This window comes from Durio zibethinus, chromosome 1 (genome assembly GCF_047325235.1).
Source record: "Durio zibethinus cultivar Kanyao isolate XHJ-2024 chromosome 1, ASM4732523v1, whole genome shotgun sequence".
Taxonomy (NCBI): Eukaryota; Viridiplantae; Streptophyta; class Magnoliopsida; order Malvales; family Malvaceae; genus Durio; species Durio zibethinus.
The window spans coordinates 31,747,633-31,819,721 of NC_143162.1; the positions used below are offsets into that span (position 1 = coordinate 31,747,633).

At 28.9% G+C, this 72,089-nt stretch overlaps 3 protein-coding genes and 1 pseudogene across 7 annotated transcripts; 2 read left to right on the forward strand and 2 right to left on the reverse strand.

The window, feature by feature from the left end:
- Window positions 1-25,058: 25,058 nt before the first annotated feature.
- Window positions 25,059-27,107, reverse strand: LOC111312320 (histone-lysine N-methyltransferase). 2 transcript variants are annotated; one of them, XM_022912484.2, is made up of 3 exons: window positions 26,848-27,101; window positions 25,830-25,898; window positions 25,059-25,558 (listed from the first exon to the last, which is right to left on the reverse strand). In XM_022912484.2, the coding sequence occupies exons 1-3, from the start codon at window positions 27,034-27,036 to the stop codon at window positions 25,331-25,333; spliced, it is 486 nt and encodes a 161-aa protein (XP_022768219.2). In that variant the 5' UTR covers window positions 27,037-27,101; the 3' UTR covers window positions 25,059-25,330. The 2 variants fall into 2 exon arrangements, with proteins under 2 accessions (XP_022768219.2, XP_022768220.1); XM_022912485.2 differs by lacking the exon at window positions 25,830-25,898 and having other exon boundaries at window positions 26,848-27,107.
- A 61-nt stretch (window positions 27,108-27,168) lies between these two features.
- LOC111312321 (uncharacterized) lies at window positions 27,169-28,672 on the forward strand. Of its 2 annotated transcripts, none has more exons than XM_089765107.1 (3): window positions 27,169-27,305; window positions 27,483-27,567; window positions 28,184-28,672. In XM_089765107.1, exons 2-3 carry the CDS (start codon window positions 27,521-27,523, stop codon window positions 28,359-28,361), a joined length of 225 nt encoding a protein of 74 aa, XP_089621233.1. In that variant the 5' UTR covers window positions 27,169-27,305; window positions 27,483-27,520; the 3' UTR covers window positions 28,362-28,672. The 2 variants fall into 2 exon arrangements, with proteins under 2 accessions (XP_089621233.1, XP_089621236.1); XM_089765110.1 differs by having other exon boundaries at window positions 27,178-27,305; window positions 27,488-27,567.
- A 103-nt stretch (window positions 28,673-28,775) lies between these two features.
- LOC111312319 (uncharacterized) lies at window positions 28,776-31,941 on the reverse strand. Of its 3 annotated transcripts, none has more exons than XM_022912481.2 (7): window positions 31,679-31,941; window positions 31,430-31,568; window positions 31,237-31,338; window positions 30,929-31,056; window positions 30,294-30,577; window positions 30,119-30,209; window positions 28,776-29,262 (listed from the first exon to the last, which is right to left on the reverse strand). In XM_022912481.2, the coding sequence occupies exons 1-7, from the start codon at window positions 31,874-31,876 to the stop codon at window positions 28,816-28,818; spliced, it is 1,389 nt and encodes a 462-aa protein (XP_022768216.2). In that variant the 5' UTR covers window positions 31,877-31,941; the 3' UTR covers window positions 28,776-28,815. The 3 variants fall into 3 exon arrangements, with proteins under 3 accessions (XP_022768216.2, XP_089621222.1, XP_089621226.1); XM_089765096.1 differs by having other exon boundaries at window positions 30,119-30,212; XM_089765100.1 differs by having other exon boundaries at window positions 30,119-30,212; window positions 31,430-31,571; window positions 31,679-31,817.
- A 27,881-nt stretch (window positions 31,942-59,822) lies between these two features.
- On the forward strand, window positions 59,823-62,523 carry LOC111311249 (G-type lectin S-receptor-like serine/threonine-protein kinase At5g35370 pseudogene; annotated as a pseudogene).
- The last annotated feature ends 9,566 nt before the right edge of the window (window positions 62,524-72,089 follow it).

The following is a 72,089-nucleotide window of genomic DNA, read 5'->3' on the forward strand; positions in this document are numbered from 1 at the left end:
CATTAAAAACGTCATAAAAAATGGTAAGCTCGATGCATGAGAGGTAAATAGAGCAAGAGATGATAAAGCTCCTAAAAAAAAAGAGAATGAAGCTCAAGCAGTGAACTATATGAGGAAATAATTCAAAGGTTTCACACCTTATCCTACATCAGTCTACCAAACTTATTATCCTTTCATAAATAGTAATACATCCACTCTTTATCCATACCAGTTATACCAACCATTACCACAACCAGCTTATCTATCTCATTTTTAGCCATCCTTTCAGATACCTACCTACAATCGTCCTACTGCACCTACCAGACCAAAATGGAGACTTAATCCTAATAATGTTTTGACAGCCCTGAAACTACTTAAAAAAAATCACGTTCGATCTCATTCTCATGACATACACAAATTTATATCCTCTACTTATTGAGAAACATCTACTTGCTCTTATTATCGTTGAACCCTTGAAACCTCTGTTTCCTAAATGGTATGACCCCAATGCACATTATGATTATCACTATAGGAATTCAGGTTATTCCACTGAAAATTGTACTGCTTTGAAGTATAAAGTGCAAAGGTTAATCAATGAAAGGGTATTAAACTTTAATACCAACTAACAAGGGACTCTAAATGTTAACGGGAACCCTCTACCAAATCATACCAAACCATTAATAAATGCCTTAATTGATGGGCAAAGAAGCCACGTGAAGGAAAAAATAAATAAAGTTAAGATTCGAATGGCTAATGTGTTCGAAGTCTTGGTCAAAGCTGACATGTTGAAGTCAATAGAACCTCAAAATTACTCTGAAATGATTAACTCAATTGAAAGCTATAATTATCATAGAGGTTTTTTGGGGTATTCGATCGAGAATTGTTACTAATTTCATCAAAAGGTATAAAAGTTGATGGATATAAATCGAATAGAGTTTTATCAAGAGAGAGAAGAGTTGGTGAAAACTGAAGTGTCTATTATTGATTCAAAAAATAAGTTTATACGTAGATCGATAACTATCTATTATGATGAAAAGCCAACATCGAAGTTAGAAAAGCCCGTCTCTCGACTAGTGGTGACAATTAAAGTTTCTGACATTTTTTTATATCACAATGATAAAGTAGTACCATAAAAATATGATTGTAATGTCGTAGTCAATCTAGATACTGCAAACATAACGGGCGTAGGAGGCATGACTCGAAGTGAAAGGTGTTATACCCCAAAGGCTCTAGAAAAAGCTAGAAAAGAGAAAGCTAAGGTAGAAAAAGAAAAAAAAGTCAGAGTGGTCTTGACGTAGCCTCAGAAAAAGAATGTCAGAAGCCAATCTCTGAGAGTGAAGCATGTGAATTTTTAAAGTTAATAAAACATAGCGAGTATAGTATGGTAGAATAACTTAACAAGATACCAGCTAGAATTTCGTTATTGTCATTATTATTCAGTTCAGAGTTGCACCGTAATGCTTTACTAAAGGTACTAAATCAAGCATATATAGTACTTCTATTGAATATGTGGAACAACTTGTTAGTAATCTGATAATTTCAAATTATATCTCTTTTAGTGATTAAAAGATTTCTCCTAAAAGTAAAAAAAGTACCAAAGCTCTTCATATTACTGTGAAATGTAAAGGTCATATAATGGCTAAGATTTTGATTGATAATGGCTCATCTATCAATGTTATGCCTGTGACTACTCTGACAAAACTCTTTGTTGATGGATTTTATATGAAACCTAATCATATGATAGTGAAAACCTTTGATGAAACCTGAATAAAGGTGCTAAGAGACATAGAAATGCCATTATAGATTGGCCCATGCACTTTCAACGTGAAATTTCAAGTTATGGACATCTCTCCTTCATACAATTATTTATTGGATAGGTTATAGATCCATATGGCAGGTACTGTTCCATATTCATTATATCAAAAAGTCAAATTCATTGTTGAAGAAAAGCTAACATGTGTAGCAAGAGAAGAAGATTTATTGGTAACTCAATCGATAAATACTCTTTATGTGAAATCAGCAGATGAGACTCTGAAATGCTCTTATAGATCTTTTGAGATTGCCAATACAATATATATAACTGAAGGATCTAAATTGTATTTACCACACTTATCTACGATAACTAAAATGATAGTCAAACAGCTTACCAAGATGAGATGATGACTTAAAGTCAAACTTGAAAAGAACCTACAAGAAATCACGAAGCCATCGACTATATATAAAAAGAAAGACAGATTGGCTTGGGATATAAGCTAATAAGAAGGGATAAAATAAAAATGGTGAATAAAAAAAGAGATAAGAGGATAGCTAATCTTAAGGGATATAAGTCGAAGTTAGAGCCTATGGTCATTCCATACCTTTATGATTCTTTTCACGTGAGAGGATATATTTATCCAGATTTACTGGGAGCCTTAAGTGCAAGATTCATGGAAGAATTTTTAGAGCTGGCCATTTAAATGGTGGATAATGAAAAAAAGAAAAGTCAAAATGAAGAGCTGTTCATGTACCCTTGTCCTTCAGATTTTAAGCTGGATAATTGAAAAGTTATAGAGCTGCCTATTATCTTTAAAACTTTAAAAAGTAATGTACTGTGAAACTTTAAATCCCTAATTACTTTCTACGAGTATTAGGAGATCTTTTGTGGTATGTTTATGTTTGTCGTTTTAATAAAAGATTTAGAAGATACATCCACATTTCTTCTATTATTTTCATCTTTATTTTGCTTTTGCTTTTTCTTCTTCTTTTTCCATCATTTTCTTACCATTTCATTTTTGTGTGCCAATATTCTCTTTATCTTACCCTTTGCAGGGTCCCAAACAATGAACATGAAGATAATCATGGTAATAATCTCGGATTTGATTTTGAAAACTTAATTCATGTTGATGAACTTGATAATGAGAAAGATTCAGATAACTACACACTGCCTCTTGATTTGTTAAAATTAATAGAACATGAAGATAAGTCAATTGAACCCCATCAAAAAATTATCAAATTAGTGAATTTGAGAGATGGTGAAAATAGAAAAGAGGTTAAAGTGGTATATCTCTTTTACCAGCTGAAAGATAGAAACTAGAAGAGCTACTTTGAGAATATGTAGATGTGCTTGCGTGGACTTATCAGGATATACCAGGACTCAGCACTGATATTGTAGAGTATAAGTTACTTTTAAAATCAAGATGTAAGCCGATGCAACAAAAGCTAAGGCGTATGAAACCAGAGATGCTGCTGAAAATTAAAGAGGAGGTGAAGAAGCAATTTGATGCTATTTTTTTTAAGATGGTACAATATCCTGAATGGGTGGCCAACATAATGCCAGTTCTTAAGAAGGATGAAAAGTGAGAATGTGTGTTAATTATCGAGACTTGAATAGGACGAGTGCCAAAGATAACTTTTTTCTATCTCACATCGATACTCTAGTGGATAATACTGATAGGTATTTCATATTTTCCTTTATGGATGGCTTCTCAGGCTATAATCAGATCAAGATAACTCAAGTTGATATGAAGAAAACTATATTTATGATCAAGTGAGGGACATTATGTTACAAAGTCATACCTTTTAGGTTGAAAAATACTAGTGTCACCTATTAAAGAGCAATGGTGACTCTCTTTCATGACATGATGCATAAAAAAATAGAGGTATATGTGGATGATATGATTACGAAATCTTATGAAGGAGAAGATCATGTAGTCAATCGTAAAAAGTTGTTTGACAGGTTGAAAAAATTTTAGTTAAAGTTGAATATCACTAAATGTACATTTGGTGTCAAATTAAAAAAACTATTAGGCTTTGTGGTCAGTGAAAGAGAAATCGAAGTGGATCCGGATAAGGTACAAGCCATCTAAAATTATCTCATCTTTGTACCTCAAAAAAAGTATGAGGTTTTCTATGGAGATCAAACTATATTGCTCGTTTCATCTCTTAACTCACTTACAAATACGATCATATTTTTAAACTTCTTAAAAAATATGATCCAGGAGAATGAAATGATGAATGTTAAGAAGCTTTTGACAAAATCAAAGAATACTTATCAAATCGGCCCATATTGGTACCTTCTGTTTTAAGAAAGCCTTTGATCTTATACTTAACAGTACATTAAAATTTCATGAGATATATGCTAGGGCAAAGAGATGAAACTGACAGGAAAGAATGAGCAATATACTACTTGAGTAAAAAATTCACTAACTATGAGTCTAAGTATTCACCATTAAAGAAGATATATTGTGCATTAGCCTGGACAACTCAAAGGTTTAGACAATACAATCTTTATCACACTATTTGGCTCATAGCAAAGCTAAATCTTATTAAGTATATTTTTGAAAAAACCCTCATTGACAGGAAGAATAACATAGTGACAAGTTATGCTTTCAGAATATAATATCATTTATGTGACTCAAAAAGCTATAAAAAGAAGTATCGTAGTCGAGTTTCTTGCTAATCATGCTACTGAAAATTATGAACCAATGAGCTTGGAGTTTCTGATAAAGATGTGATGGTCATTGAAGAAAATGAACCTGTTGAAGAGTCTTAGAGAATGTATTTTGATGTAGCTACTAATGCTTTAGGTCATGGTATTAGGATAATTTTAATATCTCCTGATGGACACTATTATCCTATTATAGCCAGGTTAAATTTTAATTGCACAAATAATGTGGCTGAATATGAGGCATGTATTATGGGTCTGCAAGCAGCAATTGAAAAGAAAATCAAAGTATTAGATGTGTTTGGAGATTCAACTTTAGTCATCTATCAGTTGCAAGAAGAATGGGAAATCAAAGATTCCAAATTGATACGGTACCATAAGTACATTTATTAGTTGATCAAATAATTTTAAGAAGTTCAATTTGAGCATTTACCTAGAGAGGAAAACTAAATTGTTGATGCACTGGCTACTATAGCTGCAATGATTAAAATAGATGCAAATACTGAAATCCAACCTATCAAGCTGGATGTGAAGAATGAACCAGCACATTGTTTAAGTGTTAAAGAAGAAGCTGATGGGAAGCCATGCTATCATGACATCTTGTAATATATTAAAAGCCAGCAATACCCAAAACATGTAACAAAAAATGATAAGAGAAATATTAAAAGGTTGGCTATGAGTTTTTTTATTGATGAAGACGTCTTTTATAAAAGAGATCGAGATCAAGTACTCTTAAGGTGTGTGAATACAGCTGAAGCGAAGAGGATTATTAAAGAAGTGCATGATAGAGTTTGTAGGGCATATACAAATGGTCATATGATGGCTAGATAAATTATGAGGGTTGGATACTATTGGTTGACAATGAAGAGTGACTGTATTGATTATGCTAAAAAATACCATAAGTGTCAGATCTATGCTGATAAGATCTACACTCCTCCAATAGCATTGCATGTTTTGGCTTTTCTATGGCCATTCTCTATGTAAGGTATAGATGTAATCGATCCCATCACTCCAAAAGCTTCAAATGGATATAGATTCATTTTTGTGATGATTGATTACTTCATAAAATGGGTAGAAGCCGTATTATACACTAGTGTGACCCGATCTATGGTATGTAAATTTAGAAAAAAAGAGATAATATGCAGATATGAGCTTTCAGAGACAATTATTTTTTATAATGCCAAAAATTTAAATAACAAAATGATGAATGAAGTTTACACTCAGTTCAAGATTCATCACCGTAATTCAATACCATATCGTCCAAAGATGAATGGGGCAGTGGAGGCTGCAAACAAAATATCAAAAGAATCTTAGAAAAAATGACTGATACTTACAAAGATTGACATGAGAAGTTTTTTTTTGCTTTGCATGCTTATAGAACATTAGTCTAAATATCTACTAGGGCCACTCTATTCTCTTTGGTATATGAAATGAAAGTTGTGCTACCAGTCGAAGTAAAAATTCCCTCGTTAAGAGTCCTGATAGAGGTAGAATTAGAGGAAATAGAATGGGTTTGAAATCGCTATGAGCAGTTGAACCTCATTGAAGAGAAAAGACTTACAACATTTTGTCATGGTCAATTATATCAAAAGAAGATGATGAGAGCACATGACAAGAAAATCCATCCCCGTTGCTTTAGGGAAAAAGAGTTAGTGCTAAAAAAGATCCTTCCAAATTAATATGATAATCAAGAAAAATGGACACCAAATTGAGAAGGCCCATATATGGTGAAAAAGACCTTTTTTGGAGGGGCATTGATTTTGGCAGAGATGGACGAAAGTGATTTACCTACTCCGATAAACTCAGATGCTATAAAAAATATTTTGCTTGAAAGAGAAAAGAAAAAAAAATAAAAAAGTAAAAAATGAAAAATAATGACTCATCTAAGCTGAAAACTTGAAAAAGGTAGCTTGGATGCGAAGAAGAAGCATCATTCCATAATACAATGGTAAGTGTAGTTTGATGAACTTTGAAGGATCAATGAAGTCATCTAATTTAGTTTTAAAAAAAGAATCTGGGAATATTTTGTTCATGATTATCTTATGATCATTATTTGGGCACATTTATTTCAACTTAAATACTTTGCCATGCACTTGTTACCAGTCTAATAAATACTTTGCCATGCATATTTTTTGGAAATAACACCTATCCATTCCTTTATTCTCATTTTTTGTCCACCATACGAATAGGAGAAATGTGTGATTGCATTTTATTGGTCTTGGACTTAAAATAATGAAAAGAAAAACAAACATGAAAGATCTTAGCATTACTTTTTAAAAGTTGACAAGGGCAAATGAAAAAGGATGAGAAAAGCATGACAAAATATTAATGTTACAGACTTTTGAAGAAGAAAAATATTATGGTTAGATGTTAAGAACAGATTGGTCATATAAGAATTATGATAAAAAAAGCCAAAAAATGAGAGATTTCGAGAACCTTTTTACTACAACGAATAATTTTGATTGCATTACATGCATTGCATTTAGAGCACTCAGTACATGCATCCATGAGCAGTTTTAATAAGGACATAAACTTTCTATTTCCTAATGAAAAACAAGATCAAATAAAAAATTTCAAAAGAAAGAAATTTACTTATTCAAATATGAGAACTTGATTTAAAGAACATATGAGATTTTTAAAATTGTTGAGCTTCTACTGAGAGAAATTTTTTCAAGATGATTTTTAAAGTTGTTGAGCCTCTATTGAGATGAGCTTTTTCAAATGAGATTTTAAAGTTGTTGAGCCTCTGCTAAAATGAGCCCTTTTCAAAATGAAATTTTTAAAGTTGTTGAGCTTCTACTGAGGAAACCTTTTTCAAGATGAAATTTTTAAAGTTGTTGAGCATCTGCTGAAAGGAGCCCTTTTCAAAATAAGATTTTAAAGTTATTGAGCCTCTATTGAGAGGAGCTTTTCAAGTGAGATTTTTAAAGTTGTTGAGCCTCTACTAAGATGAGCTCTTTTCAAGATGAGATTTTTAAAGTCGTTGAGCCTCTACTGAGATGAGCCTTTTTCAAGATGAAATTTTTAAACTTATTGAACCTCTGCTGAGAGGAACCCTTTTCAAAATAAGATTTTAAAGTTGTTGAGCCTCTGCTAAAAGGAGCCTTTTTCAAGATAATTTTTAAAGTTGTTGAGCCTCTGTTGAGAAGAGCTTTTCAAGATGAGATTTTTAAAGTCGTTGAGCTTCTACTGAGATTAGGCTTTTTCAAGATGAGAATTTTTAAAGTTGTTGAGCCTCTGTTAAGATGAGCCCTTTTCAAGATGAGATTTTAAAGTTGTTGAGCCTCTGCTAAGAGGAACCCTTTTCAAGATGATTTTTAAAGTTGTTAAGCCTCTGTTGAGAGGAGCCATTTTCAAGATAAGATTTCAAAAATTGTTAAGCCTTTACTGAGATAAGCTTTTTCAAATGAAATTTTTAAAGTCGTTGAGCCTCTGCTGATAGAAGTCTTTTTCAAATTTTAAATTTTTAAAAGTTATCGAATCTCAAGTGAAAGGAGCATTTTCGATTTGAAAAAAAAAAACTTTTTGAGTAGCCTATATTCAAAAAAAAAGAGGAAAAAAAAAAGAAAAACTCTTTGGATTTCGAACAAAATTATTATCTTCGTCTTTGCCCTATTCTTGATTTTCAACAATGTGCAAAGAGAGACAGCTGTGGACATCAAATTTGTCTGGTATAAAAATAGAATTATTATTATTAAATATAAAATATAAAAAAACAAATAGAATAGACAAAAAAATAGAGGATGGCAGTGGTGCCTTCCCCGGCACTACTGCCACAATACCCTACCACCATGCCCTACCTCCCACCCCTCTGATCACCCATACCACCAGTCATCTTACTCTACCACCAATACCACTACCCTCGCTCAGTTAGATAAAACAAAAAAAGGACATGGGGCTCTCGTTTACACCCCATGCCGAGCCTTGTGCCCTTCCCTCAAGCACACACACGGTCGAAGCTCTATAAATAGAGCTTTTGATCGAACAAGAAAAAAATTACAAAAAAAAAGAACTTTTTACCTAAAAAAAATTCAACACAGTCTTTCTCGTAGGGAGGAACCTAGCGTCGAAAAGTTTCCTGCACAAAAAAAAAAGTCAGTTTCAAAAAAAAAAAGCAAAAAAAAAGGGGTGTTTGGCCGAAACTTCTAGGCCATATCTACACCGATTAAAACTTTTTTTTCGAAAAATCAGGCTCAAATATGGACTTAGGGGCTCTTAAGAATCAATTTGAGAGATTTTGGAATTTTTCGACCAGCAACGACGGCGGCCGGTGACCGACGAATGACGACGATAACGGCAGAGGCACGGTCGGCCGGCCACCTGTGTTTGGCCAAGAAAAAAAAAAGAAAGAGGATTTTTTTTTTGGAAAGGAAAAAATGAATAAAAAAAATTTTAACTTTTATATAGAAGAGCAATAGCCAAAACGACGCCGTTTCAACAAACGCCCAAAACGACATCTTTTTGAAACCTGAGGATCCGCGCGTCGGCCCATAACTCGACTTGAGATCCGCACAATCGACCCTTTTGACCCATTCTCCCTTTTGACCCTCGATCGATCCAGGGGAACCGGACCAGACCGTCGCTGAACCATTGAATCACCCAAACCAGACCAACGTCGAACCGATCGAACTAGTCCAGATCCTCGTTGATCGGATTGATTTAAGTAAAAAAAAATTTTATATTATTTTTGTTATTTTAATTATTATTATTATTATTATTATTATTTATGCATGTAAAAATGTTTAAATTTATCAAAATAAATTTTTATTATTTTATAATATTAATTAATATAATAAAAAATAATAAAAAAGAAATTTTTATCCGACGATGAGATTCAGAGGTACTCCGAGTAGTGATACACATGAAATCTCTAGGTGAGAAGATTTTTTTTAATACTACCAGTGTATTGGAGTATTTATAAAAAAAATTTCAATACAATAAAAGATTTTTTTTCTTATAAAATAACAAAAAATTAATTAATATATTAAAAAATAATAATATAAATAAGGAAAAAGAAAATTTTATCCAATGATGGGATTCTAAAAGTATTCCGAGTAGTGATGCTTTATGAAATCTCTTGGTGAGAAGATTTTTTTATTACCGATGTGTTGAAATATTTATAGAAAAACTTCAATACAATAAAAAAAATTTTCTTTCAAAATTAAAAATAAAATAATTAATAAAATTTCTAATAATAAAAGAATAAAATGTGTGCATCTGTTATTATTTGCATTGCATGCATGATATAATTTTTACGAAAAGTAAATTCGAACCTCTGAGGATGAGATTCTTAGGTATTTCGAGAAACGATGCGAAAGAAATCTCTAGGTGAGAAAGAGTTCTTTTAATATTACCAACGTACTGAAATATTTTGAGAACTATTTCAAGAAAAAAGGTTCTAATTTATTTTTCTCAAACAAAATTTGAATAATAATTTTTTTTAACATAAAACCAAACAAAACAATTTTTAAAAAAATCAAAAAAATTAGTTTTTCAAACATCGAGAATGAGACTATTTTTAATCAAAATCAAAGGATAACACATAGTTAAGTGGTACTATTTTTAAATGGGCGCTGTGGGGATGCTAATCCTTCCCCACACGTAACCGACTCTCGAACCCAGACTGTTGCATAGACCCTAAAATTATCTTTTTAATAAATTTTAATTAATTTTAAGATTTCATTAAAATGATATATTTTAATAGGTGGCCAATCACATCTAGCCAAAAAAGATTGGTGGTGACTTCGTTATTTTTTTTTATTTCATTTTCAAATTCATCAGGTGGACAGAAAATCGTTACAACAAAGACCATTAGAATCACGATCTTAAGATAATTTAAAATAAAATAATACCGTCCTTTAGATGGACAAGTGGGAGTGTTATAACATTTTTCATATGTAATCGAATTCTCGAACCGTATTCTGATTAGTAGACCAGAACCTATTCTTTAGGGACTTTAATCAAACTTAGAAGCTCCTTAAAAGGATAGATTCATTAGGTAGCCAATAACACCTTAATAAAAGATTGGTGGTAACTTTTCATGTTAAGTCTAGCTATAAGTTTACGAATCTATACATTATGATAGATATAATTCTATTTGTCTTTCCAAAATACTCATTTACATCACTATAAGAAAATGTATATATAGCAATGGTTAAAATCTTTTTTAAATATCAATTTATCGTTGTTAAAAGTGTTTGAAATGAATTTTTGTTGTTGTAGGATCGCTGCTATTAACCCTGTTGTTTTAAAGTTATCATAAAAACAAATAGTGTTGTTAATAAAAATCTATATTGCAATGACTTTTGGTTGTTGTCATATAAACCATTTATTTGCAAATATAAAAGCCTTTGTGTAAAATATTTTTTTAGCATCAATAAGTTTTTGTTACAAAAAAATTAATGAATAATATTGTTCTACTTGCAAAAAATTTATCATAATGATTTTTTTTGTTGCCATTTTTTTATAAAATATTTAAAATTAATTGCTAAAAATTTTTTTACAATGACAAATAACATTGTATAAACTTCATTTTGGTAACCATATAAGTTAGTTACAAAAACTGTTACTTAACCATATTATTTTAGTTACCTAAAAAATTTCGTAACAATTACATGTTGTTATTTAAAATTTTTTTAACAACAATAAAATATTGATTGTAAAAGCTCCTAAGTAACTATATTCTTACGGTTACATAATATATTTTGTTACGATTAAATATCGTTTATTAAACTATTTTCAGCAATCATTAAATATTGATCGCAAAAATTCTTAAGTAATCATATTATTATAGTTAAATAATATGTTTTGTTATAATTAAATGTCATTTGTTAAACTATTTTCCCTAAACATATAAGTTAGTTACATAAACTCTTAAGTAAGATTATTTTAGCTACGTAACATATTTCATAATGATTAAATATCGTTATTATAAAGTTTTTTTCGTAACAATAATATTTTCATTACCTTATAATATTTTGCAATATTTCCATATGTAGTTGCTAATTATGTTTAGCATTATGATTTTTTGTCATTATAAATAATATTTTTAATAATGACTATAATTGTTTTAAATTTTTTTACATAATTATTATTGTCGTTGGTAAAATATTTTACACAATGATTTATATAATTTTAACAACAAATTTTCTCGTTATGATTGTTTTAACACAACCAATTTAAATAATTGTAGCAATGACTATTATTGTTACATAAAAATTTTAAAAAATATTTTTTTTACCTTTCGTAACAAATTTATTGTTACAAATTGTAAAATAATGAAATTTATTATTTTATTTGTAAATATAATAAAAAAATAAATTTACAATTGTCATTTAACATTTACAATAATTTATGTTATTGGAAAATCGATCAAACAAGTTTACTTTATGCTATGATCTTTATTTTTTTCGATCATATACACTTAACCATTTGCCCACATTCACAACAACCATATCTCAATATTTCTTGGATTAAAAAACATATTGTGCGATGGCTTGCATTAGATTTGGTGATGACACGATCCTTGATATAAGCATCTGTCCTTAAAACGAGATGAAGCCTTGCCGCCAATGCCAAAGATGCAGTGCTGAATGTGAAAGCAATACTAGTTTCCACTCATCTTATTGCATTAAAAAGCTTATTGTGGAAATATCCTAGTTTAACAAATGTATAAAGCAAAAAAAATGAAAATATCAAATATAAATGATAAATTACACTAACATGTAGATTTATTATTTAAAAACCCAAATAATAAATTACACTAACATATCAAATATAGATGATAAATTACTCTAACATATCAAAAGATGGTATAAAAAAAGATCTCATAACATAAAATCAAGGATCATGTAAAATTAAATTTATCTGTAAATGTATAACTCTAGTGAAACTATTCTAATCATATAGACGATATACCTTAAGAACCAAACGCTAAGGTTGCTAAATTTTTCACACTATTAAATGATGCTAGACAAGAATTATACCCTGATATGAAAAAGCATTCAAAATTTTTGTTTATTGTTAAACTTTTTCACGTAAAGTGCTTGTATCATATGAGCTATATGTGTTTTGATAATATGCTTGAATTGACCAAGGTTGTAATTCCAAAGGGTGACAGTTTTCCTTCTACATATTATTAGGCCAAACAACTAATAACTGAGTTAGGACTTGACTATGTAAAAATAGATGTATATTGCAATGATTGTATACTTTATTAGGGTTAGCATGAAAATGCAAATAAGTGTCTGATTTGTCATTCATCTAGATGGAAGTCAACTACATGAAGTAAAAATATTTTTTACAAAGTTTTGCGATATTTTCCTATTAATTCTCAATTGCAAAGGTAATATATGTCAGAAAAAATAGAGGGTTATATGTAAAAAAATATAACAGGTTAAATGAGGTGGCACAATGATAAATGGGTATATGATGATAGATTGAGACATTATGCTAACTCTCTTGCTTAGAAGTCATTTAATGATCAGCATACTGCATTTGCTTCTGATGCTAGAAATGTGAGACTTGATTTAGCTTGTGATGGGTTTCAACCTTTCGAAAACATGAGCTCACAACATAACATTTGGCTTGTAGCACTTATTTTGTGTAATTTACCTCATTGGATGTGTATAAAAGAATCATACTTTATGCTTTCGCTTCTAATAACAAAGCCTAAATCTTCAAAAATAGATATGGATGTGTATCTACAACCATTGATTGCGAATTTGAATAAATTATGGAAAGAAAGGTATGACATATATGATGCTTATAGTATGCAAAATTTTAAATTGTATGCAGTAGTTCTTTGGACGATTAGTGATTTTTCTACTTACACATATCTATTAGGGTGGTCTACAAAAGGTCATCTTGCATGCCCTTTATGCCATAAAGACATTGGTTTTTTTTCACTTAAATATGTATATAAATTGTGCTATATGTATAACCAAAGATTTTTACTAACGAAACACAAGTGGAGAAAAGATACAACTTTATTTGATGGTACTAAAGAGATAAGACAAACCCCAAAACAATTGGTTAGGAAATAGGTGCTAAGTCATTTTAATTTTTTTCAATAGTGTACACCCAATAAATCAATGAAAAAAATATTTATGATGCAACTAATAGTATTTTTAATTGGAGAAAAAAATATTCTTTCAATTCCCCTACTAGAATACACTTATTTTGCATCATAACTTAAATGCCATATATATTGAAAAAAATGTTTGTGACAATGTACTCAGAACATTAATGAATATCAAGAGGAAAGATAAAGATAGTTTAAAGTCTCGTTATGATTTAATAAATATGGGTATCAAGTCAAAACTTCTTCCAGTAATAGGCGAAGCAAACATTCGAATGCCAACTTTTTGTTATGCTTTAACTAATGAAGAGAAATTGGTTGTGTCTAACTTATTGATGAAGTTAAAAACTCCTAATGGATATTTGTCCAATATTTCTCAGTGTGTTAATGAAAAACAAATATATCATTCATGAAGAGTCACAATTGCCATGTGTTTACAGAGCAACTTCTTCCATTAGTTATACATGGCCTGTTACCTAAAAAAGTTTGTCATCTTCTAATTGAATTAAATGCTTTCCTTTGAGATTTACACTCTAAAAGTCTTGATCTTGATCACTTATAAAAGTAAATAGCCTTAACATTGTATAACCTTGAAATGATTTTCTCCTATTCTTTCTTTGATATTATGGTGCACTTGACAATGCATTTACCCTATAAGGCTAAACTTGCTAGTTTGATAACTTTTCGATAGATTTATCCTGTTGAAAGGTAAACTACAAAAAATCATTTCATTATATTATTGTTTGTCATATCTTGTCTAACTAATAATTATGTATAAACATTAATTTCATATATTGTTTAATTGTTAGGTATTTATGTAAATTAAAGTGTATTGTCGTAATAATGCATGCTGAAAGGGTTCATTCGCTATAGGTTATATAGTTGATGAATGTCTAATCTTTTGTTCAAGGTATTTGGAAGTTATTGACACTAAGTTTAATTGACCAATACGGAATGATAAAGGTTGTATTGTGTCTCAATCAACTGATGCCCTTCAAATTTTTATCCAAGTTGTTCATACCATAAGGAAAGGTATAGTGAATAAGCTGACTTTGACAAAGTTAAATAAAGTACGTCCATAAATAATTATGATGAAATCTTTCCTTTTATAGACCATGTTCTATCAACTATGATTTGTTTAGAAATACTTTTTGTAAAATATTCAATTATTATTCATTAAATGCAATGCTTTACAGAGGGTACAAAGAGCGGTTGAAAAAAACTTCTAGTAGAAATCTGGAAGAGAGACATAATGTTGAATTTCCTAATTGGTTTTATACACAAGTATGTAAACATTTTTATTATTTATAATAGTATTTACAATAAATTAAAATTTGATTGAACTTTAACAAACATATATATATATATATATATATATGTTTCTATACCATTTCTTAATTTATATCCTAATTTGATAGGCATCAAAATTATATACAAAAGGAGATGTAGGAATTGACGTGTTTAATTTGGCACAACCTTCTTTGCGTATTGTTACAAAATACAGTGGCTACAGAGTGAATGACTTTATATTCTACAAGCATGATTATAAGAGAAATAGAAAAAACTCAAAACAGTGGAGTAATGGTGCAAGCAGATAATTTCCTCGATAAAAATATTTTGGTATTTGGACAGATATATGTGAGTTACAATATATTGGGGTGCCCATATAGTGGTTTTTAAATGTGACTGATAAGATGTTTTACATAGAGGCATTGGATTTAGGATTGTTATTTATGGTTTTATAAGTGTTAATATGAATTGCACTCTCAACACAGATGAGCAATTTATGCTAACTTCCCAAGTAGAGCAAGTCTATTATGTTTAAGAACCAAAATATCCTAATTGGTTTGTTGTGATGAAGGGTCCTCCACGTGATTTATATAACATTCCAGTTGCCATTGATGACATAAATAAGTTGGTAGATGATGAAAAAATTTATCAACAAGATAAGTGTGATAAATATGATTGTGTAAACATATCATTAGATTATATGAGTACAATAAATGGGTTGCAAATATATGACATAAATGGGCAAAAAAAAAATTTTGAGGTAGCAAAAAAAATAGAAACAATAATGAATGCAACTGTATCGAACGAAAAGTTCATTGCAGATGAAGACGATTATAAGTTCATTATGAACTTGGATGTAGATGATGGTTCTGATGATGATATAAATATTGACTCATATATGTATGATGATTGAGTTACTTTAATATATTTCATTTGATAAGAACAAATTATTTGCAAGTTTAAATGACAAGTTTAACTTATGGTTCCTAAAACTTTAATCAATTTTTGCTTTCATTCATTCAAAATAGAGCCTATTTTGATGTGTATATATAATATATGTCATGATGATTTGTAGTGGTCGTGTATGTCATGCAATTAGTATATAAGAAATCCACGTCCACTTTGATGTGTATATGCAATATATCTATGTATATATATTGATTTCTTTAGCTATGTAAAGGCCATATATAGAGAAAGCAATATATATTATGTGCATATAAGGTTGTATATATATGGTCACTGGTATATTAGGAGTTCATTGCAAATAATTAGGTGTGGCATATCCAAACATATACTAAACACAAGGCATACAATTGATGTTTGCTTTAGCTTTAATGGGTAGTTTGACATGTTTTTGAATTATCTATGCACCAAATACATATCTTTCATAGCATTCGATAGAATTTTGATTATGATGTTTCTGATATGTATGATTCAAGCTATCCACAATTATACATGTCTGGGAGATTGGACATCTACATATAATAAGATATCTAGAATTAGCCTTATTAAAAGTAAGCGATATAATATGCTGGAAATGTATATAAATTTTATCTATATCATGATTATATACTTGTAACAAATTATTTGTCGTTGTATCAAATATTGAATATTTCAGTAAGCAGCAAAACCATAAAGTAGTTGAAAAAATAAAATAGGTTTGTCACAGTAATATTTTTTTATCATTATAAACATAATAAAAATTTTTGTAACAATTTTTTAGTCATTATATAAAATATTAAAAAAAATAACTTAAGTAATGACTTCGAAAAATCATTGTAAATAAAACAAGTTTACACAATAAGCTTTTTTTTGTCGTTAAAAATATGATCCGTAATAATTTTTTTGTCGTTATATAAAATATTAAATAAATAACTTAAGTAATGATATTGAAAAATGGTTGTAAATAAAATAAGTTTTCGTAACAACTTTATGTTGTCATTACAAATATTATGAAAATTTTCGTAACAACTTTATTTATCATTGTATAAAATATTAAAAAATATCTTAAGCAATGATTTCAAAAAATCATTGCAAATAAAACAAGTTTTCACAACAACTTTATGTTGTCGTTATAAATATTACAAAAATCTTTATAACAACTTTATTTGTCATTGTATAAAATATTAAAAAATATCTTCAGTAACGATTTTGAAAAAGTGTTGTAAATAAAACAAATTTACGCAACAAATTTTTTTATCATTACAAATATGATCAAAATTTTCATAACAAGCTTTTTATCTTTGCATAAAACATTAAAAGATAATTTAAGCAACAACATTAGAAAATTGTTACAAAAAATATAAATTTTAACAACTTTTTGTACTCATTACGAAAAGTATAAGAATTCACAACAACAAATTTTATCGTTATATAAAATATTAAAAAATTTAATTATATAACGATTATAAAAAAAGTTATTGTAAATATACCGATATTTTATCATGATATTTTCAATCGTTGCAAAATAAGATTGCTAAATATCCAATTTTTTGTAATGCATGATCCCCATGGGAGAAGGTTAGAATATTAGTGTATAAGAGATATTTTATCTATAATATTGTAATCCAAACTTAATAAACACATTTAGATAATACCCAAAAGTATATGGGAAAACAAAAATTATCTCATTTAAAATCAAGGGTAGCACAAATAAATAGGTATAATATGTAAATTCTTCAACATCGTTCACTCTAGCACAACAATAAAATATCTAAAAAAAACTTAGCTGCTGGAGTATTATAATAAAATGAACAGGCCAATAGTGATGACGACAATTAAAACAAATAATAAATAAAGGTGATATTATGTAAGTACTCATCAAATTGTTATTTTATTTTTGTATATGATATCAAATACTAGCTTATATCATTAACTTGTTTAATACTTGAATCGTACCAATAGGAAGGAAAGTGATAAATTGGAATGATTTTGTGGAGATGATTTCATGCTTCATGCCTTGAAATGAATAATTTTAACATCTCAACCAACTTGAACTCTCTCAGCAATTGTCAAGTGCGAAAAGTGATCAAAATAATGTAAATGTAAAAGAATTCAAAGTCAATCCATCAGATGGGCTATGACGATAGTTTTAATCAGGTCGGCTATGGAAAGTTCTTTTCCTTAAGCCAAAATTCAAAATTAATAAGTCAGATAATTCAATGACAAAGGTAATGAAATTCCACTTTACAAACGAATCAAAATAAAACTATCGTCTAATTATTACATTTTAAATGTTGTTCGAATCTAATTTAATATTTTGTATAATTTTAATATAATCATATGTTTTAGGGTTATGATGAGAGCGAGTCGAAATTTAGATAAAACTTTTACTTTTAAATATAATCTTATATATATACATTTTTTTAAAAGATCATGATTATTAAAAAGAAGATTTTTTTACTTTAGAAAAAGTTGTTTTTTTTCGATTCAAAGTTTTATCAGATTTCGTACGATTAAAAAAATTTGCAAAAACATATAAATTGAGTACACAGTGAAAGATGACCAAACTACGATTGCGGCTAACGACGTGACAGCATTTGGGCGGCTAAGCAAAGCATTTAAAAAGGACCAGAACGGCCGGCAGTAGCTTATGTAATGAAAGAAACGGACATGTCCGTGAAAGCGAGGCACCTCTCCGTGGGTCGGGCAGTCTCCAGAATGATCAAGAAGTTTCTGTTAGGTACGGCCAACATCTCATGGAAAAGTCAAAGTGGCGGTTAAGACACCAACGACTTGTAAACCGATAACGACAGCTTTCACTAGTACATTTTTTTTTTTGGGTACAGTTAATAGCACAGATACAAAAAGGTTAAAATGTTAAAATATTCAACAAAAATATTAATCTCAATTGTAAAAATTTGTATTAGGATCCCATTAATAGGTGTTTATGAACACATTTTAAACTTACTTATAAGTTAAATTCCTATTTAATAAATGATTTTTTTATTCAAAAACAAAGAATTTTTTTGTATATAGTCATCTTAATGAATGTTTATAAAAACCGATTAACATTTTTATGAAATTTTTTATGTTCTCTTCGATCAATTAATACATCCTTTTTTTTCAAAAAAAAAAAAAAATAGAGTACTAAAGACTAAATTGCAAAACTTGTAAGTTGTACGCCATTTTGGTTCACTTACTTTCACTTCTTTTTTTCTTTTTCATGATTATGGAATGTTAATTTGATTTTGCATTTATTTAAGGGTAGACATATTGGAATTTCAACTTTGTTTAATCTATATCAGGAAGCAAAAAAATATATGAGGAGAGATTTGAACTTTTCATCTTAAACTGTTTTAAAGACAACTAATAATAGCAAAGTCAAGCTTCGGTTCTTAATTATTTCATTATCTTTATAAATTTAAATTGCACTAAATCTTTTGTATAATATGAATGTCATTATAATGAATATGTCAGAATGTCATAGTTTCTTATATTTATATCAACAAATTAATGTTGTGCATAAAGGTGTTCTCTGTCTTAATAATAGAGTGAAAGGTTTACAATCATAAATTTATCTTTCCTTTTAGGAAAATCATAAATTAATCTTTCTTTAAGTTTTCCATTTATATCAGCAATTGTTGTGCATAAAGGTTTTTTTGTTTTAATTATAAAGTGAAAGATTTACAATCATAAATTAATCTCTTTTCTTTATTGAGGAAAATCATAAACTAATCTTAAGTCTTTATCTAATTGTAATATAAGTATTTCCTAATTGTAATTAAGATAAGTGATATAATACACTTCAAAAAAAAAAAGTGATATAGTGGAAAGGCAAGATTATTGGTTACTCATTTTGCCAATAATACAATCATAAGCAAATTATTACATTCATATTAAAAATTATTGAATTAAATCAAATAAATAAATCAAGCAACAAATTAATACATAATTGAACAAATCCGACATATAGTTGCACCAATCCTACACAAGCGAAACTTGAACTTAAAACCTGAGGTTTCAAGATCTTTTTCCCATCATTAAGCTATAAGTCCTTATTGATAGTACTAACATGTTTTTGTTAGAAGTAATAGAATAAATTTCATCATTGTCCATAACTGTTTTTTAAAGTCTCAATTTTCATTTGTGACTTTTTTTAAGTTTCATTTTTCATCTGTGACCTAAAAATTTTAATTTTTTTTATTTATGATCTTTTGAATTTGTTTTAAATTCATCAATCTACAATTAAAATTTAGACAAAATTCATGGGTATCAAAGCACCACATAGTAAATTCCCTCCAAATTCTAGCTCAACATTAATGGATGGATGAATTTGAAAAATTTTTAAAAATAATGGATAAAAAATTGAATTTTTAGATTATGGATGAAAATGGAACTTCATGAAAATGTCAAAAATAAATTATCTATACAATTTACTCAAAATTAGAGATCTCTCACTTGTTTTCACATTTTTCTAACATATCTATGTTAAATATAAATTCTGGTAACTACTCAAAGATATTTGTTTTTATATTTTGATACATAATTATTTATTTTATTTCAATTTTTTATGTTACATGTAAATCTATTCATCTTATTTGGATATTGAATTAGATTTCATTAGTTATAAATAGAGGTGTTTATGAATAAGGCCGTATCAAGCCTTGTTAACCTTCTAAAGGTTTTATCCAATGTCTAACTTAGTCTATCAAGTTCGAAAGGCTTAAATTTTTTTAAAAATATATTAAAATATTAAAATTTTAAATATATTTTTAAATTAAAATTAAATTAAAAATATTTTTATTAATAATTTAGCATCCCAAACAAAATCAAGTTGAACCTGAAACTTGAAAATATTTATCCAAGACCTAATCCGAGTTAAGTTAGACCAAGCGAATAATCTGGTCGTAAATCGATCTAAATGCAAATTAGAAAGGTTTGTACTAAAAAATATTGTTATTATATGTATTTGTGGACCAAAGTGGATACATCATACATGACCAACATTGTAACTATATTGATTATTTTATTACTTTTGCTAATTAATTAATTAATTAATTTATTATATACATATGTATCATTGTTCGAATCCACCAGATACTCATCACCTTCCATGGAGATTGAAGAGGAACAAATGGGTTAATGACGAAATCACAACAATTAAACATTCTTAATTCAAGTGAAAAACACTCCACAAATGGCCCATTACCAAGCACATACATATATATAAATATATTTATTTATTTATTTATATATTTATTTATTTAAAATTTAAAGAAAAAAAGAATGGAATATTACTTTCTAATTTCACAATAATTTAACACCATATTTGTCAACACAAGTCATTAGAAAATTTGGTGCAATCAAATATTCAGTCGTATATACCTAGTGAGAGATGAGATTCCTTTGTCTGCTGTAAAGACTATCAGATTCCTTTTCTTTAAAATAATACATTTTGATCAGTAAACGAGTAGCACTCACGCCCCCCCCCCCCCCCCCCCCCTTCAATAATGCATTCATCAAGTAAATTATCTGTACATGGTTTGCAAATAATTTTGAGTTAATCACATCTTTGTAATCATCTTTAATTTAAGCAGATTAGGTATACCATCAAATTTTTTATTGCATTACAATCTTATTAATTGAATATCTCTTAACATACACATCACAAAAAGTACTATTAGTTTCTATTTTAAACCAGATTAAAATAATTAATATAGGTAGGAAAAATCAAATGCAAAATTTATTAATTTTGGATTAGACTCCTCTTTATTATTTTTTTTATAATGGATGTCGAAATTTAAAAATAAGAAGAATGAATTATATGTGTTAAAATTTAAAATTTTAAATTTATTGAAAATAATCTCTTAAAAGGACTGCAAGAATCAATTAAATTGAACCCCAAATTTCTCTCCATATTATTTTCTAATACATTCATCAGCACCAATTACATGCATAAGATCTACATGTGAATTGTAAAGATCATACTTGTGAATGATGATTAAAATTTTATGAAAAAGTAATAGATAGACATTGGATCGGGCTGTTTATGATAGGTTTGTAAGTTTAATTAATTAGATTGAATTATGCCAATTAACCAATTAAATGCTCTATGATTGGGTTATGGCCAGCTAAAAGCAAATCTAAACAAAATTAAGAAAGACTCAGCTTTCTAAGCTGGATTTATAACTTTTACTTGATCCCGGATTGTTGTGATAAAGGTTTGGAAAGATTGATTACGAGGGCACTGTGTATTGAACAAGCGGCACACGCTGTATTATTTTAAAAATTGTTTTCGAAAGAACATTTCTGGCACTTGCGTTGCCTTGTTTTTCTTTTTGTCTTTTGCTTGACATTCATCGGAGCCCAAGTGGGCTTCCTGTCATTTAAAATTGAGTAACTCTTAATAATTATTTTTTTAAAAAATGATTTAGTTATATTTAACAAATATGAACGGGACTGAAGTGATAAATAAATACAAGCTAGTTGTTTTTGCTTGATTTTTTTACAAAGAAAAATATAGCCCAAGAATAAAAAAAAAAAATTATAGATGGTAGAGTTTGAATAATAAACTGAATTAAGCCTCGAGTTTATTTTTGCTTGGTTTTGAGTTCTTTAAACCTTAGTTTAAGTTCCATCTTTCTTGGGTCATTGTAAACAACAACCATGGAATAAACTTCATGGATTTTGGTTAGAAAAATGAGGACACACACACTAACGAAAAGTACTTTTAGAAAAGTAGTGTACAGTAAAACCTCTAGCAAACTAAAACATGAGCCAAAAATCATCCGGCTTATGTTATTTTTATCCTAGAAGCCTGAAAAAGCTCAATAAACTAAAACCCTTTATCCAATTTTTCCATATTATTGTGAAACTATAATTTATAGTATTGCAATTTGCCACATCTCCCGAAGCTTCATCTCCTTATTTCGTTTAATTCAAGGTACTAACTTTGTTCTTTCTTTCCCTTTCCTTTTTTCCTTTTACATTGTTTTGTCATTCATATTTATTTTTCTTCACTTTTCGTCTTCGAGCTTTCTCCAACGACAAGTACATGAAAACTTTGCCTAATTTTGCCGACCTTCTTGATGCAATGCCTTTTATGCTGGAATTTTGAGACATTTCCCAATATCTAGCAAGAGAATGTGTGGTGCTTCTTATTTTTGTAAGATTGTTAATGTTAATAAGCATATATTCTCTAAGTAATATAAGCAAAAGCTTATAAATGAAAAGTATTTATTCCTTGAGACCAACCAGCATATGCTTTATCTTCCACGTGGAGGGATATTTCTTAATCTCAATTAATGTTAAGCTTAAGCATATGATTATTTTAATTTCCATATTAAATATAGTAGTAGGATACTTTTCGAATACGTATGCTTTTATTATAGAAACTTAACAGCAAAGGTTAACGAGGAAGCATAAGTTAAAATTGAAGGCCAGAGATGTCAGTGTGCTTGATGAGATCTCCATCTCTGAATTATAAAGAGAGACATAAACTAATGGAAAATCATACGTGTAAAAGGGGGCTACGATGGAAATATAATTGTCTTTGCTTAGAGGAGAATCAAACCATATTTATTATATATTTAATCTTAAAAAAATAAAAAAAGGGGGTTTCCTGTGGTATTGACAGCATTATTAGAGACTAAATTATTTTAATAAGATACTGACTTTATTGTTAAAAAAGGATGCAAATTGGAAGGGTTTTAAGGGCTGCTGGGAGTGGAACCAAATGGAGGGTTGTTGATAGTGTTGTCTTCTTTCTCTTTTGATGGTTTTTGTTTTGGATGTTTAGTGTGGCAGAGATTTCATTGATTTTATTTTTGGTGTAACTTTTAATTATTTTGCCCATTCCAAATAGACTAGCTAGGTTTATTGCATGAGGAAGATAGCTAGAGATTAGGGTAAGTTTTAGTATAGGTGGGCTAACCTCATTGAAACATTAAGGCAATATGAATAGAAAAATATTTATGCATTATGAAACATTATATTCAAAAACAATTTGTTAATTTTATAGGTAGGAAAACCCAACAAAAATCTTCCTTACAAAAGGTTAAGGTAAATATTTTTTTTCTTTTTTGGTTTAATGGGTGACCGGTGGGTAATCACAAGTTTTGTTTTATGAACTTGGTTCCATGAGAATTTCCATCTTGATGTAGCTTAATTGTAATAGTCAAATTTCAATTAAAATCAGATTTATTAATAAAAATATAATTTATTCATTAAAACATAATCTATCTATTTATTAGTAGTTAAGTTTTTATAATAGTGGTTTAATTAGTCAAATTTTCTTAAAAATTATGAAGTTTTTGACGTCAAAACTTGGGCAACCAAAATTAAGCTAATAATTTTTTTTTTTTTAACATTTGAGGTTGTAAGGTAATGAATTTTGATCATTGAAATTAAGAGAATACTTGGTTAATAGATTATGCGACTTTTGGCAGCTAATAACTAAACTTGGTATAATATAAATTCTAATCACATCATTAATGAAGCATCAATCGACTCGGCTCTAACAAGATTAAGGTGAAATTCGAAGTAAGATGAATAATTACGTTAGCACTCAAACTTTATGGGCTTGAAGCTGATTAATTAATTGGACTTTAGGCCGACTTATCATGGGGCCAGTGAGATAGCCCTTGAACTGCAATAATATCATAGCAGCAATCCGCAAACTGGGACGCGTTGTGCCCAATCTACAATGAGTCTTTTCTTTCATCTGCTGAAGCAAGAAATTCTCCCGCAAGAACAAAGGCTGCTAGAAGAGTGTTTTTTTTTTTTTTTTTTTTTTTTTTTGAGGGGGAGGGGATTAATAGTTGGTTTCAAATATTCATATATTTATAAAATATTAGAACAAATTAGTTAGTTAGTTTCTTTACAAATAATTATTTTTTTTTACAAAAGAAAAATACAACCTGAAGATAAAAAAAAAATTACAAATACTAAGATTTAAATTCTAAACTTATTAAGTTTCACCTTAAAGATGGTTCATAGAGTAATTGAATTAACTTTCATATTTAAAATAATTAATCTTTTGCTTAGTAGGGTGACTAGAAAATTAGAAAAACAAAAAATGGAAATGTAAAATATATATATATATATATTTATATAAAGTCATACAATTAGGCTATATTTGAATTCCACCCCACTTCTGGTATAATACGAATGAACTCACCATATCACCAGTTAAATCCAAATGCTTACTCCAATGAGATTTATTCAGTATAAATTTTTTATTAAATTTTTTTTTTCAGTCACAGTTACAATAACTTTTTTTTTCAATTACAGCTAAATAACCTTTATTATTGCTTTCAATCTCACCGGAACCAATCTCACTATCAGTCAAATGAAGCCTTAATATAGGCCAATTTAAAAGTGTGATGTTCTTTAAACAATACAGAAAAAATAATAAATGTAGAATAAAAACAGGTATTACCCCAATTTCAAACTGGTATTATCTACCAAAAGAAACAAAACTTTGTTAGAGCAAATGCAAAGTGCATACACCTACAAAAGTTCATTTAAAAAGGATCGGATTCTGTTCTTCCAGGATTATTTCGGCCCTTGGGACATGTTCCTAGCTATAATGCTGCTTCCAAGAAGTAACACAAGGACTATGACTTCATATGTTCTTGATGAGACCTAGATTGTTTTTTGTTTTGACTACCAACAGATGATCCTCCTTTTTGGTTTAGAGAGATAGAGATGGCTCTGGCCGCTGTAATTGCAGAATCTCCCCTCTTGACAATTTTCTCAAGTTCCACCACCTTCTCCGACAGCAATCTAACATTTGTGTCCGTGGACTGAACCAACTTGTTTGCAGTTTCCAAAGCTGTGCATAGCTGGAATAACCAAAGGGGATCAATTTAACAGTCGGAATGATTAAAGTAACTTCTTAAACAGTCGTTAAAACCAGACTGAAGATGAAGGATGTTTAAAAAATAGCTAAAGTTAATAGAACCGATGTCCAAACTGAAGCAATGTAACCGGTTAAAGCAATAACAATACTTTAGTCCCTTAAAAGATTCCTGTTTGAATATGTTCTTGGATGCATAAATTGCAACAGAAATAGTTGCAAACAATCAATGGAAAGCTTTTCTATATATCTATTACCTTTAAAGTTAGAGCTGTCCACGAGTGGTCCGAACCAGCAAGTGCCTCATTCAATTTCTCATAATTTTCCTGAATAAAACAACTAAGCGCTTGACACAGCAAAGAAACAAATATGTGTACGCATAATGCCAAAACCGACACATACTAAGCTTGCCAGAGAAACATATGGAAGTGATCATTTCAGCATTTACCAGAGCAAATCATGAAAATATATGAGCCATCCCATATGATATTCAAAGCTCCTACAAAATTTTTCCCATCTCCAATTCTAAAATTGAAAAGCAACGATAAACAAAACTTAGTTGTTTCCCCATCATGTATAAGGGTGAGATCAGAGGCATACGATAAAGTCTTTGAACTGAATAGGCCTATGCTTTAAAATACAAGGGTGATTATTTGAGAAAAAGATGTAAAGGGAACTTACAAAAAGCAATGAACATTTCACAGCAAAAATTCAAACTGCTAAAACAATTTAACATATTCGAGGGGAAAAACAAATAAGTAGCATTAACCATTTTCCCTATAGTAATCAGACATGAAAGCAGTGACGCATGTGCAAAGGTAGGGTGTCGATGGACCACCCCAAAGGTTTGAAAACAAGGAAGTCTGACGGAAAATTTTCCCTAGACTGCCCATAATTTTTCTTAAACACCCCAATAATTTTATCTTGAACATATTTTTCTTAATTCCCTAACCACTCCACCCACTGCCACTGCCCAATATTCAGTCACAACTCACAGCCGGCCAACACCCAACACCAACACCCCGCAGATACCCTCTGCAACGACACCCCCGAGAAAAAATCCTGTATCCGCCACTGCATGATAGTATTTTACTTAAGACAGTTCAATCTTTAGGTAATGAATTCCAAAGTTTTGGTCCAGCTAAAGTTAAGACTTTTGCTACAACTCAATTTGATTTTTCAATCAAAACATAAAATTTAGAAAAAGGAAAAGAATTAAAAGTTTTTCAATTTGAGATCTGCCCTATGGTCTTGTAAGAGGAACAAGAAAGGAACCTGGAAGAGTTTGGTGAGGTCCAAGGATTGAGGGGCATCAATGGAATTAAGAATTGAAGATGACGATGATGATGGTGATGGAAGACTGGTATCATGGTGGTGATGGTGGTCTGGAGCTGCACCAGATTCTTCCCCAACATCGCTAAGCAGATCCCCTATGGTAAGCAAAGGCCCTCCAATTCCTCTCATCCCTTTTTTCCGTTTTTCTTTTCTCTGACTTTCTGCCTCTCCCCGCGCTCTTGCACTCGGTCTCTGGTTTAAGGTTTCGCCCTATTTCATGGGCTTAAAGAAGTGGATTTTAGGCCCATTAAGGCCCTGTTTAAGATTTTCAGCTCAAAAGAACCTGAAAAACACCTGCTTTCTCATGTTTCCTTGGCAACAGGAGAAAGCAACGAACCATGAGAAAGCAAAGCAGTCCTCTGATCAACACTTTCTCTAAATGATCGGTTGCTTATCAGGTACACTTCAAATCCTTTATAATTTAATGGGTTAAAATTGTTTTTGAGTTTTTTTTTTCTACTTATTTGGGATTTTGTCGCTTTCTCGGGGTTTAGGGGATTGGCTTTCATTTTCTCTGATAACAAGTACCGCTCATGGCAGAAAATGAAGGGTTTTTTTTTTTTTTTTAATTTAAGTTTAGGTGCAAAAGATCAAACAGCTAGCAGAGGAGGAAATGGCTGGCCAAGCGGTTAAGCAGCTTGAGGAATGCTCAGTTTCCAAGTGAGTTTCTGCTTTTTCCTCCTGCAAATTTGAATTAGGTAGTTTAAAGTAGCACTGACTGACTATGAAATTGGGATTTATTCTTATGAGCCTTTTATCTATGGCTATTTAGCCCTGGTGCCAAGGAAGATTCAGGAGCAAGTGGGCCCTAAGATTTGTGTCAAGGATTACTTTTAAGTTTTAATTAATAAAACTGCAAATTCAGTGAAAAGACTTCATTACTAAATTATAAATTGGCATTTGCTATTACAGCTTAAGGTGTTATGGAGTAATTCACAACTAATTGGATCACTACTGATAATGTATGGTTACGTGCACCTGGCTGAAAAAATCAAAATAATGTTGAAGTGCTATTGCAGCCCTTTTAAACCAATCCACTCATAAACCATTTTGATAATGCTTTTAGATTGTTATAGAGCTTTCAGCATGATAATACTTAACCTGTAATGTGTCTGCAGATGAACATACTACAACTCAAAGCATTGAGTTTGATCATTTTTTACCCTTCATAAGTCATTCTCAATTTTCTCAGCATGGTTGCCTGATCTCCAGATTGTTTCTTTGATTATATGTTGTCATTAGATATATTGTGACTATTATTGTGGAATACCTGCAGTGCATTAGGTACATGGATATTTTCAGTAGCAGGGGCTTTGCTAGCAATTCCAGTGGGGATAAAGCGGAAATCTTTAGCACCCCTTGTGTTCTTTGGCACAACTGGTACAATGCTCGATATCATTATGGGAATCAGTGCTTGTGAAAGAGAACATGCAGAACGCCGGATGAAGCTATAAGAAGCTCAAAATTCAGCAGCAGATGATTCTACTTTTTCAGAGACAGGATCTGAATCACATTCCTAATCTTAGAAGCCGTACATTCAAATCTTTGAAGGTGCTTTGATCTGTCGTTCAAACTAGCTTGGCTGTAGAAGAGACCTAGTGAATTGCTGCTTCTGGGTTGGCTAATTTTCTCCTTGTATATATGGCTTTGATCATGCTCATATTACTGTTAAAACTATTAGAGGTGAATAGGAAATTGGCACCTTGTCTTGAAGCTATGTTTTCTGTTGATTTAGCATGGCTTTACAAAGAAAATCATTCAACTACCATGCATGTCTTGGCTTAATGCACTTGAACAAGGCTTTAGGCTACTTTAAGACAATTTTATGCAACTAAAGCATTCATCATAAGAAAACTATGGCAAGCATATATGAAGCAGAACATTTTATCCATGAATTTAACATTGACTTCATTCCAAAGACCAAATATTATTGAAGCATTGAGTTGACACGGAGACCATTTCAAACCTCCCATTTTCTGTATCAAGGCTGGCATTTACAGTAACTTCAAATTTCAAAGGACTGTTTCTTCCTTGCTGCATCAATATTTTAAGAAGAACTAACCAAATTAGAAAAACATTTAAGTTTTTATTACGTTGAAGGTTTTGCCCACTTTCCTGCCTCTTATGTGCATCCAATGAGCAATCATCACTTGTTCCAGCAGCTTTGGGAGCATTACTGGTTCTTGTACCACGGTGACCCCTCCTTCCAACACATCCTGGATCCGGGTTTTTATCACGCTTGTACTCTCTATAGCATAAGTAAACTCTTTCAGCCTTGATGTTTCCGAACAATTTCTCTGCAGCATTGTTTTTTACCAGTATTGGCATGTGTTCAGATTCATCCCATAAATATAACTGCAATCAAAGACAAGAAATAGAATTCCAGGGAATAAGATAATCTAAAGAAAAGCAATTGATAAAGAGCAGCCCTTGTGAAAACTAGATAATTGGGAAAAAATGCAGGTGATGAATGAACTCGATGCTTATGTTCTCACTGTTCTAGAAATGATAATGAATTCCAAACAAATCACTAATAAATCTCAATATCATTTCAAGGAGAAAACAAAACAAACGATGGGAAGAGAGAAAAAGTAATAAAAAAAAAAAAAAAAAACAAAGACCATGAAGTTAAGAATCAATAATTAGCAAAACAAATACACCAAGAGAACCAAGACCCTGCACACACATTGTATACATGAAATGCAAATATAGGTTTCGAATAAGGTTCACTATACATGCAATCACCCACCAAGATACAAACACACCAGACATACATATGACCAGAAATTGAAATCACTAAAAGGGGTAAGGTCAAGAACCCAAAATTTTCATGAAAGTTTGTCTTCTAATTCTAGCATTCTAAGCATATGGGAATATGAACAGATTTCTGATTCTTGAAATAAAAAATGATGGCACAAAACTTAACCACATGCATCCGCACAAATCAGAAATTCAAATTTCTTAATTTGAAACTTTTGACTTGCACTGAAATAATCTTAAGTCATATGCATCCTTCCAAACAATTACTTCTTTTATTTGCGGATGAAGCTATATTTTCAAAATTCAGCAGATTGTTCAGGTCGATGCATAGAATAATATGAACAATCCTTCTCTAGAAACTATCTTTAACCATTTTAGCCGAAACAATGAGGTATTTCCATTCCAATGAGAATAAAAGTATTATGTGCACTAAAATAAGTGCAAGAAGTACCATGAAAGGCCTATATATCAAGCTGACTGCATGAAGGCTATCTGAGCTTTTCTCACAATAGAGTGGAAGAGAATTCTTCCCAATGGTAGACCTGCTACAGAGTATAGAGACACTGAGTGTCCTGTGAATTCATAACATTAAAAGCTATGCAAGAAATTTGAAGATATTTCCATACCCATGCTCTGGATCCAAAGGGGAACCACATAGCCGGCAACCGGTGCAAATAAGATCTTCTGCTAAATTATTGTCTCCTGATGTATACAGTCTCCTGCTGATGAACATATTTTCATTCTCAAACTCACCAATAGGCCTCCAAGTAATTGGCAGAAAAATTTCGCCAATAGAAGCACTAAATATTGCCTTACAGTGACTAGTCAGGTGCAATACTTCAGAAAGTGAGGGACATTCTCTAAATTTATTTGGTTCTGGCACTTTCCAGTTTCTGGAGAGTCGCCTATTCTGCAGTGAAATTAAGAACATATGTTACTCAAAACATTAAGAATTCAAACATGGAAAGACAACATGAATTAACATCCAATAAAACTGCAATATAGAAGAGGCTACAGCGCTAAAAGACCAGTAGGCAAAGGGAAAAAGCATGATCATAAAATATCCTACGGACATTCACTGTTATCAAGTATGAGGAATTTCAGCTAGATTAAATAAAATGCAACAAGATAAATATATGATAATGAAAGGTACATTATCAAAAAAGAAAATCATAATGAAAAGGTATAGACAAATAGCAAGTGCTAGAATTACACGAAACTCGACTATATAGTATAAAATAGGAAGGATAGGAAAGTGCACTTGACAGTCATATGCTTCGATATCGTGAATAGCAGTGTATCCGGTCCGCTGCACCCATTCTATAACCTTCCTAAGCTTTTCTTTAGCCGCCATCCCCACTCGACACTCTGCTACTAATTCAGTTGCACCTACAAAATGTATGAACACAAAGGCTCCATTTAGTAAAAAAGCTTCTCTTGTTCAATAATTGAACTCAAACTTTTAACACATACATACATACATACATACATAAATGCATACAGACATATATATATAACACCATTTTCATTCAAAAAATAAACATTAAAAAAAATAAATTTGAGATATACCCTTTGAAACTAGGGAGTCGTAAGGGTAGACTAGACGGTGTAAGGATGACCAGTCCACAGTTCTGGCCTCGAAAACGTCACGAAATTTGGTGATCTTGACATCTGAAAAATATGATGATTTAAAATGGAAATATAGTTAGTAGTATAGTAAAAAAGAAAAAAAAAAAAAAAAAACAGAAAGTAATTAGTATACTTTGCAATAAAACGACGTCGCCGGCAAAGACAATGGACCGCATTTCTTTCTTCCATAAGGAGACGGAGAATAAGGGTAAAGTGTCATCGCCGACCTGAATGTCTGTCCTGATTATTTCTCCTCCTTTGGACAATTTATACTACTTTTTCACCCAACAAAAATTAAAAAAAAAAAGTCAAACAATAAATTCGAGTCTTTAAGATTAGAAGAAGTTATTAAAACAAAGAGAGAGTGAGAAATTAAAGAAACCTGAACAGGAGTGGAACGGTGGACGAAAACGAGGAGCTGGACGAAATGACCCTCGTGATCATAAGCTTTTGAGAGATCGATCAACGGTCCGTACCACGATGTCATTGTATTGCTTTGCTTTCTCAAAATACTACTTTCTATGCCTAGGAAATTTCCATGTCGCCCCCTAATCTTCGGCTTTTCCGTAAAAAAGGGCATTCGCCGTTCAGAGAGAAAACAATCAAACCATTGGGCACTTGCATTTCTCTGGTACCACAAATCCTTAAATATAGTATTATTTTCTTAAGCAACTTAAAATACAATTGTAATTCATACTATACCAATACACAATTTTAGTTACGATTTTCCTTTATTATAACAGCAGTAGAAAAGAAGGAAAATTTTTAAAAAAATAATTTTTGTGTGTGATTGCTAATAAAGATAACAAAATAATAATAAGGAAAGAAAGGGGTTAAAAGTAAAATTGCATGTAAAATTAATACAAAATTTAACTTAATTAGTTTATATAATTATTTTTGAAATAAAATATAATTAAAACTACAACATCTATTTTTGTCTCATATTATACTCTTTTATATCAGCAAAATTGTTAATTTAAGTAAAATAAATGTTTTTATTTGAAAGAAAGAAAAAAAAAACAAATTCACCAATTTTTTCCGCTCTTTATGTCTCCAAAGTGGTGAACTAGTTTGCAGCCTTCTGAATTGGGTTTTGAGTAACATGAAATTCCATTCATCATGTATCTCAGTCTTTTGAGCTTTCTAATAAAATTTTTGAAATTGATTATTTAATGGTTATTTGACATATATAAATTCTAGCTTTTTAACCTATATAATGCATGAGATTTTTTATTAAATTTTTCATAATTTTAAATTTATTTTTTAATTATTGATCTAATAGATAATCATACATTTATAAATGCTAAGTTACAATTAAATAACAATTTATACATAATATATTATAAATGATACTATTCATTTAAAAGAAGTCTAAATTTTTGTAAATTTTCAAGAATTATAAAATTCCTTTCTTTTTCATAAAAAAATATTTTTTTCAATTCATTTGCTAAATACTAAAAATTTTGCTACCACTTATTTCTTTTTTGATAAAAAATCAGGAATCAATATTTAAATAGTTAACATTAATAATTATTTTTATCATGATATTGATTGGGTGTGTATATATATATATATATATATATATATATAATTGAAAAATAAATCACAATTATTAATTTAGTCATAACCATTTGCTTTTTATTAGTTTTTATTTTTTACATACTTTAAGTAATTATTACACAAATATATTGAGCTAACAATTATTTCTATATATGTCAATAAATAAAGCTATTTTTTAGAAAAAAAAAGGAAAATAATGATTCTTTATGTTATGCTTAAAAACTTTTTTTGAAATTTTTTTTATTTTTAGTAATTTTTAACATAATTGATAGTATTTTTTATGGGTTAGATATGGTAGTGATAATCATTCTTCTCATATCATTCATTGTAAACAAACAAATTCAATAATAAAAAGTATAGCAAAAAGAAATAGAGAATATAAGTGTACATATTAATTTATCAAGATTAAAGATATACAATAATAACAGCAAATATGTTAATAAATTAACAAAAAATAAAAAACATTGAAGAAATGAATAAGACAAGAAATATACAATACAAAAAGTTAATTATAATCAATCTAAGCAAAATTAAAAAAAGTTATGGACTAAAGAGAAACAAATAAATTAACCAAATATATAATATAAAAATATTTGAATTAGAACATAAATAAAACATTATATTTGTTTTCAAAATAAAAATATATTTTTATCTAACTTTTTTATCAACATTCAAATGTCTCATACTTTTATATAAAGATGTAAAACATTATATTTGTTTTCAAAATAAAAATATATTTTTATCTAACTTTTTTATCAACATTCAAATGTCTCATACTTTTATATAAAGATGTAAACTCTTATTATTTTAAAAATACTTGTTTTCTAGTCAATAATTTATTAACTTATCTAAAAGTATTAAATTTAAATAATCTATTAAAAAATTTTCAATTTTTGATAGATTTTGATTTGAATTTAAATAATTATCTAAAAATATTAAATTTAAATAATTTATTAAATAGAATTATTTGAGAGAAAATAAAATTTTATTAAGTATATATATATTTGGAACTATTATTAAATTTAAAAATAATAAATTATGATTTAATATATTTGAATTCAAATTTTATGCAAAAGTTTCAATCTCAGATAGATTTTTATTTCAATTTAAATAATTATCCAAAATATTCAATTTAAATAATTTATTAAAAAATTTTATTTATAAATAAAATGATATAAGTATTATCTTATTTGTCATTAAAAGAGATTATCCATCTAGACATCTACATAAGCAATTTTTATCATGTAACCTTATATGTTGTAATATAATATAATATATATGTATATTAGATTGAAGATGTACAATAGTAAGAGAAAATATATATTAATAAATTAACAAAAAATAAAAACATTGAAAAAATGAATAAAACAAAAAAATATAATACAAAAAGTTAATTATAATCAATCTAAGCAAAATTTAAAAAAATTATAGACTAAAGAGAAACAAATAAATTAACCAAATATATAATAAAAAATATTAGAATTAGAACATAAATGAAACATTATATTTTTTTTCAAAACAAATATATATTTTTATCTAACTTTTTTTATCAATATTTAAATATCTCATATTTTCATATAAATACGCAAGCTCTTATTACTTTAAAAGTACATACTTTTTAGTTAATAATTTATTAACTTATCTAAAAGTATTAAATTTAAATATCTATTAAATAATTTTCAATCTTTGATAAATTTTGATTTGAATTTAAATAATTATATAAAAATATTAAATTTAAATAATTTATTAAATAGAATTATTTTATAGAAAATAACATTTTATTAAGTATATATATTTGAAACTGTCATTAAATTTTAAAAAAAATAAATTATAATTTAATATATTTGAATTCAAATTTTATGCAAAAATTTCAATCTCAAATAGATTTTGATTTCAATTTAAATAATTTATTAAAAAATTTATTTGAAAAATAAAATAATATAAATATTATCCTATGTGTCATTAAAATAGATTATCCATCTAGGTATCCACATAAGTAATTTTTATCATGTAGCCTTGTATGTTATAATACATACATACATACATATATATATATATATATATATGTATATTAGATGTGGATTGCAATCAAATTATTAGGTTTTTAATATATAAAAATAAAATTTAAAATTACATTTAACATATATTTCTTAGGTTATAAATTTTTTAATATCTTTTGTTGGATAAATTCATAAAAAATTAAAATAACTTATTTTAGAATAAGTAATTGTCCAATAAAAAAAAACACTATTGTTATGCATGGAAAGGTAATTTTATAAAATGAATTTGGATTTTATTTACTATATAAATTATAACAATAAAACGTATGTAGTATGCACAAATTAATAAAATTCCATACGAATTGATTTAATTTGAAAGATATAAAAAGATAAACTTCAAATTTATAAATAAGTATAAATATTTCAAACTTACTATTAAATAGATATCCAACAAATCTTTATATTTGAAAAATAATTATAAAATAATGTTTATATTTACATGTGCTTTATCATACATTTTATACTAATGTTAAAATTCAAATATCTTCTTTTAAATTTAAGTTTCTAAACGCAAGTTATAGGTTGTTGGAAAAAATAAAAATAAAATATGTTCTCCAATTTTAAGTACAATTATATATAGAGAATTTTTTATATTTTAATTTCGAATTGAAATAACTATAACATATAAATTTAAAATTTAAAAGAACGACAATATTTTTAGAAACTTAATTAATTAAAATAATTTTATGAAGATTAAAAATCTCGTGCATTGCACGGGTCAAAAACTTTTCTTTTTTTAATTTCATAACCATTGCACTCGCTGTCATTATCCGATATCCAACTATAATTTTGTTGCCAGCTAATTAAGTACTAACATTCTTATTAAATTTTCATCTAAATTATTAAAAAAATCAATTTTTCATTTTTCACTAATCATTTACCTTTTCCTTCTAAATTGTCACTTAAACAAAGTTAAATACTTAATAAAAAATAAAACCTAATTTTCTCTTATTCCATAGTTGACAACTATGGAATGAGCATTTTCAATGATAAAGTTGATAAAAAAATGATTTGTGGAATAAAAATTTGTATTCTTAGTTGAATGATTGTTTAATTATATATATTGAGAAAGATATATTTAATAGTATTAGAAATTATGTAGTTTTTTTTTTTTTTAAGATATGAGAACTCATCATTGACAATTATAATAATATAATAGTATATTATCTCAAAATTTTATTTACAAGTTTTTATATATTATAAATAAATATGCATAAAAAAAATTCTGGATATGCTCCTGTATCAACAATTTCTTTAATGTGTTAGGACACAATTTGAAAAAACATGTAAAGGATTGATGAACAATCAAAATTGTTGCTCACTTCATTTGAAATCATTGCTTTCAAATATGAGTTCATCAAAAGATATGTGAATCATCCAAACCATGCTAAGCATATGCTCAACAAATTGTTGAATTTTTTTTTATTATGCAAACCAAATCTTAATTTTACATAGTCTTAATGCCCAAGGTCTTAAAACAATGTGATTTTCATAATTTCTAATTAAAAAGAAATCATACATTGATTCATAAATTTTTTTTATTTAGAAATGGTGTTTTATAATTTTTTTTTTGTTTCTCTCTCTTGACCCTTTGACTTAATACACACTCTTGATGGATAAATTGTATCAATTTATAGGCAGAGAGAGTGAAACAATTTATTTTTTCATTAATGCCATTCAATTCATATTCGTATGAATTTTCAACAAAAATTTTCTTTTCTTTTAACTATATTCATTATTTTTTTCATAAATAAAACAAAACTCCCATTCATTATATTAAAACTCTTTTATTTTAATTACATTTATTAAGCAAACATTTTGTTTACATTTGTTAATTAAAAAAAGCTTTTGCTTTAATAACATTCAATAAACTTAACTTATTTGCTTAAGTTTATTAAACCATAAATAAACGTTTATTTACTTAAGTTAAATAATAACTTGTAGGCCATAATATCTAACATTCTCTAACTTGGCCATAATATCTAACATTCTCCAACTTGGCCTATGTGATATTATTGAACTTTACGGTTTAACAATAAAACATAATGCTTAGAATATAAGTTAATCACGGTTTAACAATAAAACCTAATGCTTAGAATATAAGTTAATCATTTCTTGAGTTAATCAATTTGTAAATCATCATTAAGCCAAAACTAATAAAGATCATAGCAGTTGTATGTCATTAACTTGATATAATTCCTTTTATGTATGATATTATTAGTTCTATACTCAACATGACCTTTAATAAGAAATGCCATAATGTTCAATAATGTCTTAGTTAGAGACAAATCCTATTCATATTCACATAGTTCAATCATGTATATATAGTAACATAATGAAATAGGATGCATCAATATGTCAAAAACAATACTTAAAAGAGCTCAGAGTGTCAAATTCATAAAGAACATAAAACTTTTGCATAATGTCAACAATGGTTTTCAATAATGCCCAATCTTTCAACTTTTTCATTAAATGTTTTTGGTGGCAAACCTTTTGTTAACAAATCTGCAATCATAAGATTGGTGCTAATGTGTTCAATTGATAGTCTTTGTTTCTAAACTTCTTATTTAATGGTAAAATATTTCAATTTCATGTGTTTAACACTTTTTGAATACTTGTTATTTTTAGAAAAGAATATTGCTATGACATTATCACAATAAATTTTTAATGGCTTGGTAATACTGTCAATAATTTCAAGTCATGAAATAAAGTTTCGTAACCACAAACCATGAACAATGGCTTTAAAGTATGCCACAAACTCAACTTCCATAGTGAATGCAACAATGACAGACTGCTTCATACTTTTTCATGAGATCGCTCCACCGGTTAAAAGAAACAAATAGCCAAATGTGGATTTATGGTATCTACACACCCAATAAATCTGAATCTAAATATCCTATCACCTTAAGATAATCAGACCACTTATAAGTGAGCGTGTGATCTTTCATTCCTTGCTAGTATTTTAATACTTTTTTTACAGCTCTTAAATGATCTAATCCTAGATTACTTTGATACCTGCCCAATATTCTGACAATAAAACTAATGTCTTGTTTGGTACAAGTTTAGGTATACATCAAGCTTCCAATAATAAATGCATAAGGAATTTGTTTCATTTGTTTGTATTCAAATTTATTCTTTGAGCATTGCATAAGGTTAATTTATCTCCTTTTTGAATTGAAACAACACTTGCAGAGCAGTTTTTCATTTTAAATCTCTCTAGAATTCTATTAATATATGTTTTATGAGATAATCCTAACAATCTTTATGGTTTATCACAAAATATTTTAGTTCCAATTACATAGGATACATCACCCATATCTTTCATTTCAAAATTCTTAAAAAAAAATTTTTTGGTCTCATGTAATAAGCCAAGATCATTAGTAGCAAGTAAAATATTATCTACATGTAGAATTGAAAATATAAACTTATTTCCACTAACCTTTAAATATATACACTGGTCAACATTATTTTTCTTAAATCCAAAAGAAGTAATAGTATCATTAAACTTAAGATACCATTGTTAAGAAGCTTATTTAAGTCCATATATTGACTTTTTAAGTTTACACTCCATGTGTTCCTTATCTTTAACTGAAAAACCTTCAGACTGGTCCATGTAAACTTTTTCTACTAAATTTTCATTTAGAAATGCTATTTTTACTCGCATTTGATGTACCTTTAAATCATAATGAGTCACTATTGCCATAATACTTCTAAATGAGTCCTTTTTAGAAATCGAAGAAAATATCTCTTTATAGTTAATGCCATATAGTTGAGTAAAACCTTTAGCAACGAGTTTAGCCTTGTATCGTTCAATATTGCCACTTGAGTCATGTTTAGGCTCGAAGACCCATTTGTATCCAACTTTTTTACAACCTTTAGGTAATTCAACAAGATTCCAAACATCATTATGATCCATTAATTTCAACTCTTTTTTTATGGCATCAACCATTTGTTAGAATTGACACTTTTCTATGGCTTGTGAAAATGAAATTGGATCTTCATCAATTCTTAAGTCAAATTTTAACTCTTGTAGATAAACCACATAGTCATCAAAAATAACAAATCTCTTTTGCCTTTGAGACCTTCTTAATGCTACTTCATGTGGTTTATCCACTGCAGGTTTATTGATAACAATTTCATTATGGGGTGTTTGATCATTTATTTATTATTCTTACAAGTTGTTAAACGATTCAACAATTATTAGAACAACAATTTGAGAATAAATTATAGGTAAAAGAATTTGCATCGTAACTTCTTGAAGTTTCACTTTGCGTGGTACCATACTTCCACTTATTTCACCATTTTTAATGAACCTAACATTTCTAATTTCAATAATTTTTATACTATGACTAAGACAATAAAATCTATACTCTTTATATTTTTTAGATAACCAATGAAAAAACCATTAATTATTCTTAAATCCAGTTTCTTTTCATATGGGTTATAAATTTTTATTTATTTTGGACAATCCCAAAACATACAAATGCCTTAAACTGGGTTTCCTTCTTGTCCACAGTTCAAAAGGAATCTTTGGAATTGCCTTACTAAGAAATCAGGTTAACAAATATGTGACAATTTTCAAAGCATACATCTACAATGATAAGGGTAAAGAAAAACTACTTAACATACTCCTAACCATTTCTGTTAAGGTATGGCTTTTGTTGTGGTGTACCTAACATTGTGTATTGAACACATATGTCGTACTTTTTAAGGAATTTAGCAAATGGTCTAGGTCTAAAACATTGTCCATTTTCATCATACCTTCCATAATATTTATCATCCCTGTCAGATCTGATAATTTTTACCTTACTATCTAATTTATCTTTCAACCTCATTAATAAATAGCTCTAAAACACTTACTGACTAAGATTTTTCATGCAATAAGTAGACATAACCATAACGTAAAAAATCATCAAAAAAAGTGATAAAATATTTTTTTCATCAAAAGATGAAACATCAAAAGGTCCACAAATATCAATGTGTATAATCTTCTGGAGTTATGTGCTTCTTATAGCTACTTTTTTAATTGTGTATTTTCTTTTAATATAATCCATACAAATACTAAGATCAGTAAAATCCAAATTATGAAGGATTTCATTTTTTATCAATTTTTGTATTTTTTTAGATATATGAACCAATCGTTTATGCCACAACTAAATTGAATTTTCATTCCTTAAATCACATTTAGTACTAACATTATGATGTAAGGTCAATAAGGTCTTAGCAAAAAAGTTATCAAGATTTAATTTGTATAAATCATCACACAAAATATCGAAGCCAATAAAATGATTATGTTTAAATAAACTGAAACATTCATTTTCAAACTTAAAATAATATCCAGATGTAATTAGTTTAAACAAAGAAACTAAATTTTGAGAAACAAAAGGAACATAAAGAGTTTGAAAAATATCCAAATGGTGTCTAGTGTTTAAATTTAAATGGTAGGTTCCAATGGCTTCAATTGGAGCTTTGACTCAATTTCTCATAAAAATAAAATTTTCATTTAAATTTATGCTTTAGGTGATAAAGAATCTTTGCATCGTATTTGAAACATGAGTGGTGTAACTAGAATTAATCCACTAAGCGTTATAAGGAACTTCTACCAAATTTAATTTAAAATATATGAAAGTAGTAGGTTTACCTTTCCTTTCAAACCATGCCTACGTTTTAAGTAATCTTTCTAATAGTGTCCAAACTTTTCATAGAAATGACACTTGTCTTTTTTTCGTTCCTTTTTTTGGATTTAGGTAGATGACATATTAATCTTTAATGGTCATCTATTGCATTTGTTATTTTTCTTTATTGATTTCTTTTTAGCTCTCGGTTGGCCCATGAGATTGATTGAGTGAATTCCTTGTTTCTCAAGCCTCATTTCCTTTTGAATAAGCATACTTAACAGTTCTATCACATTCTATTTATCCTTTATAGTGTTGTAATATATTTGGAATGGACCATCCTCAGGAGGTAAAGAATTTATAATAAATTGTACGAGAAAACTTTCGCTCACTTCAATTCCCATAGATCTTAATCTTGCTGCTATATTTGACATTTTAGTGACATGTTTATGCATGGTATGAGAACCATCAAATTTCGTTGTAGTTAAGGTACCCATTAATGTCCCGATAAGTGACTTATCAGCAGAGTCGGATTGAGACATATCTTTTATGAACTTTAAAAATTCCTTAGCATTATCAATTTTAAGAATCGTTAACTTATTGTTGTTTGCTATTATCATTTACATGAACATTAAACTCAGTCTTTTTTATCTTTCTCAAGTATTATGAAAAGACTTTTGTTTAGTACCGGTACAATTAGTAATAGTAACAAGCCTATCAATCAGAAGTGCCAAATTAATATCCAAAACACCTAGATGATACTGGACTTGTTCACACTATTCAAAATAATTAAGTCCATTGAACTTTATAATAGACAAAGCTTATGAATGAAGAGAAACAAGAACATATACTACAAAATAGATAGAATACTCATATGTTAATGCTTTGAGTTGTAACTTAAATACATGATACATATTCAAATAACATACTTATAAACATTAAATGTACATTGAAGTTCTCTTTTGGGTGATCCAACATTGTACAATAATAAATATAATTGATGTTTAATTTTGATTTCACATAATTGACAATTATATATACTCCAATTAGACATACTTGCTATATTTGGATATGCAAAAATATCTAATGAGTTATATTAATCAATCACGATTATGTTCATGGTTATAAAATTAACGAGTTATATTAATCAACCATGATTATGTTCACGATTATAAAATTAACCAATTTATCATGGAGCGACTTTTAAATATTTTATAATCATTGAACTTTAATTTACTCAATAAATAAATATATATTATCATATAATCTCATTTATAGCATTACATAATCATGAGTAATTGAATTTTATTTAATTTGATATTTATAAAAACTTTTCAATTTAGCCACTTTGGTGACTAACAAAATATATATACTATAGATATCAAAATAAATAATCATAAAAATTATTTTAATAATAATAATCCAAAAAATACATACGCAAAAAGTGTTATTAATATTAATAACAAAAATGATCATAAAGAGATAAACCTTAATAACTTTACAAAATAAAAGAAATCCATTCAAGATAAACATAAAAAGTGATGAGTTTTAAATAACTAAAACATAATAATTTTATTCATTTATTATGTCAAAGTTACTAACTTTTATTTATGTTATTTTCTTTAATCAATATATTATATATTTTTTAATATATATTCATTAATCTAATAAATATATATTCATTTATTTTATACGTTTCTTCATTAATAAATATGGTTTATTGCCATATTAAATTTATGCAAGATAATAAGTTGCTATTTTTATTTCTGTAAATTATAATTGAATACTACAATGCCATTATTAACTTGTAGAAAATATTGAAATTCTAAATTTTCAACAAAATATGAAACAAAAATTAACAACAAATAACAACATGAAAATAAAGCATAAAAGAAAATAAATATATAAAGTAATTTTTAAAGGAAAATCACAAGTTTTTAAACCAAAAGTTTTGATATCACTTGTTGAATTTTCCTATATTACACAAACCAAATTTTAATTTTGCATAGTCTTAATGCCCAAGGTCTTAGAACAAGTTTATTTTCACAATTTCCTAATTGAAGAGACATCATACCTCAATCCATAATTTTTTTTATTTAAAGATGGTGTTTTATAATTTTTTTTGTTTTTCTCTCTCTTGACTCTTTGACTTAACATACACTCTTGATAGATGAAATATCAATTTATAGGCAAAGAAAGTGAAGCGATTTCTTTATCATTAATGCCATTCAATTTATACGTTCCATCACTGTATAAATTTTAAACAAAAAATTTCTTTTGTTTTAACTACATTCATTAATTGTTTCATAAATAAAACAAAACTCTCACTCATTTTAATTAAAACTCTTTTGTTTTACTTATATTTATTAAGCAAATGTTTTGTTTACATTCGTTAATGAAACAAAACTTTTTCTTTAATAACATTTAATAAACTTAACTTATTTACTTAAATTTATTAAACCATAAATAAACGTTTATTTACTTAAGTTAAATAATAACATGTAGACCATAATATCTAACACAAATCACCCCATGCATAGGCAAACATCCAAATCTTCCTCTCTAACTCATGCATATCTTCTCGTTTGTAAAAAGGAAAAATGTATAACAATTGTGACACTTTGCATTCAAAAGAGACATAGAACTCTTCTATGAATATATATAGAAAGAGAAAGGAAAAAAATTATTTAATACATTATTGGAATATAAAAATTTTATCAATGAAATTTAAGAAATTGTTACATATCTTATTAGGATTTACTTTAAAAGTAACTAATAAGTTAATACAATAATAAAAGATCATGTGACAACATTTTTATTTTGTTCGTAAAATTATAAAATTAGTAAAAGGGTAAAAAAAGTCATCGAACAAAAATTAATCATTTGGGCCCATGATATTTTATTACAATCAATCAAGCTCTTAATTTTCTATTTTAACTGGATTGAACCCTTGATTGAACAAAATACAGTAATGTGGCAAAATTGAATCAATTAATCCTTGAATTGTAGTCAATTGAACTCTGGAGGGATATTAGAGAGGAAAAGAAATAAAAATAGAGAAAAAAAAGAAAAAAATTTATTTTATTTAATTTTCACATATATTAATTGTGTTACGTAACAAACTTTCATTTATTTTATTAATGCTATATGAAAGTTTTTCTTAGTTAAAAAAAAATTAACGATGTTAAGTTTTTCATCTAAATAAATACTTAATTGAATGTAAATATATAATGAAAGAGTTGATTGATAGTAATAAAAGATAAGGACTTGAATGATTTTTTAATTATAATTTAATAATTTTTTTATATCTTTTAGCATAAAAAATTTCATAACATAAATATAATAATAATATAATATATATTATTTTTGGTCATATATTGCTTTGTTATGGACTGTACTTAGCATGATTTAGCTAATGTCAAACTCAAACCAAGGAAAAAGCTAGTCTTTTATAAGCTTTTATTTCTTCATGTGTTTTTCTTTTTTCCCCTTGGGTAGTTGGGATGAATTATGAGCTTCCTTTCTTCCCCACTAAGATTCCCAATGAGTTTTTAACGTTGTAGCTACAACATTTTTCACATGTATAATAGTTTCAACTTTGTCGACTTTGTTTTTTTATTATATTATTAATCTGTTTCCTTTACTTTAACCTCTAATATGCATTATTTTATTTCACTTTTTGTTTTTTATATGCTTATTAAATAATAAGATAAATTCGTTCAATCAATGATAGAGAAACTTGAAATTGTGAGGGAATATTGTTATGTCACAATCATTATAACAAAAAAAAAAAATCATGTTCTTCTAATAAACAACATAATTATGGTAATAATGAAATTTTTTAATTCAAATATGTATTATTTCAAATTTTTTGGATTACCAAAAAAATTGTATAATTAATTACGGATATGATAAAATGTTACGTGTTAAAATTTAAATTTTAAACTTGTTAAATATCGCTTATTAAAAATGATAGAAAATTATTTTTCAAAATTTTTTTGCCTACCCCTTTGCTTTCAACTTATCATATTAATAAATAATAATACTCCTATAAAACATTAAAAAAAGGTTAATATGTAAAATGTTCCATGTATTATACATTTTATGTTAGTTTGATATATTAAGAAATAAAATTTTCATTTTGATACTTCAACTTTCATTCCATTAAACACTTTGATACTTCACATTGATACCATCAATTAAATAATTGATGTATCATAAATATTCAATAAAATCATATCCTATATTATAAATGTTTAGTTATCGTTATATCAATTGTTACTACGTTAGCAAAAGTTTTTTTTTTCCTCTTTCTCCTTGATTCTTTCCTTTTTTTCGTTTTTCTTTCCCTTTAATATAGACACCAAATTTTTCTTTGGTGTCCTTTGAAATTATTTAGAGTCCTGATAACCTCGAATTTGTGGTGGACTTTAAGTTAATCCATTTCCTCAAGAATTTGTTTGGGTTTCGATCTTCTTAAATCAAAACCCCAATCCTCTTTCTTTGATTTAATATAATTTTATTATTTGCTTTTGCTTTCTCTTTTATTATTGCCGAAGTAAAGAAAAAAAATAGCAAATTGATCAAATAAACAAAACCATAAATTTTGGGGATAAATCTCAAATGAAGATAATTTGAATTAAGGTACGATTGAGATGAAACCTTAATAGATGAAATTTTCGGAAGTAATCCAATCTTGGTGGATTTGGTGGATTCGAAACCCTATCTCACAGAAGACAGTTAGTCTATATAAACAGACTCAATCAAACACAATGAGGAGGAACAGTTTCCAACAAATACACAATAAACGAGGAGTCAAACGATTAGCAAAACTCAAACCCAGCAATTAAACCTCCTAGCTGTATTTCTACCATCTTTCCACATTCTCATACTGTTGCTCTTAGCACTCCCCCGTTGCCCGCATCAATAATCGAGACACAGTCCCTCTACCGCAACGCCCCACTGCCATCATTCAATAGCCGAAAGCCACCACCAGCTAACCATCACCCACAAAATACCAAAATACCTAGAAACACAAACCCAACCCAAACCTAAAGAATAAAATAACTATATACAACCGAGAGCCATTCGGTGATCCCAACAATTCAGTTATCCCTATTGACAGAACCATCATCAAGCACACAAACGGACACAATCAATACAAAAATACAACAAATTCCAGTGAAATACAAGCAGAGAGCCAAGGAAGTTCTGGCAGTAGGTCTCTAGGGATTTCAGGTTGTGTTCCCGTTTTAGGATCTCGGTTTTTTTTTTTTTTTTTTGTAGTTTAGGGTTGAACGGAGGAGGAGAAAATAAATTGAATAGATTTATCTTAGGGCTTTAAAGTGTTAACACCGATGACAGGAGCAACGATAATTGTGGTGGTCGGCAGCGGCTGGTGTGATTTTGGAGATCAAAACGGTGAAAAAGAAGAGGATGGTGAAGACAATGACATACTGAAAAATGAAAAAGATCGGATAACGAAAAGGGGTTGAAATGGTGATGAAAATGTTGTGACTTCAAACTCAGATCTACACAATTTGGGGTTTGTTTTTGGGCAACCTAATTTCAAAATGGGAAAGAGGAGACGACAAGGAGTTTTTTGATAAAATTTCGAGGCCAATCGGCCCTGGCGAGTGGCAGTCGACGACAGCTAGAGGCGACGATGATGGCGGCAATCATCGGTTTCTGAGTTGCTTAAAGGTCAGTGGCTGCCTTCCATCTTGTGTAGAAAGAGAACACAATTCAGCTTTTTGACGGAAGAAGTTGGGTGGAAGAAATGAGAGGGAATGAAAATTTTTAAAATTTTTAACTTTTATAGTAACAAATGTAGCATTTTATGTAAATGTAGCATTTTTTTGTAAATGAAGATCCGTGCGTGAATTGCCAACCTGACCCGAATCAGCGCGACCCAATTCGGATCCTCTAGGTTGCTGAACCGTTAGAAAATCGGTCTAGACCGAATTAGACCGCTTCGAATTGAACTAAACCAGACAAAATTTAGCCGTTTCACTAGTAACCAACTTGAATTGAGCTAAATTAGCTTAATTTATTGACCAAATTTAACTTTAGATTTTGTTTTTTTTTTTTCCCTTTATTTTTAATGTTTTTTATTTAGTTATTTTTAATTCTCTTTTAGATTAGAAATATTTATAAGAAGTTTGATTATTTAAAAAATAAATAAAATTAAAGATGGTTTGATATTTAAGTTATGGATTAATTTAAAAAATAAAATTTTACCAATATATTAGAGAGTTTTGTGATTTTTTAAAAGTCTAAAAGTAAGGTTTTACCAATATACTAAAACATTTTATTGATTAAAAATATATATATTTTTAAAAAATAATTTTAATAAAATTTTACCAACAAATTGAAAGATATTTTTTGATAAAAATCTTACCAATATATTGAAAAAATTTTAAAGTATTTTTTAAAAAATAATAATTAAAAATTAGTGATTTATCATAAGTTTATTTTATCTCATAAAAAAATAGTTTTGAATCTTTGATAATAGAATTACTTGAACATTGCAAATATAAATTTTGATGTAAATTCTCAGATGAGAAATTCTTTCTAAATTTTAACGACATATTGAAAATTTTTTTTAAAAAATTCAATATCAAAATTCTAGTAAAATTTGTCACTTGTCATGAATAAAGAAGCTTTTTTAACAACATATTAGAGAATTTAAAAAAGATTTTCAATATCAAGATTCTTGTAAAATTTTTCACTTATCATGAATAAAGAAGTTTTTTATAAAATATTAATGAATCCGACGATGGAACCTCTTCAAGCATGACAAATAGTCTTTAATATTTTTGAAGTGAGAGAATGTTCTAAATTATTACCAATATATTAAAGTAATTTAAGGATAATTTTTAATACTAAATTATTTAGTAAAGTTTTTAAGGTTCTGAATAACACGAAATCAACTAATATCATCATTTAGATGAGTGTTATAGGGGTACTATAACATTTCCTGCACATAATCGTATTTTCGTACCTTATCATATTTCATAGACTAGAAGCTACCTTTTTAAAGAATCTAAATCAAACTTAAGATTTCTCTTAAAAAAAGATAGATTTAATTAGGTAGTTAATTGCAACTAAAATAAAAAAAAATAGTGATAACTCCTAAGGTTGTATCTAATGATAAGTTTACAGATTTTATATGTTAAGACATTTAAATTTTCAATTAAAAAACTATATTTTAAAAAATTTTTAAATTTTTTATTTAAATGCTAACGTGGATTGGAGTATTAAAGTGCTCAACATAATAAAAATTTGGGCATCAAAATGATAATTTTATTTTTTAAAATACTAAATAAAATATATATATATATATATATATAGTATAAAGTGCTCGACATAATAAAAATTTGGGCATCAAAATGATAATTTTATTTTTTAAAATACTAAATAAAATATATATATATATATATATATATATATATAGTATAAGAGACATTTTTATATTTAACCCTTAGAAACCTATAGTAAGAAATGCTACCATTATTTGTCAAGAAGCCAAGATTGATTTTGCATTCCAAAATGAGACTTAAGTAGGAGGCTTCAATTAGTTGGTTGATCTAGGCCTTACCAAGTACTATAAACTGATAAAGCTAGCTCTTGGTGGCCATTTGCATTTTGCATATTTGCTAACAAAAAAAAAAAAAAGGCATATTTCACTTTGATTGATAGAAAAGAAAGGAAAAAATTAATTTAATGATTAATCTAAAAAATAGCATATGTTGTTATAAATTTCAAAAGGTTAAGTTTGTTCAAAACTTTTTATTTATTTATTTACTTTTTTTACAAGAAAAATAAGTAAAACAAAAAACAAAATTTTAGGTAGGAAAACTAAAGAGAAATAGCAAAAACAAAAACAAAAAAAAAAAAAAACGTTTATCAAATATTGCCTTTTAAAGTATTATGTATAAACTTTTTTCATTTTATTATAAAGATATATTAATAAAAGTAATATGTATGCATGATGGCATTTTTATTTTTTATAAAAATAAATTTTTGTTAAAAATATTTAAAAATAAAAGCCAAAAGAAGAAAACAATAATGAAATTGAAACTAATACAAAAGCTTGAAATTATTTTTATGCCTAAAAATCCAAAAACATTTTAATCGACAAGTCATTTTTTTACCGCAAAAAGCTCAAGACAACGACTATTTGCACCCAAACTTTTTTTCAATACACCCCACTACTCTTAACACCCTAATTTTTACTCAATGATACTTAAAACACAAAATTATTGAAAGCCTAAACACCCCATCTCTTTTCCCTTACACCTTATCTTTTCTTTCTCTCTCTCTTTCCAACCAAAAACAAGTATTAAGCCCCAATCAAGTCACATTGAAAGAAAATTTCACCCATTTAAGATTAGAAAGCTTAGAATAAAAGGTAAATCATTGTTCTTTCTGCTTTTTTGTTTAATTTCGTAAGATTTAGGATTTGAAGTTTTAGGTGCGATGAATTTCTAGAAGTTATTAAAGGTTTTCAAAAATGGATGTCTAGAATCCTTCAAAATCTTTTGGAAATTTATCTCTGGAATCTATTAAAAGCTTCTGGACATCCATTTCTTAAAACCTTTAAAAATGTCCAACAATGGATTTTCAAAATATCTCAAAGGTTTTTGGAAATAGATGTTCAGAAGCCTTTAAGCACTTCTGGATATCCATTTTCGAAAATCCCTTACAAATGTCCAAAAACTACAATAGTTTGATATTCCATACATGTGTTATTATGTACTCATTGAGTCATGTATATTTGTTTCGAAGACTAATGCGTTATCATTTAATATTTGTAAAAATAGATATGGCACGAACGAGAGGAATAGATGTTAGTCGAGGTAGTGGACTTGTTTTAGTCAATATTCGAAGGTGTTCAATAACCTCTAAGAAAAGATGAGGATAAGCTAATGATCATGTACATGAGTCGGTTGCTAATTCGATAGAGCAACCGAATGTTAATCCTACATAATAGCTCACAAAACGGCCAGATGTTTATTTTGTATAACTAGTTGTTCATCCCTTAGAACCATTTTATTTGCTTCTGAGCTTCGACACTTATATTATAGCACAAATATGGAATGGTCAGGTAATAAATAAAATTAGATTGATGAGTGATGCTTACTTTTATTACTTACTTAATGTATGTAAAATTAATAATTATTTTTTATTTGTTGTTGCTTTTGTTGAAGCAAGCTATTTTAAAAGCAATCAACCATAGGGCAAAGTTACAATATTAGTCATTAAATGCTTCTAAGCAGTGTGTTTATCATCACGTTGTTGAGTCAAGATTGCTACATTTGATCAATTGCACCTATCGTATGTCTAATAATATGATAGTGTCAACATTTATTGAGCGGTGACAATAGAAGACATATTTTTCACCTACCATTCAACAAGATGATGATCATGTTGAATGATGTATACATTATTCTCCATATACCCGTTAGGGGGATGATAATCTTAGTTTCAATGATGACAATAAATAAAGCAAGGGTGTTGTTAGTAAAGTATATATAGATGTCTATCTGCCTCAACATCAACGATAATCTATCTATATGGATGTAACTATATTGAAAAACCAAACAAATGTCATATTTTTTATTTATCACGTGAATTTTGAGTAAAAAGTTTATGATATATGTCATCACTTTCACTGAATTAGGAACGTTTGGTAATGATATATTATCGTGTGTAGATAACACAATCTCTCATAATGACAAATCACGTAGCATAGATTTATTTATTTTATTTGCTCTGCGACCTTTTGTCTTAGCAATCTGCAGTGGTGGAATCAAAACAGTTGTTAACGGATCATCTAGTTCTCATAACTTTCTTTTTATGGCTAATTTATCAAGCTCATCACACTTGTTAAAGCATTATATGATTTGCTCAACCTCTAATACAATGGTCAAGTCTTTTGATATAACATCCACTTATTTCCTTCATTATATCCAACTTTTTTCAATGAAGATGCACTTTTAATAAAGAAATTAGACTTTTCACCCTTACATGCTCTATAATCCCATGAACACAATGTAATCTCTATGTATATCGGAGAATACAATCACAACATTCCTTATCATTCCTAATCTAATTTGCTCGTTTTATCTCTATGAATATCATATTAAGTGCACTCCTAAAAATCAAATATCATAACTCTTTAAACAAAAAAAAACCTTGAATGTATGCTCAACAACTATAACACTTCTCTCAAATGAAGCCATTATCTTTATATGTTATAGCTCAATAAGGCTATTAATTGTTATCCATGATGATTTAAAATTTCTTTAAGATAAACAAAGGTGTTTCTTCAATTTCGAAGTGCACTTTTGGCACTAAACAAATTAGTAAAGATATATTAAATAAAGGTCTTGTTATTCATTATACAAATCTAAATAATCTTAATAAAAAAAAATCAAATCATACCTATTTGTTGTAATATTTCCAAAGTGTATTACCTTATCTATCCAAGTTACAACAAATCTCTCATTTGTCAACCATTGATCTTTGACAAACTTAATTACATCTAAATAAGTTTGGTAATCAATTTTTAATGAACTTATATGCTTTTTGTACTTGCCACTGGTATAAGAGAATACAAAGATACTCTAATTTGAGATGAATGCCTCCAATTTTTCTTTTTGCTCAAAAAATTTCTTACAGTTCGTAAGCGCATTTCTTGAGATATGAAATCTATACAAAAGATTTGTTATGCTTGAAATCACAGCATGTCTTTCCTTCATTTCTATCAGTAACAATGACATTAAAAAATGTACTATGAAGCATCAAACTTTTTAATGTCAACAATGCCCAACTATAGTTGTCATAACTCTTGGCTTCCATGAACATAAATACAATAAAAAATATTATCTTAGTGGAAGTCACACCAATAATCTCTAGCAAAGGGAGACGGTATCTATTTGTTTTATAGGTACAATCCATAAATAGGACACTTGAAAATGCATACAACAAATCTATACTAATAAGGTGAGCCCAAAATAAGTTTTTTACATAACCATTTGAGTTGTTACTTGTATGCTACTCTATATATTTACAATCAAATAATTTTTTTATGAGATGTTGCATTTGTGATCTATCAGTTTTCTCAACATATTTATTTCTCTAACATCTATTGTATATAGTTTTTATAGTGCTAATATTTTTCTTATTATGTTTTATAGTCAACAGTATGCTTTTGGGTTTGACCAAACTATTTGACATATCAACCACTATTATTTTGCTTGTCAAATAATCAACCCGTAAATGAATGTCTCTTTAATCATTTTGTTGGTAGATGATTGTGAAACCCATATACTTCTTTCATACCTTACTTATCATCGCTTGCTAATTTAAACCCATATAACTGAAATGAACAATCATATTTCATTGTTCCTATTCCCTTAAACTGCATTTCTTCTACATTTATTTTATTCTTTTACTGCCTATATTTTTCACTATGTTCACATACAAATTTGATTCTAGTTCTTTTGCCTAGACCTTATAAATAAAAGTTTTTAATCATTACCACAATACCAATATATTCCCCAACTTGTCTTGCCCAAGAAATCAATACTTCCTTACTATAAAACAACTACACAATAATTTGAATTATCACATTTTACATCTAACATTAAATCACAAATCTTTACAAACATAATCTTACCTCTTCAATAGTAAATAAAAACTATAATTGTAGTTGGTATTCAAATTCTCTGGTTCATTCCACACTATTATTGCATTTTGAGAATTATTTTGTATGTTAATTAAACAAAATCATAATTTTGGAAAAAAAAATTCAAAAATGCATTTTTGGATCATTGCATTATTTTACGAAAATGCATTTTTGGTAAATTGAAGAAAATTTTGAAAATGGATTTCTAGTAACTTTTCGTTACTTTTGGAAATCGACTTTCGGTAAATACTTTGCATTTTTTAAAATAAAATTTTGATAAATACTAAAACATTCCAGATTTGTATGTTTAGATACATTCAAATCCTTTCGAAAATTCATTTTTGGTAAAGCTTATCCAGAAACATCATGATAATTTTGGAAATCATTTTTTGAAAATTCAATATATATTTTTTGGAAATGTATTTATGAGAAGTTCAAATTTTTGAATTTAAGGATAAAATCAACATACCCAATCCTCATCCCTCCAATCTTTATTGCGTTGTTGTTTCTTTTAAGTTCACTTTCCATTTTGACAATATTCTTCTCAATACAAATTTTGGTTTAGAATTTTGATAACTATCTTGTTGCTTACTAGAAAGAAAAAAAAATAGAAGAAAGTTATGTCGGGGAAAAGAGAAAATGAGAATAGAAGAAGAATGATGCATGAAAGGCAAAAATGTAATTGATTAAGGGGTATTTAAGTAATTTCATTAAATATTAAATTTGAAATATAATTTTTAGGATATATTGAGAAGAAGTTAGGGTGCAAGCAATTGTTATCAAAGCTCAAAACCTAATTCTCTTCTAATATTTTGTTATAAATACCTTTAATACCCTCAATAATTGAAATAATTTCATTTATATGTTAAAAAAGGACAAGTTTGCCACCACATATGTTGGAATACAATTTTCATTGTATGTTAAATGTTAGATTAATTAAAAGAATTAATATCATAAATTATTCATAAATTATAATGAAATGTTTAATATAATATTTAAATTTAAAAAATTTTTAATATGGATCTTGGATTATAAACCTATTAACTAAAGTTATACTTAGAGAATTATTTGTTATCACATGTCATTATTTAAAATTAGTCACATTATTAGTGAGTATCATATTAATTAATAAATTCATAATTCATTTATTACATTAGATATCTTTAAAATTTAAGTATAATATTAAGCATTTTACTATAATTTAAGAATAATTCATGATATTAAACCTAATTAAAAAATATTTGAACAAAAATAGATAATATTTTATTGAAGTTTATAATGTGAATTAGATGGATCTATTGGTTGGATCAAGCCAAATCCAATTGAACTTTTAAATTTTTTATCTAAGGTTCAGTTCGGCATGCGTAATACGATTTAAAAAGTTTAATTTTTTAAAATATTAAAATATTTGAAATATATTTTAAAATTAAAATAAATAAAAATATTTTCTTTAATTGAACTCGAATCGAGATAATCCTTCCTTGGACAAGTTTAATGTGAACTCCACACGTGGAAAAAACTTAATTAGATGAAGTTTTTTAAGTGAAGTTCATAAAATTCTTTACTAAAAGCAATTGAATAAAAAAAATTAAAAATTAAAATCGATAAATTAAAATATCTCATTACATAGATTAAATGTATAAATTTTGATATATATTTTAAAAAAGATATTTTTAATAAATACATTAACAAAATTTTTACTATTGAATAAAGTATTGATCAAATTTAAATTATAAATAATTTTTTTAATAATTTTTTTTACATATTATTGATTTTCACATTAAATCTTATTAATCTATCGATTTAAAATTTTTTATTAAATTATTTTTTAAAAAAATTTCATAAACTTTACCTAAATTATTTTGTATAAGTTTTGTCCCTCTCGGCACGTTATTTTATTAGGTTTAGAGGGCATGATGAAGGGCAAGTGGGAACTTGCTTTGTAATCATTTATAAACAATTAATTATCTTTATTTTTCATTTTTGAGATTTGGAAACACTCAGATCGTGTGGTTGTAAACAAAGTCACCCACCAAATTGCCAAACATATTATGCAATTGACAGTAGCAATTTTGAAAGCCCAAAACCTTTAAATATTTTTATATTTTTGTCATTTTCTTTCACCTTTATATATTTTATCCATGTTGCGTTGCTAGGCAAATTTATAACGCTTGATTGCTATTATCTTCAGCTTCTTCATTTAATAATAAAAAAAAGGCTTAAAAAATATATAAAGTAAAAATTCAGATCTCCTCATCGTCATTTCTATCCAATAAATTAAACAAAAAAAAAAAAAAAAAACACTTGGTTGTTATTAGACTTCGTTATATAACACCTTTATTATAATGTAAACTAATTTTTGAATATTCTTACTCCTATATCTGGCCAAAGTCATGTTGGACGGTTCTTACTTTTCTTAATGTGGATCGGAGGGTAAATATTTATTTTCTTGTTTGTTACTCCACATATGGAAATGTTTGAAAAAAAAAAAAAGAAAATTATGAAAGTTGTTTAATTTTTTAAGAAGTAATTTTTTTATTTTTAAAAATTTTATTATACTCTTAATCTATTGATCTTTATTTAATTCACTCACTTGAAGAGCACATTATGCATTTCAATCTTTTTAAATCTATAATCTCTGAGAATTTGAACAACATGCATGTTATTGAATATTTTTGGATTGATAAGGTAGAGTCAGTATGTAATTTAAAAGAAGGGTAAGTTTAACTTGTTCAGAAAGAAATAACAGTTAAAAGAGCAGCAAAGTTAAAAGTTTGGGATGTATTCTGATACTCAAATTGATGATTAAGTAAATAAGAAAGAGAGAAAAATATATAAAATAACAATGTGTATGAAAATATGATCAATCTTACCTTCCAACCTTTTCCATGGAAGCTCCTGTACGTGATTCGCATTGCGTAAGCCAAATGTAGCACATGCTTGACTTCTTTATCTGTAGCTGAGGCTCCGCCGGAAAAACTGACATGCTGGGAGCTTGCTTAAACCATTTTCCCTTCGTGAACTTCATGGGCTTGACTTTGTCTCTGAGTCTGTAGCTTCACAAAGGGTTGGGATTTAACACATGCCATCTAAGATTCAATCTTTTACTATTTGTTTTTGAAATTTGGATTCGACTTTTTACTAACCACGGAATTTTAAGAGTTGTGTCATTGATCATAAAATTTTGATTATAAGATTTTTAAATCTCGTAAAATTTTCATTTGATTCGTTTAAATCAAAAGATAAAGTATGATAGTATTAAATGATATGATTGGCATTATAACTACATGTTTTATAATGAAAAGGCAAACTTAAACGCCTACTATATATATGCTATATAGTCTAGTGCTTAATTTTCATTCTTTATTAAAAGTTTTTAAATTTGAACATGGAACCCTAGTTAAAGGGTAAAAAGGACTTATTTAAACAATAATATAATGTAAACTATCAAAATCATAGAGGAGAAGATGCTTGTTGTTCCCTTTAATAATATATAAATTTAGAGACCTCTTTCGGTACATGAATCTTTGGCCTGCCTTGGGGATTCAAAATCCCACCATAATTGCTTGTTAGGTTCAATTATGCCACTTGCTTTGTCGACCCATCATTTCAAAATTGAATGTCAAAATAATAATTAGCCTAGCTGGTGGAGAGTTGAGGGAGTTGAATTCAGCCTTTGCTTCCACCTTCGGCAGGACAATAAAAAAAAAAAAAAAAAAGGAAAAAAACTTGTAGGCAGGTTGGCAATCGATGCTAGTCCAGCAGCCATCGGCCCCTATTTGCTAGGATATAAAATTATAAGTATTTTAAACAAAATAATTTTCTTTTTTACCATTAAAAACATCTTATAAATTAGAGGATGTGAAATTTATTAAAAAAATTTTGAATTATTGAATTAAATATAGATAAATATATTTTTATATTTTGAATAATAATTGTGTTCTAGATAATGTACATTAAGATTATGGGGTAAATTCAAGCTCTTGGGATTATTACTCACATAATTACTTAAACAATTAATTTCATAATATATTTTAACCACATAAGAAGTCTAACATTAAATGAGTGTTTCATATGGAATAACCATTCTAAAAATCATAATAAACTACATTTATTAATTGTATCATCTTATTTTATAATAATTTAGAAATTTTACATGGTAGTTATCTTAAATCATTAGGTTATTAATAAGATCATTGATTTAAGAAATGATCTGATTCCTAACATAAAAGATAAAAAATTTTATTATCGTAAGAAAGTAATTTTTAATATTATTTTTTAATTAATTTATCCTAACAAAAAATGTAATTAACGTTTTCAAGAAAGCTGGCTATAAAAATTTTTTAAAAAACTGGTTTTTTTAATCACTTATTGAAAAAAAAAATTCTTATGATTGAATAAATTTCTATTAACCAAAAATTAATGAATTTATTTAATAATTTTTTGAAAAATATTTTTATCAAAATTGATTTATATTTTATAGTTTCCTATAAAATAATGTTTAAATATTAATTTATAAATTATTGATTCAATAAGTATTAAATTTTTTGTTTTCTTTTTGCAATGTTATTTTAAAAATTTTGCATTTTATGATTTAGTTTTTTATATAATACAAAATATAATGATTTAAAATTACTAGTGATTTATAATATTACATCAAATATGATAATCTAATATCATTGGTGATCAAATTATGTTAATATTTTATCATCATGATAATTAAATCATTACAATAACCTTAAGAATTATATTAAATAGTACTTAAAAAATTCAACAAAGTAACTTAACCACACATACCCATCATGATCAAACCATTGATTAATTAAATTAATTTGTGATAACCAGTGAAAATTCAAAAATAAATTCACCGTCTGATGATATACACAACATGATCCTATCCTTTTATTAATTGTATTTTTTCCTTATAACATTAATAATTTTTTAAAAATTTATAATAAAATTAAATTTTAATCATTAAAATTAAAAATCTAATATTCCATTCATATATGCTTATTTAGTACTCTACCAACATATCGAAGACCTTTAGCAAAACGTTGACACGAAAAAGTAAACTAATCTGGCTACTTTAACATTTATTATGTTATTTTCTGACTTTATTAAAACCAACTTGCTTGCTACAATTAGAGGTATAAAATTGACTTTAAAATCTTTTTTCACAACTACGTACTCCGGTTAACTTTCAATCTTTAAGCATCTGAACTTTCACGTTTATAGGGTGACTTACATGCTTTTTGTAAGGAGTTCATTGAAATATGAATCCCTTGATTTTATTAAAAAAAAAAAACAAATTTCGAAATGCAAGAGTAAGAATTGCAGTAATTAACGTGCAAATTATTATCTAGAGAAATTGTATTAAAATAAAATTGGAGCTTGCAAACCAATGAACTATGTGGATGAAAGGAAACTTTAAATCTCACTTTCAGGGGTAAGACAGCATTTAGTAGAAAAAAAAAATGTACACTATGATGGATAATTTTAGATTTTAAATTTGAGTTTGACATCGTTGTGTATTAAAATTTAATTTAATATTTATATTTAAGTATTTATTTCACTTTTAATTTGTGAAATATTTTTTTATAGGATAACATTATAAATTAATGAATAAAAATGGATAATATCTTAAAGATATAAAAACATATAATTTTTATTTGAGATTTGAGATTTTATTTATTTGATTCATTTATTTTATTTTAATATGTAAAAATATGTAATTTTGAGTGATATATTTTTAAAGAAATCGAGTCATATAAAGTATATTTTATAATATGATTAATGTTATTTTTAGATTTAATTTAGATTTAAATTTTTTCTCGTAACATTTTTTAAAATACATTTATATATTTTTTATATTAATTGTATACATTCAATGACCTAAATATATAAAATTATTATTGTTGTGTATGAAATACAACTTTAAAGTCTTATTTTCAAAATATCTTTTGAAAGATGAGGACCTGATTCTTGTCGTGGTTTTATTATTATTATTATTATTATTATTATTTCCTTTGTAATTTTTTTTTCTGAAACAAAATAAATAAATAAAAACTTGGAGAAAATCTTTGCGTTGGCGCTTTGAAAAAACCCGCCAAATATTGTTAAGTTTGACTGTTTTTGACTGTTGCCGTTGCTTCGACGATGTTAACAGTTCTATTACCCAATCAACGAGCCGGAAAAAGAACAAACGACAATGAGCTTGTTTCTAATAGCTTGATTCTCAGAAAACCCCATATTTTCCCTTCGAAAGCACACAAAATCTCTTCAGTGAAACCCTGATTTTGTACTCTCTAAAATCTCCAACTCACTCAACTCGTTGCTTTCCCAACGAGTCAACTCACTCATCCCAAAATCCTCCTCCGCTCAGACCTATCACCCCATTCAGGAACTACTCCTCCTCCTTGCTTTCTCATCGACCCTTTATGTTTTCGTCTTTTCTCCAATGCCCTTTTGCCTGATTTCCCTCTTCGCTGGCAAAGCCTCATCGCTTTCTCTCATGAAGCTGAGGCTTAGACCAAAGCTTATCGTAAACATCTATGGGAAGCCATTTTTGCTTACGAGGATTGTCGCTTCTTTAGACATTTTGGGCTCGATCCAGTCGGGATTGGTCGCACTGTTTTATTGGTTTCGGATCTTGGGGAGCCGTAGCACCATAACTCAGCAGGTCAGTGTGGTTTTTTAATTTGGGATATTTTTATGTGCGCGAAATGTTTGATGGTTTTAATTAATCAAGCGTTTGTTTGTTTATTCAGGTTTAAAATAGTGGGCGCTGTTTCTTTGAATTTATTTTCTGCCTTCTTTATTAAATTTTGGTTCATGTGATTTGACTTGGGCTACATATATGCTCGAAGTTAACTTTCTCCATCCTTGTAAAAGTTTACCTCTTTTACAAGATTCATATAGGCTATTTCATAGTTGAAAGTTCGAAGTTCTAATCATTTAAGTGTCGCCTCGGTGACAAGAGTTTGATTAATTATTGAGACTTGAGAATGAACAGAATATAGGTGTTAAGGAACTCATGAAGTACAGTAGTACATGCCACATCGATGATTTTGGAATAAAGAAACAGAAAATAGGACAGACTGGTAACTGGTAAGCAAGCATTTACATGGGAGGATAGTAGGTGTTAGGTTTTTTTTTTTTTTTTTTTTTTTTTTTTTTTTTAAATTCCTCCTTTCTCAATTTTTCTATAGATGGGCGTAATTTAAATTAGTGGAGGTAAGCATCTAACATTGCGAAGGAAGGACGATGTTTAAAAGGAATACTATAGGTCGGAAAGGTGATATCAATGCACGGGAACGCCAAGCCAATTTGAATAGATAAACACTTTCTTAGGTTTGACCAGAGCTGGATTTGTCATATTTTACATCCCCAGCTGATGTTAGCATCAATAAATGATTGCCTCTACCAATCAGGATTTAGTGAGTGTAGGGAGAGAAAGCGAGAGAGAGAGCTTCTTTGGTCAACGCATACTGAGCACCAGCAATGAAGATAAAAAATGAAAACATAGCAGACATATACAAGCCCTACCAACAAGGCCTCCATCATAAGGGACTCCTCCTTGTTCTTTCCTCTTCCTCAATGGGATCCTTCTTATTCTTTATCATTGGTTTCCTGTTGTATCCTACTGTCTCTGGGATTTCTTTCAAAGGATTTATCTACCCAAATTTCAGCGCTTCATACTTTCATTTTATTGACAAAGATGGTGCGTTCTTGTTCTCTCCTAATGGATCATTCAAAGCTGCTATCTATAATCCTAATACTCAAACCAATTTTTACATGTGCGTCATACATGTTGAATCCAACACCATCATCTGGTCAGCTAATCGTGATTCTCCTATCTCAAACTCTGGTAAAATGGATCTAACAATCAAAGGAATTAGCATTGCTGATCCCGATGGTAATCTTAAATGGTCAACTCCACAGTTACAAGCAACAGTTTATGCGTTACTGCTAACCGAGACGGGTAATCTTGTTCTGCTTGATCAATTTAATGATTCTCTTTGGGAGAGCTTTCACCATCCAACAGATTCAATTGTGATTGGACAACGGCTTCCTGTTGGGGCAAATCTGTCAAGTGCTGTATCAGAAAGTAACTTGTCAATTGGTGATTACAGATTCAAGGTTAGTACTTCTGACGCAATATTGCAATGGCATGGACAGGCATATTGGAAACTGTCAATGGATACCAAGGCCTATAGAAATTCAAATTATCTTGTTGAGTATATGGCAATAAACAAAACAGGGTTTTATCTCTTTGGTCGTAACGGATCAGTTGTTGTAATTCAGGTTAACTTGTTGCCGACCAACTTCCGGATTGCCAAGTTGGATGTCTCGGGTCATTTTACTGTAAATAGTTTTTCTGGTGGTAAATGGGTTCAGGAATTTGTTGGGCCAATTGATGTTTGTCAAATTCCAGCCAGCTGTGGCAAAATGGGATTATGTACGGATGACACTACCTCAAATGCCCCTACTTGTTCATGTCCATCTGGTTTCCATTCAGCTTCGCAAAATATTGGTGGTTGTTTGCCAAATAATCCTTCTTTTACTCTACCTACTACTTGTGATTTAACCAATAATGTTAGTGAGTCAAATTCTTCAGCTATTTCATATCTGAGGCTAGGCTCTGGTATGGATTATTTTTCTATTATTTTCTCTCAACCTGTAAGATATGGAGTAAAATTTTCAGTTTGTCAAGATTTATGCTCGGGGAACTGTGCTTGCTTGGGAATTTTCTACCAAAATTCTTCTGGCTCTTGCTATGTGCTTGAAAATGACTTAGGCTCCATTATATTGAGCAATACAGTTGAAAATGATCTTCAGGGCTATGTTAAAGTACTTGTTGGACCTACTTCAACAGATTCCGGTGGCGACAATAGTTTTAGCAATCAAAGGAAAGAGTTTCCTATAGCTGCTGTTGTGCTCTTAACTTTAATCGGGTTTTTTCTTTTAGCTGCTCTTCTTTTCCTCGGGTGGAGAAGATGGATACTCAACAAATCTAGAGAGTTAAAATTAGGCCACCTAAACTCACTTTCTTCGGGAGATCTAGATGCCTTCTACATTCCAGGCTTGCCACAAAAGTTTGATTACGAAGAACTTGAGGTGGCTACTGATAATTTTAAGACCCAAATAGGATCGGGTGGGTTCGGTGCCGTATACAGAGGTACACTTCCTGATGAAACTGTTGTGGCAGTCAAGAAGATAAAAAATCCAGGCATCCATGGGAAAAAAGAATTCTGTACGGAAATTGCAGTAATTGGAAATGTTCACCATGTCAATTTGGTCAAATTGAGAGGATTTTGTGCCCAAGGGGGACAACGCTTTTTGGTGTATGAGTATATGAACCGGGGCTCATTGGACCAAACCCTCTTCGGCAGTGGGCCTGTCTTAGAATGGCAAGAGAGATTTGATATAGCACTTGGAACTGCTCGTGGACTTGCATATTTGCATAGCGGTTGTGAACATAAGATCATTCATTGCGATGTCAAACCAGAAAATATTCTCTTGCATGATCATTTTCTGGCGAAGATCTCTGATTTTGGGCTCTCAAAGCTTCTAAGCCCTGAGCAATCGAGTCTGTTCACAACAATGAGAGGCACTCGTGGCTATCTTGCTCCTGAATGGCTTACTAACTCTGCGATTTCTGAAAAAACTGATGTTTATAGTTTTGGAATGGTACTGCTTGAAATAGTGAGTGGGAGGAAAAATTGCTCACTGAAAACACAGAGTCATAGCTTAGATGATACCAACAGTGGTGGAGGTAACTCCTCATCCTCATCAGCGATGGGATTGGTTTACTTTCCACTATTTGCACTAGAGATGCATGAACAAGGTAGATACTTGGAGCTTGCAGATCCAAGACTTGAGGGGCGAGTAAAAGATAAGGAGGTGGAGAAATTAGTGTGCGTTGCTTTGTGTTGTGTTCATGAGGAACCAGCACTGAGGCCAAGTATGGCCACTGTTGTTGGGATGTTGGAAGGTGGGCTTCCTTTAAGTCAGCCAAGAGTAGAATCCTTGAATTTTTTGCGCTTTTATGGCCGCAGATTTACTGAGGCTTCCACGATAGATGAGGAAAACCGGCAAGGTGAATTTATGCTATTCCAACAAGCAGATGCTTCTCATAGTAGTACAGCTGGCTCAAATACTTGCCTTTCTTATGTCTCTTCACAACAAATCTCAGGCCCTAGATAATGTTAATGGTTGCAACTTATGCAACTTGTGTATGGTAATTGTTGTTAGATTAAAATGTGATGTAACTCATGATAACGAAAAATATCATTTATATATAGTTTAAAAGAGAATATTTATGTTATTTAAGTTATTAAATTAAGTATTGAAGTAAATCAAGTTATTTGTACTTGTTAAAAGTTTTTTTAGTAGATAAGATAATTTTAAAAGTTAAATATAGGCATTTGGGCCAATCCTTTCATTGTTTAGTAAATAAATTTAATTTTTAAATCACTAACACATATTGGTCTAAGTGACAAGGAGCTCAGTTCTCCTTAAATAAAATATTGGTTTCGAGTCTTATGAATAGAAAAAATAAGTTTGAGAGAGCTTGTCCTCTTTATGAGATTCGACTCAACTTGACTTCGGATTAGTCGGGGCCTAAAGTGGCTATTGGACATTGGAAGGTCTCAGACAAAAAAAAAAAAAAATTTTTATATCTTTTTTATTTTAAAATATTTCTAAAATATTATTTTTATTGTGAATAAATATGTTTGAACAAAAAAAATGATGGTCCAAATAAACAAATTTGAACAGAAAAAATAATTATTTAAATAAAGTTTATTTAAATAAAAAAATAATTATACAAAATGTCATAACTTTTTGAATTGACTTGTTTGATAATTGTTCATTTATTATAAATAGATATTTTTACTTAATCGATTTTACTACTTTTAATTTGGAGAATTTTTAAGGCTTTATTGTATCTTATAAATATAATTACCTTTAAGATATATGTTTCACGCCTCAAAGTCATATTTTTTTTCTTATTATTTCTATTTTTTTTTTAATTTTCCAATAGTAATTGAAATGAATTTGAAGTTGTAAAGTGTTTGTTATTGGGAGTTAAACTTTGTCATTATTCTCTGAACAAGAATTGGCAATATTGTGTATGTTTCCTTAAAAAGATCCATATGTAGGTTGATGATTGGCTAGCTATATTTTATTAGGCTTGTGTAAACAATTTCCTTGAGAAAATATTAGGATCACATGGAAATTAGATGTTCATTTTGCCTTTATTTTTTATTTGGTTAAACTTTATGTTATTGTTTTGTCTACTATTGCTAGAACTATTGTGCAAGGGCTATTGAAAGTTTCAATGGAGATATCTTGCCAAATTTTGTTCTTGGTGGTTGGCACAGTATATGGTTCCTATGCTGGTTTGTTCTTTGGTAGTTTAGTTATATTATGATTATTTGTTTGCTTAGGCTCTTAATTTACCAAACTCTTTCCAGATCATTTCTTTTTCCTTCTAGTAATTTATTGGTTGGAATTAAATTTGTAAGGGAGACATGAATTGTGAATGAAATTGTTTATTTTCTAGTAGTTGTCATAACGTCTAGATCCGGGGATCTATCGCTAGACATTGACTTTTAGGGAGTTGCCACCAATCTTTTTTATCTAGGTGCGATTGACCACCTAAAGAATCCGTCCTTTCAGGGAACACCTAAGTTTAAGGTCCCTAAAAGAATAGGTTCAGGTCTACTAACCAAAATAGGGTTCGGGAGTTCGGTTACGTGTGAGGAAGGTTATAGCACCCTCACAACGCCCATTAAAAGATGGTACCAACATAATTTTGTGTTATTCAATAAGCCCTAAAATTTTATCAAGTAATTAACTATTGAAAATTATTCTCAATTGATTCTAATACTTTTAGCAAAAAATTGAGAAAATTTCCTCACCTCAGGAGTATGCAAGAAAACTACTGTTTCACTTGCAGAAGCTCCATTGTCGGATTATTTAACATTTAAAAAAAAATAAAAAGAAAGAAAAGAATGATTGTTTTTGTGCAGAAAAAATTGATACTTTCAACTTTTCCCCAAAAATATTTTTTGGAAACTTTGATTTTCAAGGAAAATTGATACTTTCAACTTTTCCTCAAAAACTTTTTCTTGAAATTTTATTTTAAAGGAAAATTGATACTTTCAACTTTTTCTCAAAAACCTTTTTTGAAATTTATTTTTAAAGAAAATTGATACTTTCAACTTTTCCTCAAAAACCTTTTTTTTTTTAAATTTTATTTTTAAGGAAAATTGATACTTTCAACTTTTCTCCAAAAATATTTCTTTTAGAAACTTTGATTTTAAAGAAAAATTGATACTTTCAAATTTTTCTCAAAAATTTATTTTTTTGAAAATTTATTTTTAAGAAAAATTGATACTTTCAACTTTTCCCCAAAAATATTTTTTTTATTTTTATTTAAAGAAAATAGAATAATAAAACAAAATAAAAATGAAAATAAATAAAAATAAAAATAAAATAATGAAAAGTAAAACAAAAATAAAAATAAAATAAAGATAAAAAGAATATTAAATAAACTTAATCTAATAAAAAAAATAAACAAATAAATAAATAAATTCAAAAAAAAAAAAACCTGGAGCGACATAGAGTACGGCTCAGTTCGGCTATCAGCTCAGAGAAACGGCTTGGGACCTCGGCTCGGCTCGGCTATCGGCTCGGAGGGGGGAAGACACGCACGGGTCAGGAAACGGGTCGACGCTCGGGTCGGGTCGGATCTCGATAAAACGAGCGGATCTTTTGGGTCACTTAAAGCAAAAACGACGTCGTTTTGAGAGGGTATATAAGGCTCTTCCCTCTGTTTTTTTACATAAACCTTTTTCCCTCTCTCTCTCTTCCTCATTGTTCTCTCATTTCTCTCTAAAATGATCGAAGAACTGTGGTTGAATGTTCACCGAATTCTGAAAAATTTTATCAGAATCTGAATTTTTCGTCGAAAGTTCACCGAAAAGTTGGTCGGTTTCTGGGTTTCTTACCGAAAACTGGGCAGCTGGCCGAAAACTTCAAAGTTGGCCAGAATTATCGCTTGAAAACTCAACCTTCACTGGAAAAATCACCGGAATCTGGAAATTTTCCAAAAATTTCCAAAAAAAAAACTCCAAAAATCTCTAAAAAATTTATGCTAATTCCTAGAACACTTCTAAACCTTTTCTTAGCCTTCTATAATTTTCTATCCGTTCTTTTTCTCTCAATTAGTAGCTTTTGCTTACTGTTTTTCTTTTGTGTCTTCTGTTCTGTTTCAGAGGGTCCCTTTTATAGAGATTGATCAGAAGAATTTCTAATCAATCTCAATTCCTCTTTGGATCGGGATTCAATCATTGAATCCAACATGGACTCTTCTGATTGAATCCCAATCCAATTTCTAGTCAGATAAATAAAAAAAATAAAAAAAATCAAACAAAAATAAATCAGATAAATAAAAAAAATTAACAGATAAATTAAAATTAAATAACAGATAATTACATAAATATTAACAGGAAAAAAAAAGAAGAGAAAAAATAATAATAATAAAGATATATACATATTAATAAATACATAAATACCTAAGATAAAAAATAATAATAAAAGAAAAAAATATATACATATAAAAAATAATAATAATAATAATAAAAATAAAATAAAAATGTAAAATACAAAAAATAAAAATAAAATGAAGAAAAAAAATATAGACTTACCTATTTGGATCAAGCCCAATTGATCCGGGCCTGGACCAAATTGGGTGTCTACAGCTGCCCCTCTTTGCACATTTTCTGTGAAATAGAAATTGCACAAAGACGTAGACACCTAATTAAGACTCAACTCGACCTTTTCACTTTTTGTTTTTTTTTATTTTTTTATTTTTTTTTTGTTTTTGATCAAAGCTTCTCTGGGCAGAAGCTCAATGACTTTGAAAAACATAAATGGCTCTTCTAATCAGAGGCTCAACAACTTTAAAAAAAAAATAAATTGCTCCTCTAAACAGAGGCACCACGACTTTGGAAAAGTAAATTGCTCTTCTAAACAGAGGCACCACAACTTTGGAAAGTAAATTGCTCCTCTAAACAAAGGCACCACGACTTTGAGAAAGTAAATTGCTCCTCTAAACAGAGGCACCACGACTTTTAGAAAGTAAATTGCTCCTCTAAATAGAGGTACCATGACTTTTGAAAAAAGTAAATTGCTCCTCTAAACAGAGGCACCACGATTTTGAAAAAGTAAATTGCTCCTCTAAACAAAGGCACCACGACATTGAAAAGTAAATTACTCCTCTAAATAGAGGTACCACGACTTTGAGAAAGTAAATTGCTCCTTTAAACAGAGGCACCGCGACTTTTAGAAAGTAAATTGCTCCTCTAAACAGAGGCACCACGACTTTTGGAAAAAGTAAATTGCTCCTCTAAACAGAGGCACCATGACTTTGAAAAAGTAAATTGCTCCTTTATACAGAGGCACCACGACTTTGGAAAGTAAATTACTCCTCTAAACAGAGGCACCACGACTTTGAGAAAGTAAATTGCTCCTCGACAATCATGTCTAAAAGAGTTGAAAGTTGTGTTTGAAGGAATTTCAAGAGATTATGCCCCAAGGTCTTATAAATCAACCCTGATACCAAAAGACATCTTATTTCAAGGATTAGGAACTTACCTGACAAGTTTCTTCTCAAATTTGTAAAATATCTTCATATCTGTTTTCTCTATGTGGGATCTTGGAACACCCCTACTTCTTGAATTTATACACTATATTTTCCTGAAAATAGTGTATGCTATGCAATGCATATGAATTTCAATGCATGCTATGCAAATGTTGGCCAATTAATTCCTATTCAATGTATGGTACTCAAGTTTCTCAAACTTTTTTCTCGGGCATCAAGTCTTTTGATTCTTCAAAGATCCAATTACATTGCTCTTCTAAGATCAAACCAGTATAGCTCTCAATTGTCTTTTTCACTCACATTCTTCCTTGTTCAGTTTCTTAATACTTTGGAATAAGCTTCATCAATCGATCATCACTTGACCATCATTCAATGAATTTCTCAGCACTGACAAATTTCAAAATAAGTTTCATCCACCATCACTGGGTCATTATTCATAGGTGTCTCAGCATTAACCATTCCAAAACAAACTTTATCCACTGATTGTTCTCATCATTCAATCATAACTTGCAAGTCATATCGACCAATTCATCCTTGTACTCATCACTTGGTTATACCACTTTTCAAGAATTGCCCTATTATATTCTCCATTTAATCACATCATATATCTTTCCAAATCATCTCTTTTAGGTTTCTACAATTTTTTCATTTTGTTACCACTATCATCTTAGATTTCTTTTCAAATGAATGCAAGATTCTTTTAAACACATATTCATTCATTCATTATCATTTCAAATCTTGACAAATACAATGCAATCAAGCATTTTCTCAATTCATTCTAGGGGTGTAGCAATAAGAGAACACAAGGTGAATTATGGTAAAGATAATCAATGAAGATCTATTTTCGTACAAAACAAATAGGAAGAAAATAAATTGGATACATGTTATTGGGATGGATGGTATGTCCAAATGATGAAGATTCAGACAATTCTCAACATTAATCTAGGATTTTTTTCAAAAACTCATTCCATTTATTGTTAGAGTCGTTTTGAACTTGGCGATCTTTGCCCCAGTCTTTGAAGGGTCTTCGGATGTCCTGGATCTTTTTCTACCAAAATCACCCTTTCAGGTTTTCAATTTGAATATCTTTTTTTTTTCTCATTTTTTCATTCATTCATTCTTTTTTTTTTTTTTTAATCATCATTTTTTTTTCTTTTTTCTCATTTTTCATCCATTGTTGATATCTTCCATACATCCAACTTTAGAGCAATGTAGCATGATTCCATTGCTTCATCATGAGCATACCTTCGCTCAACATGTGATCATTCAAGTTGAATATTCACACTTGATCCAAATAGACTTTTCAAGGTTGTAATGTAGGCCAAGGTGAGGGGTCATAAAAGAAATGGATATAATAGGCTCAAAACATGATTTAAAAAGGTTCAAAACCAAGGATCATTTGATGTAACTTGACATTTTACCCCATATCATTTCATTACTTTTTTTTCTCACACAAAGGATTCTCATTATTTTACCCCAAATCATGCGTGGCATTTATTTTTCTTTTGCTTTTCTTTCTCTTTCCATCTTTGAGTCCTTTTGTGGTTTTTTTATTTTTTTTTGTTTTTTTTTAAATTACCCTCTAGTGTAGAGGGTGATTCTTAATTGGGGTTCTTCAGAAAATGAAATCATAATAGGCTTAAAGGGGTAGCAATAAATGATTTTTCGAATGGTAAAAGAAAGATGGCCGTTTTTCATCTCAATTGTGAATACTTTTCTTGAACATTATCAATTGAAAAAAGCTCATGATCCTATATAAAAGATTATATATCTTCAAGACATGTCTCTTGCACCTCTGGTAATGGCTTACCCTTTTTTTTTCTGCTCAAATCATCTCCTCATATTAATGTGGATGAGTTCTCAAAATTAAATCCCAGAATTATTGTTATCATTGTCTAAATATTCATCATCCAAAATTTGAGAATGGGAGTATAAAGTTATGGAAGGTAACAAAACATGGAGTAATGGTCAAGAGAAAAATGTAATGAAATGCATTAACTTACTTTTATTAAGATGATAACAAGTGAAATCATATTGCAAAAAAAAATCTAACAATTACTCGAAAAGAAATCCTAAAATGACAAAAGAAATCTTCAACCAGCCTTATCTCCATTCTTTAAAATTGTCTCCTTATGCGATCAGGTGAAGAATCTCTATTGACATCTTTTCCTTCAATTTATTGTGACTCTCCAGACCTTTTCTGTTCTTGACTTTCAGTCAAAACGCTAACATTGGGTGTTGTTGCTTTTCCTTGATCAAAACTTACCATTCCATCATTGATTAACCGTTGCACCTTATACTTTAAAGCAGTGTAATTTTTAATAAAATGGCCAGTAATTCTATAGTGGTAGTCGCAGTGGGCTGTAAGATCATACCACTTTGGATAGGATGGTTTAAGCGGCTCCGCATAGCTGGGGGTAATCAAATGGCTATTATAGAGTTCTCGATATAACTCTGTATAAGTTATAGGGATTGGATCAAATACAAGTTTTTCTCGAGTAGTCCGTTGTTCTCGTGAACCACTTGTTGGGATAATAGGGCGAATTTGGGTTCTTATAGGAGCTTGAATGTTAAAGCTATATGTAAGATCTTTAGGGTTAAAAATTGATCGGTATATGGATGAATAAGGTGGTTGTGGAGCTAGCCGGTATGGGTAAGATGTGGCATTATTCACAACAAGATAGTATGCAGAGTAACCTTGGGATGGATAGGATTGATAACCCCTGAATTGTTGTTTATCAAAGTTCACAGCTTGAACTTCAGCTTCTTTCTTTTCTGATGCCTTCTTGGTTTCTCCTCCTTTCAACTTGCCATTCTTTATGGCACTTTCAATAATTTCTTCAGAGATTACCATGTCAGTGAAATTTTTTGTTACATTCCCTATCATCTTTTCATAATAAGAAGACTTCAAAGTGCTGACAAATAATATTATAGTTTCTTTCTCAGTCAAAAGAGGTTGTACTTGAGAAGTAACATCCCTTCACCTCTGGACATACTCTTTAAAAGACTCGTTTACCTTTTTTTTCAGATTCTGTAAAGACAAACGATCAGGGGCCAAATCGATAATATGTCGATATTGACCTATGAAGTCATGTGCCATATCACTTCAAGAGTAAATGTAGGTTCTATCTAGCTGAACATACCATCTAACCGCAGAGCTAGTAAGGTTATCCTGAAATACATGCATTAAGAGTTTTTCATCATGAGCATGAGCTGCCATCTTCTGACAATATATAGTGATGTGAGTTTTGGGGCACTTCGTACCATCATATTTTTTAAATTTTGGTACTTTGAACTTATGAAGGATGATCACATCAGGGACTAGGTAGAGTCCAGCAGCATCAACTGACCCATAAAAATCAAATCTTTCCACAGCCCGTATCCTTTGCTCTAGCATACTAATCTTGGAGCTTTCCTGAGTTTCCACTTTTACCTTTTTTTTCTTTTTCTCTTTCAGATCATTTGATCAAGAATTGGTTCTGCTACCTTTTCAGTGAAGATAAGATTTACATAACTATTATACTGCCCTAGGTTGGAAGCTGATGGCATTCCAAGATATGTTGGATACGCGAAGTGTTGTGGCGGGACCTCTTGAGCAGACTGGGCTTGAAGTGGGCCAAAACCTGAAAGATATAAAGGGTCAGCCACTTCTTGCAACGGGGGAACTTGTTGGCTTGCGTTTTCTTCAACTCTTTTTCCTTTATTCATGTTATTAAGAGCCTCTAGAATCTTGCTCAGCTCACTTTCAATCTTTTCTTGTGCTTTTTCTATCTTTTCAAATTTATGAGAATTTTTCTGCTCCATTTGTCTTACTCTGGATCTTGTGTTGTATCGATGGGTAGGGTTCTCGTTAGATGGAGCTATCCTTGAACCTTAAGTATCATACTTATGATTAGAAATGTTATGCTATGCTTTATGTATGATGCTTTGATGCACGAATGAAATGTACATTTTCTTGAATGAAATCTAGTATGAAATGAATGCAAATGATTTTGTTAAAACATGATCATGAAAATAATACAAATACATACAATCAGACAAACAACATAGTTAGTTTCATGGATGAAATGAAAGTAATGCTGATGCATAATGTTACATATGATAATGAAAATGATACACAAAGTTAAACAATTAAAATGATTAGATAAACACCTTTTTTATGTCTTAATTTTAGGGTATATCTATCATTGGGTAGAAAGGGCTCTATCCTAGGTTTAGGCACTCTTAAGGTTCACTATATATGGTTTTAAGGTCAAAGTCTAAAGGTCCTCAAATTGTTCCTTACATCCTTGTCCATCACAGACTAGTAAGGTACCCTAATCCTCACCCATTACAGGCTACAAGTGAAAAAAGTTCAATTTGAGTGGGAGTATTTCGCTAGCCACTGCGGAGGTATTAGACCTCACGAAAGCAATAAGTACTCCCTTCTGAAGGGATGAAGCTCGGGTATAGAGCTCATGTTATGCACATGCATATGAATGACATAATTAACAAGGTAAATAAACATGAATGAATAATAACACATATATACAAACAGGTTCAATTTTAGTAGGCTTTTGGATAACACAAATTATTTGCTGGCCTGACTCTTAAAGTCCTCAGTGGAGTCGTCAAGCTATCATAACGTCTAGATCCGGGGATCTATCGCTAGACATTGACTTTTAGGGAGTCGCCACTAATTTTTTTTTATCTAGGTGCGATTGGTCACCTAAAGAATCTGTCTTTTCAGGGAACACCTAAGTTTAAGGGTCCCTAAAAGAATAGGTTCAGGTCTACTAACCAGAACAGGGTTCGAGAATTCGGTTACGTGTGAGGAAGGTTATAGCACCCTCACAACGCCCATCAAAAGATGGTACCAGCATAATTTTATGTTATCTGATAAGCCCTAAAATTTTACCAAGTAATTAACTATTGAAAATTATTCTCAATTGACTCTAATACTTTTAGCAGAAAATTACAAAAATTCTCTCACCTCAGGAGTATGCAAGAAAACTACTATTTTACTTGCAGAGGCTCTATTGTCGGATTATTTAACATTTAAAAAAATAAAAAGAAAGAAAAGAATGATTGTTTTTGTGCAGGAAAAATTGATACTTTTAACTTTTCTCAAAAAATATTATTTGGAAACTTTGATTTTCAAGGAAAATTGATACTTTCAATTTTTTCTCAAAAATATTTTTTGAAAATTTTGA

Coding starts and splice junctions, on each gene's coding strand:
- LOC111312320 (XM_022912484.2), bottom strand. CDS start 27,036: ATGAGAGGAATTGGAGGGCCTTTGCTTACCATAGGGGATCTGCTTAGC. Junction 25,899..26,847: donor ACCTCACCAAACTCTTCCAG/GTTCCTTTCTTG, acceptor TGTTTTATTCAG/GAAAATTATGAGAAATTGAA. Junction 25,559..25,829: donor GGACAGCTCTAACTTTAAAG/GTAATAGATATA, acceptor TGGTTATTCCAG/CTATGCACAGCTTTGGAAAC.
- LOC111312321 (XM_089765107.1), top strand. CDS start 27,521: ATGGCTGGCCAAGCGGTTAAGCAGCTTGAGGAATGCTCAGTTTCCAA. Junction 27,568..28,183: donor GAGGAATGCTCAGTTTCCAA/GTGAGTTTCTGC, acceptor GAATACCTGCAG/TGCATTAGGTACATGGATAT.
- LOC111312319 (XM_089765096.1), bottom strand. CDS start 31,876: ATGCCCTTTTTTACGGAAAAGCCGAAGATTAGGGGGCGACATGGAAAT. Junction 30,578..30,928: donor TCGAAGCATATGACTGTCAA/GTGCACTTTCCT, acceptor ATTTCACTGCAG/AATAGGCGACTCTCCAGAAA. Junction 30,213..30,293: donor CCTTTGGATCCAGAGCATGG/GTATGGAAATAT, acceptor TATACTCTGTAG/CAGGTCTACCATTGGGAAGA.